The sequence below is a fragment of the Stomoxys calcitrans genome, chromosome 3, assembly GCF_963082655.1.
Source record: "Stomoxys calcitrans chromosome 3, idStoCalc2.1, whole genome shotgun sequence".
Lineage (NCBI taxonomy): Eukaryota > Metazoa > Arthropoda > Insecta > Diptera > Muscidae > Stomoxys > Stomoxys calcitrans.
In genome coordinates, this window is record NC_081554.1 from 10640400 (window position 1) to 10702630 (window position 62231).

Genomic DNA, 62231 nt, shown 5'->3' on the forward strand with positions numbered 1-62231 from the left:
TAAAGTATATATATATTCTTGATCAGCGTAAAAATCTTAGACGCTCTAGCCATGTCCGTCCGTCTGTCTGTTGAAATCACGCCACAGTCGTTAACAAGTAAAAACGTGCTAAGTTCGGACGGTCCGAATCTTATATACCCTGCTCAATGGACAGCATTTGTCGAGTTCTTTTCCCGGTGTCTCTTTTTAGGCAAACAAAGGAAAGGAAAGGATAAAAGAAACGAATTGCTATGCTATTGGAGCTATATTATGTTCCGATTCGGACCAAAATGGAATGAATGTTGGAGTCCACAGTAGAAGTCATTGTGTAAAATTTTAGCCAAATCGAATAAGGATTTCGCTCTATAGGGACTCAAAAACTAAAATAGGGAGATCGTTTTATAGGCGAACTGTATGCGGTTATAGACCGATTCAGACTATATTTGTCACGAATGTTGAGGGGAGAAGCTGTTGAACAAAATTTCACCCAAATCAGATAATAACTGCACCCTATAGAGGCTCAAGAAGTCAAGATCCCAGATCGGTTTATATGGCAGCTATATCAGTTTATAAACCGATTTGAACCATAATTTACACAGTTGTTGAAGGTCGTAACGAAACACCTCATGCAAAATGTCAGCCAAATAGGATAAGAATTGCGTCCTCTAGGGGCTCAAGACTTCAAGATTCAAGATCGGTTTATATGGCAGCTATATCAGGTTATCAACCGATTTCACGTCGTGCAAAATGTCAGCCAAATCTGATAGGATTTGCACACTCTAGAGGCTCCAGAAATCAAGACCCCAGATCGGTTTATATCACAGTTACTTCAGGTTATGGATTGATCTCTTACTTACTTAGCCGTTCTTTTCTGAATTGCCTAAAATATTGTATGTTTTACCTTCAACATTTGTGTCAAATATGGTCGGAATCGGTCCAAAACCTCATATAAACGGTTCTCACAATTTTACTTCTTGGGCCTGTAGAGGGCGCAGTTATTGCTTGGTATGGATGGAATTTTGCAGAATGACTTCTCCTATGACCTTCAACATAGCTGCCAAATATGGTTTGAACAGGTCCGTAACCTGATCCGTTTCCTATATAAATAGATCTCCCGATTTTACTTTTGTGGCCTCTAGAGGGCGCACTTCCAATCTGATTTGGTTGAGATTTTACACAATGGCATTTACTATGGTTTCCAGCATCCAAGCTAAGTATTGCCGGAATCGGTCTAAAACATTACATAGCTTCCATATAAACCGATATCCCGATTATACTTCTTGAGCCTCCAGAGGTCACAGTTATTATCTGACACAACACAACAACTTCTCCTTAGACCTTCAACATAGGTGCCAAGTCGATCCATAATCTGATATAGCTCCTATATAAACCTATCTCCCTATTTTTCTTTTTTAACCTCTAGAGGGCGCATTTCTTATCTGATTTGGCTAACATTTTGCACAGTGACTTCACCTATGGGATGTCAAATAAGGTTTGCGTCGGTTCATAACCTGATATAGCTCTCGCATAAACCGATATCCCGATTTTATTTCCGGAGCCCCTAGAGTAAAATTTTTATACGATTTGGTTGAAATTTTGCACAATGGCATCTACTATGGTTTCCAGCATTGTAGCTAAGTATGACCGGAATCGGTTCAGAACCTGATAGAGCTCCAAAAGTATTGTCATACTAAACAATTATTCTTTGTTTTTCTATAGAGAGATACTCGCCAAAGTACTTAACAAATTCTATATATCGAAGTCTGGCAGGACCGATATTATATTATCGGCCCTGCCGGAATTCGTGCGCACTTTCTTGTTATATCCTACACCACTACTGTGGTACAGGATATTATAACTAAGTGCATTTGTTGGTACTTGGAGGCCACCGTAGCGCAGAGGTTAGCATGTCCGCCTATGACGCCGAACGCCTGGGTTCGAATCCTGGCGAGACCATCAGAAACAATTTTCAGCTGTGGTTTTCCCCTCCTTATGCTGGCAACATTTGTGAGGTACTATGCCATGTAAAATTTCTCTTCAAAGAGGTGTCGCACTGTAGGACGCCATTCGAACTCGTCTATAAAAAGGAGGCCCCTTATCATTGAGCTTAAACTTGAATCGGACTGCACTCATTGACATGTGAGAAATTTGCCCCTGTTCCTTAGTGGAATTTTCATAGGCAAAATTTACAATTTTGCATTTATTTGTAACATCCAGAATAAAGAGAGATCTACTCATTGATAAGTATACCGATCGACTCAGAATCATTTTCCGATTCGATTTAGCTATGTCCGTCTCTCTGACTGTCTGGCCGTCTGTCCATGTTAATTTGTGTACAAAGTACAGGTGGCAGTTTTCATCCAATCGTCTAAAAATTTGGTACAGTCATGTTGTTCGGCCTACAAACGAAGCCTATTGAAATTGGAAAAAATCGGTTCAGATTTGGATATAGCTTCCATATATATGTTAGTCCGATTTGGAGTAATAATGCAATAAAATGGCCATTTGTTATCCGATTCTCTTGAAATTTTGCAGGAAGGATTTTCTCTTGACTCTCGATATTACTGGTGAATTTCATGGAAATCGATACAGATTTAGATATAGCTCTCATATATATATCTCGCCCGATTTTCACTTCTAGAACCACTGCTAGCGCATTTATTGGCCCATCTTGCCAAAATTTTTGCACAACGCTTTCCTCGATAAGTATCACATTATCTGAGAAGTTTGCTCGAAATTGGTTCAGATTTAAATGTAGCTCCCATATATATGTTCGTCCGATTTTGAGAAATATTGCAATAAAGTGCTCATTTGTTAACAGATTCTCTTGAAATTAGGCAGGATGGATTTCCTTATGACTGTCGATGTTACTGGTGAATTTCATAGAAATCGGTCCAGATTTAGATATAGCTGTCCTATATATATATCGCCCGATTGCCACTCCAAGAGCCACTGAAAGAGAATTTTTTGATCAATCTTGCCAAAATTTTGCACAACGCTTTCCCCGACGACTACCACATTACCATATTATCTGAGAAGTTTGGTCGAAATCGGTTCAGAATTAGATGTAGCTCCCATATATATTTTGGGTAATTTGCAGTAATGTTGTTATTTGTGAACCGTAGTTATTACAGTTTGAACATATTTGCTCAAAATTTGATAGGGATTGTTTAATAACCCATCTGAAGACATCCACCGAGGTTCATCAAAATTGGTTGAGAATTGGATATAGCTCCCACCTTGTACTTACAGGGTAGGTGTAGGGTATTATACAGTCGGCACCGCCCGAATTTTGTTCATCCTTAATGGTTTTTTATACCTATTGCGCCATAAAGTGGCGATTGGATCAAAATAAAGAAATCGGTTGGGTTGTGCACAGATTTGGATATGTCAGATTATCCGCCAACATACCCATCCGCGTCGAATAAAACACCCTTGCAAGCAAATATGGCCTCCCGTTACATCTTTTGGACTTCCCTATATACAAAAGTTCCTCATTATTAAGCTAATTTTTAAATCAGGCATCGTTTTCAAAATCTATTGATTTTCGAGAAATCTCCCTTTTAACCTTTTTCCCAAATATTTATTTTTACATATTTTCAGATCAGTGTAAGCTACCACTAAGATGCCACAACAGTTCTTTTTTGCCAACAAATTTTTAAATCACGTGTTAGCATCTAAGTTGTCCCTTCTATTTCAATATTTAGTTTAGGCTTTATCAGTCTTCTTACATATCCCCAGCAGCACTCGTGTGTGGTCAGTCAGTCACAGTCATTTCTCCATTCATTCATTGAGGGGGCTCTAACAAGTGTATTATGGTAAAATAAATATTGACCATCACCTCGCTAAACAAATGAAATGCGCATGCGCAACAAAGAGTACTGACCAACGACAAGATGAATTGAGTTGAGACCAACCATTCGATATACAAAAAAAAAAAACAGGCTGGCCCAACCATGGACATCAACAATGTCAACAGTGTGACACATGAAGGCAGCTAAGAAGAACTGTGAATGAATCACACATACACAAACAAGCATACAGATACAGAGGCCGAGGCAGACAGCGGATTTGGCTCAAAAACCAAATCGAACCCATGAAAGTCAAAAGATGTGTCATTCCCTGGAAGTGCAAACAAATACCCTATACACACACACACACACACACACATACACTCAACCACACATATTGACTGGCTCTCACACCAAAAGGCTTCAGAATGTGGATACCAAATCCAAGATCTTCTCAAGTGTATGGCTCTTAATTGAACTTTTGTTTACCCTAGAGTTATTGATCATAAAATCTGAGTGTGGTCTGCTCCTTCCTGTGCAACAGGTGAAGCGTTGTTGAGGAGAAAAAAGATGCACTTACAGTGGAGAAGAAAAATTGTAGAATTTTTAAACCCACCATCAAAGGACGAAGTTTCGTCACTCCATTACTGCAGTCAATTGAGATTGTATTGTAACTGGCCCAAAGTGATCCATGTTTACAACACTTTTGTCCATCACTGTTAGCTTCTACATCGAATCGGCCTAACAGGAGTTCTATTGGTAATAGTACCCCCAAAAGATTTGAACAAAAAACGCCGACACTATGAAAACCACCCAAGACCCACCTCATTGCAGATGTCAATTTATCGCCTATTGAATCTGTAACCCATTGGTAGTAGAAACTAAGCCCATGGCATCAACATGTAAAGAAGTTCAATATGGACAACTTTTCAAGTGTTTGTCTAAGAAATTTACAAGATTAGTACTCGTAATTCCAAACAGAAGAGGCATCTCCAATGCGGATGCATGGTTGCTGCAAACCACTCTTAAGCTCTGACGTCAAAGAAAGTGAGAATTGTACATATTTACATTGCCATAAGTAAAGAGCCAGCTGGACGGCCGCCTACTTTTATGAAGATGTCAATGGATTTTTTCCTAAAAACTGTAAAGAAAATAAACAGAAATTATGAATCATGGTATTTGATGCAGGGACGACTTGGGAAGAATTTGGAGGGAAATACAATTTCAATGAAATCGAAATGATTAACTTTTCATTTTTCTTTCTGTTCACACTGGATCTCAAAAAATACTAAAATATAACAAGAAAAAGCGTGATAAGTTCGGCCGGGCCGAATCTTATATACCCTCCACCATGGATGCATTGTCGAATTCTATGCGGAACATTGTGTAATATTTCAGTTCATTCAGATAAGAATTGCACCTTGTAGGGGCTCAAGAACCAAAATCGGGAGATAGGTTTAAATGGGAGCTGATCGATTCAGACCATATTAGACAAGAATATTGAAGGTCATGAGAGAAGTCGTTGTACAAAATTTCTGCCAAATCGGATGCGAATTGTGCCCTCAAGAGGCTCAAGAAGTCAAGATCCCAGATCGGTTTATATGGCAGCTACATTAGGTTATATACCGATTTGCGCCATATTTAGCACAGTTATTGCAAGTGATACCAAAAAAGTACGAGCAAAATTTCAGTCAAATTGGACGAGAATTGCGCCCTCTAGAGGCTCAAGAAGTCAAGACCCAAGATCGGTTTATATGGCAGCTATATCTAAACATGAACCGATTTGAACCATACTCCACGAAGTTGTTAGAAGTCACACCAAAACATCGCATGCAAAATTTCAGTCAAATTGGATGAGAATTACGCCTTCTAGAGGCTCAAGAAGTCAAGACCCAAGATCGGCTTATATGGCAGCTATATCAAAACATGGACCGATTTCGCCTATTTACAATCCCAACCGACCTACACTAATAAAAAGTATTTGTAGAAAATTTCAAGCGGCTAGCTTTACTCCTTCGAAAGTTAGCGTGCTTTCGACAGACAGACGGACAGACGGACGGACGGGTGGACGGACAGACGGTCGAACTGACAGTCGGACATGGCTAGATCGACTTAAAATTACATGACGATCAAGAATATTAATACTTTATGGGGTCTCAGGCGCATATTTCGAGGCGTTACAAACAGAATGACGAAATTAGTATACTCCCATCCTGTGGTAGAGGGTATAAAAACAATTTTTGTCTGGTTGTAGGTTTGTTTGTTTGTGTGTTCCTTATAGACTCAGAAACGGCTAAACCGATCGAATTTTCACAGATGGTGCAAATATGTTACTAAATTTTTTGACATCTGAAGGGGGAGCGGACCTTCCCCCTTACCCTAATTTTCCGAAACGCCAGATCTTGGAGATGAGTGGTGCGATTTAACTGAAATTTTGTGTGCTCTCTTATAGTAACCTACAAACAAAAATTTGGTACTCAAATTTCGGACGGTGTACCTGGGGGGGGCGCCCCATCCCAAAACCTACCAAATATGTATATAAACCAATCACGACAATATGGGACTCAAATGAAAGGTATTTAAGATAAGAAAACGTATCTGATATCTAATTGCCTTACCAAGGGTTTGGAGGACCAACCTAACCCCCAAAACACCCCTGAATCGGACATATTTATTGACCATGGCAATATGGGACTCAAATGAAAGATATTTGCGAGTAAAATACGAATCTGATATTAAAATTTGGGACAAAGTTTCTGGCGGTCCTCCCCTTCCCCAAAACACCCCCCAAACAGGACTTTTTTACTGACCATGGCAACATGGGGCTTAAATAAAAGGTATTTAAGTGTAGAATACAAATCTGATATTCAGATGTGGGACCAAGTGTTGGGGGGACGGCCCATCCCCAAAAACACCGCCCAAACCGGTCATGTTTGCCGACTATGGAAAAATGGAGCTCAAATTTTCAGGACTTAGTGTTTGGGGGACTACCCACTCCCCAAAACACCCCAAAATCTGGTATATTTACCCACCATGTCAACGTGGGGCTTAAATGAAAGGTATTGGGGGGTATAGCAAGAATTTATACCCACTTTCGGGACCAATTTTCTGGGGGTCTACCCTTTTCAAAAAAAAAAAAAAAAACACAAACGACATCCAAACCGTAAACATGGAAGTTTTCCTTTGGCATATAGTATACCGCCAACTCAGCAGAAGAATGCCCAAAGCTTCAGTAGCGCCAGTTACCTAAATCCCTCATCCAACCTACAGGTACAAATGCAAATTTGCCCATGAACATTCCATTAAAGAACAGTGGCAAACTTCTCACATATTAATGAGTACAGTCTGATTCAAGTTTAAGCTCAAAGATAAGGGTTCTCATTTTTATACCCACCACCAAAGGATGGGGGTATATTCATTTTGTCATACCGTTTGTAACACATCGAAATATCCATATCCGATCCTGTAAAGTATATATATATATTCTTGATCGTCGTAAAAATCGAAGACTATCTAGCCATGTCTGTCCGTCTACAAGTTGCAGTCTTTAAAAATAGAGCTCAATATCTCTAAACTTTGTTCATAAGCAGGTTAAACTTAAACTTTGTTCATAAGCAGGTTAAGTTCGAAGATGGGCTACATCAGACTATATCTTGATATATCCCCCATATAGATCGATTCGCCGATTTAGGGTTTTAGGCCATTAAAAGCCACATTTTTTATCCGATTTCAAGAAAATTTGGGACAGTGAGTTGTGATAGGCCCTTCGACAGGCTTCTTCAAATTGGCCTAGATCTGTTCAGATTTGGATACAGCGCATTTATTGCCCAATTTTGCCAAAATTTCGGAGAGTGAGTCCAGATTTTAATATAGCTGTCATATAGACGGATCTCTCGACTTAAGGTTTTGGGGCATAAAAAGATGTCGCCGAAATTTGGCAAAGTGAGTTGTGTTTGGCCCTTTGACATCTTTGTGCAATTTAGTCCAGATTGGACCAATCTCTCGATTTAAGGTTTTTGGGTCCATAAAAGGCGCATTTATTGCAAGATATCGTCGAAATTTATAAAAGTGAGTTGTATTAGTTTCCTCGACAACTTTCTGCAATTTGGCCCAGATCGGTCCAGATTTGGATATAGCTGCCATATAGACCGATCTCTCTATGTAAGGTTTTGGGCCCATTAGAGGCGTATTTATTGTCCGATGTCGCCGAAATTTGGCCCAGATCGGTTCAGATTTGGATATAGCTGCCATATACACATATTCTATATAGCATAGTACCTGATAAATAGGAGGGGATAACCACCTCTCAAAATCTTTTCCGATGTTCTAGCCAGAATTTGTACCCAGGCGTTGAGCGTCATAGGCGGATATGCTAACCACTGCGTTACGTTGACCGAAGATCAAATGCAAAAAAAAATCGACAATGTCATTCCTTCTATTTGGAATCTGAGGTGTTTGCAGCATCCTGGCATTCCAGATACTAGATCCCTGAATAGAACCCTGCACCACTTCTGATGTGATCTCGTATTCACTTGATCCTGCTGGAGAGTTATCAATTAAGACCCTCTAATGCAGGTAGCTCCCTTCACCATTCTAATCAGAATTCCTATGAAAGATTTCCTTGCCCCATGTGCAATAAATGGAACCTCATTAATCGTCAAAAGGCAAATGCAAATCATTTCAAAATGAAAAAATCAAAAAAAAAAACTGTGAGAAATACGCAAAATTAAGTTTAAATTCAGAGCACATAATGTGTAGGCATTTCATAATTAGAAGCATTTTCCATGTAAAACAAATAAACAGAAAATCTAAACTAAGCGTCCATAAGATATGGGCGCACCAATTCCAAGTGAGGCAGTGTGTTTCTAGGTTTGCTGGCTTTCATGCAGAGTTGATATAATTCTCGTGTGGCCGATGCTGATGGTGGTGAAGATGCTGATGCTGATGCTCTTGCTTCTGCTGCTGCTGCTACTGCCACACATGCTATGGCGATGATGGTTGGAGGTGTCGAAGCGTCTTTTATCAAAATAAACTTTTTTTGTGTTAAATAAATAAATACACTTTGGACCACAACATGTACAACCAATTTAGTTCTTAATTGACTCTTACGGTGAATGAAATGTTGTTGCATGCCTGTGAAAGAGGCATGCTACAAACAAATCAAAAAAAAAAAAAAATTCTACAAAAAAAATCTAAAACGCCAAATAACAGCCACCAGTTGGCGGCTGCTTTTTGAGGTTTTCGTAAAAGCAGCCGCCATTTAATTTTCTGGCATTTTCGATACCATTTAAAAATGCATTTGCTAATTTCGTTTGGGGCCTTTTTGGTGGCTGAAACGGCAGCGGTGCCCAAAGGGGACACTTCACTGTGGGAGTCAAAAAATATGATTTATGAAGGCCATAGAGCAGTGCTATGAAGCAGCGAAGGTGTTGCTCGATTGGTCACCATGGGATATCTGACATATTGATTTTGAATGAAAACAGCCAAAATAGAGGTTTATTTGTTTTAGAAAAGATTGAAATAGTTTTTAAATACTTTGGAGAATATTATCGAGTATGAGGCTTTGAACAGTTGGCCAAATTGGTTTGTTTATGAAAATCACATTCATACACATTTAACAGAAATATGTAAGACAAATCGAATCATGAGTAAGGGCTTCAAGTCTAATAGGAAGACTGATGATTATTAAACTTCCTTGACGCTCCATACTTCCTTCCTGGATTATTCACGGTTTAGTCATTCCATTTGTAACACCTCGAAATATTGACTCTTCTCTTTACAAACAAATCAAAGTGTGGCAAATACTGAAACAACAATCCCCAAAAAAGCTTTTTAACAGTTTCATGTTACACATTAACAATTGACACCTCTCAAGTGCTCTACATTTGACTCCCAAAAAAAAAAAAGCAAAAATCTGAACCAAAAACCTCTTTTTATTGGCAATTCTCTAAAGTGAGTAGCAATCCTGAAACATCGTTTAGTGGCAGGTGTTGCTTGGTGGACCAAACGACCGTTCCAGTGTTTATATGAAAGTGACAGTGGCACAAACCACCACACTATTGATGTTCATGTTGTTTTTGCTGTCAAGTGGTCTTTGGAGCTGGCTATGCCACTTGAAAAGTTCAGCAGGAGGCAGCCCGCTTGGTTGCTTGAAATGTTTGTTTGCCCATGCTTAAGAAGCTTATTGAAATTAAAAGACATGTTCAAGTTGTTCTCTGTATAAACACCTCAAAACTAAGGCTGCAATGCCATCGATTTGATGAAACAAAACGAATCGGGTTGTTTTGATGTATCCCAATAAACAAAACAAAAGTCCTATCGCAATTGGGTCATATCGGATGCTGTAAAACATGAAACATTATAAAAGAATTTGAAATAACACAAAAAAAAATTCAAATAATATTAAATAACATAAAATAAAATAAAATAAAATAAAACAAAATAAAATAAAATAAAATAAAATAAAATAAAATAAAATAAAATAAAATAAAATAAAATAAAATAAAATAAAATAAAATAAAATAAAATAAAATAAAATAAAATAAAATAAAATAAAATAAAATAAAATAAAATAAAATAAAATAAAATAAAATAAAATAAAATAAAATAAAATAAAATAAAATAAAATAAAATAAAATAAAATAAAATAAAATAAAATAAAATAAAATAAAATAAAATAAAATAAAATAAAATAAAATAAAATAAAATAAAATAAAATAAAATAAAATAAAATAAAATAAAATAAAATAAAATAAAATAAAATAAAATAAAATAAAATAAAATAAAATAAAATAAAATAAAATAAAATAAAATAAAATAAAATAAAATAAAATAAAATAAAATAAAATAAAATAAAATAAAATAAAATAAAATAAAATAAAATAAAATAAAATAAAATAAAATAAAACAAAATTAAATTAAATTAAATTAAATTAAATTAAATTAAATTAAATTAAATTAAATTAAATTAAATTAAATTAAATTAAATTAAATTAAATTAAATTAAATTAAATTAAATTAAATTAAATTAAATTAAATTAAATTAAATTAAATTAAATTAAATTAAATTAAATTAAATTAAATTAAATTAAATTAAATTAAATTAAATTAAATTAAATTAAATTAAATTAAATTAAATTAAATTAAATTAAATTAAATTAAATTAAATTAAATTAAATTAAATTAAATTAAATTAAATTAAATTAAATTAAATTAAATTAAATTAAATTAAATTAAATTAAATTAAATTAAATTAAATTAAATTAAATTAAATTAAATTAAATTAAATTAAATTAAATTAAATTAAATTAAATTAAATTAAATTAAATTAAATTAAATTAAATTAAATTAAATTAAATTAAATTAAATTAAATTAAATTAAATTAAATTAAATTAAATTAAATTAAATTAAATTAAATTAAATTAAATTAAATTAAATTAAATTAAATTAAATTAAATTAAATTAAATTAAATTAAATTAAATTAAATTAAATTAAATTAAATTAAATTAAATTAAATTAAATTAAATTAAATTAAATTAAATTAAATTAAATTAAATTAAATTAAATTAAATTAAATTAAATTAAATTAAATTAAATTAAATTAAATTAAATTAAATTAAATTAAATTAAATTAAATTAAATTAAATTAAATTAAATTAAATTAAATTAAATAAAATGAAATAAAAGGACAAATTGGATAACTTATGCACCGAAATTCGGCACGGACATTGAGTGGTCTAATAAACATAAGTCACTATTGAATTTTGTATTTCAAATTTCAGCAAAATCGAATAAAAATAAATCTTTTATGGGCTTCAGTCACAGTTTTAGCTCAATCGAGCAATCAATCCCCTTTTTTTATGGAATTAAGACCCTTCATTGAAATATCTGTCTATAAGGCAGCTATATTGAAATATGCTCCGATCTTGATAATTCTCAGTTAGGATATCGGGAAGCATAACAATACACACTGTTCATAATTTCAGCGAAATCGGTTCATAAATGCAGCAGTTATAGGCCTAAGGCCCTAAGTCGTCAAATCGATCTATACTGCAGATCGATCTGTACAGCAGCTATATTTAGTATAATCCTATATGAACCATGTTTGGATCGGATGTCAGAAGTCCTTATACATACAACACACTGCGTTAAATTTCAGTAGAAGCGGATAATAATTGCCCTTTTACGGGCTGTAGACCATTTGTCGGCAGATCGATCTATATGACAATTTATCGGAATATGATCAAACAACGGGAAGACTAGAGCAATTTACTGTTCTAAATTTCGGTGAAATAGGGTAATAAATGAGGTCGATTTATAAGACAGCTTTATCAAAATATCGTCCGATCTGAACCATTTTCAGTTTTGATGTCAGGTGCTGAAAACAACTCTTTAACTCAAATTTCAGGGCAATCGGACAACAAATGCGCCTGTTAAGAGCTTAAGACCCTAAATAGGCAGATCGATCTATATGCCAACTACATCCAAATATGGTCCGATTTGGACCATATTGGGTTCATATGTCGACGGGCCTAACAAAGCTCGTTGTTCTAAGTTTCAGCGAAATCGGGTAATGAGTGCACTTGTTATGCGGTAATTAGACAGATGGGTCTATATGACAGCTGAACCAAAATATGGTCAGATATGGGCTATATTCGGGCCCGATGACGGGATAAATAAATCTTTTATGGCATTACAACGCAAAATCGGTCTATATGCAAGAGTCAGGATCCAAGATCGGTTTATATGGCTTCTATACTAAGTTGTAAGTGATACCAAAACACAACGTGTAAAATTACAGCCAAACCAAATAGGTATAGCGCCCTCTAAAAGCTGAAGAAGTCTAGACCCAGATCGGTATATATGGGAGCTATATCAAAACATGGACCGATTTGGCCCATTTACAATCCCAACCAACTTACACTAATAAAAAGCTTAACTTTTTCGAAAGTTAGTGTGCTTTGGACAGACAGACGGACGGACAGACAGACGGACAGACAGACGGTCAGACGGACAGACGGTCAGACGGTCAGACGGACAGACGGTCAGACGGACCGACGGTCAGACGGCCAGACGGTCAGACGGATGGACGGACGGGCGGGCGGACGGACAGACAAAAAGACAGGCAGATAGACAGACGGACGGACAGACGGACGAATGGACGGACGAACGGACAGAAGGACGGACGGACAGAAGGACGGACGGACAGAAGGACGGACGGACAGAAGGACGGACGGACAGAAGGACGGACGGACAGAAGGACGGACGGACAGAAGGACGGACGGACAGAAGGACGGACGGACAGAAGGACGGACGGACAGTAGGACGGACGGACAGAAGGACGGACGGACAGAAGGACGGACGGACAGAAGGACGGATGGACAGAAGGACGGACGGACAGAAGGACGGACGGACAGAAGGACGGACGGACAGAAGGACGGACGGACAAAAGGACGGACGGACAGAAGGACGGACGGACAGAAGGACGGACGGACAGAAGGACGGACGAACAAAAGGACGGACGGACAGAAGGACGGACAGACCGACTGACGGACGGTCGGACAGACGGACAGAAGGACGGACGGATAGAAGGACGGACTGACGGACGGTCGGACAGAAGGACGGACGGTCGGACAGACGGACGGACGGACGGACGGGTGGACAGTCGGACAAACGGACATTGCTAGGTTGACTTAAAATGTCATGACGATCAAGGATATACACACTTCATAGGGTCTCAGACGCATATTTCGAGGTATTACAACCAGAATGACGAATTAAATATACCCCCATACTATGGTGGAGGGTATAACAAGTGTTAACTAAAATAAAGGAACATTTTTGTCTTGGGTTTTAGTGTCATTCATATGTTTGCTGGGTAACACATTCCTTACTTGTTTCATTATTGGTGGCTTTTAAGAATAATGCTCAGTGGCTTTGAATTGTTTTAATCAATTATTTTTCTGTTTGATTATCGATTATTTATACTTATCAAAGTGTTGAACAATATTTAGTCTCCAATTTTATTTAAAATAAAAAAAAACACACAATCTTACCTTATAGTTTTCTTCAGCCACAAACCCAAAATCTTTCTCAGTAAACCAGGATTTTTGGGTTTCACAATGGTTTCATAATGGGAAAGGTATCCAAAAGGTATCATGTTTTGAATTTCGGTAGAGTTTTGAAGAAATTTTGCATAACTCTGAGCCGATAGGATGCAAATGCAAATTTTGCTCATGAACATTCAGCTAAGGATCATGGGCAAATTTCTTACATATCAATGAGTGCAGTCCGATTCAATTTTAAGCTCAATGGTAAGGGACCTCCTTTTTATAGCCGAGTCCGAATGGCGTGTCGCAGTGCGACACCTCTTTGGAGAGAAGTTTTACATGGCATAGTACCTCACAAATGTTGCCAGCATTAGGAGGAGAAAACCAACGGTGAAAATATTTTATGATGGTCTCTTCAAGATTCGAACCCAGGCGTTCAGAGTCATGGAAGGACATGCTAACCTCTGCGCTACGATGGCCTCCCGAGCCGATAGGATATTTTCTAGAATTTTCGTTTCTTATTACTCACAGACTTAGTTTCGATATGACTTTCATAAGCTTTTGATTATCATGATGACAATTTGATAAAAACAAGCCAACGCTTATTGTGGCGCCACATAAAATTTGTACTATTTTGCAAATTAAATTGACAACGAACTCATTAGCTGATTTATGTTTTGCATATCGATGGCCAAAAAATAGCATGGATTGGTTAAATGATGGTTAGCTAGTCAGTTAGTTAGTCAGTTCAAATTCCCATTAAAATTTAATTATCACTTAGTAATGAATGAACACTGGCAGCCGGGAATGAATGAATGAATCGACAGTCGATGTTTTATCAGCAGCGATCATAAAATCTCCAAATTAATTTGAAATTCTGTGACACCTTTCCTAAGGCCGTGTGAATATTTTGAGATCTTCCCCACTCAGGCCCCCACTGCGTTACTCAAGTGGTTTGGCTTGATTTTTGTTTGCCTTTTGGTATGAATAGAACAGGAAATCAAATCTGTCATTAAGTTGTTATTAACAGCTCTGTGTATGTGTGTGTGTGTGTGTTAACCAATTCATTCATTTGTTGTCTTATCAATTTGGGGCTATTGCCGGCGCTGGCTAAGGCGAGATTCCTTTTTCTTGGCATTTTTAAATAAAACAGCTGGATTTCTTCAGAATTCTCTATTTTATTAACCAAAAATGTGAAATACTAATTAGAGCATTTTTATTTGAATGTTAATGAAATTAACCAAATTGAGTTGAGAAAAGAAAAAACAAAAAATTATGATAACAAGTTGTCAGGGGGAAGGGAAAGGTAAAACCATTAAAAAAGAGGAGAAATGATGAAGAGGTTCAGTTAAAGTATAGTAGCCTATGGTCTATACTTTAACTGAACCTCTTCATCATTTCTGCTCTTTTTTAATGGTTTTTCCTTTCCCTTGCCCCTCGTTATTTGTTCTAGCACAAAAATTTTTAATATTTGTATGAAAAAAAAAAGTTTTATTTTTTTTTGTTTTTGCAAATTTTATATGATTTTGTAGGAAAATTTTTAATTTTCTTAAATTGATTGAAATGTCTTTTTTTTTCTTTCCTTTTCACCTGTTTTCCCATGCTGACCAATCTAAACGAACTTCTCTCATCCACCCACTACATGATCTTGATCTTGTCACCGTCTAAACCTCAACATGGAATGTAATGCCTCTTTAACCACCTTCATCATGCTGCAGGGCTGAGGGCTCGAATATTTTACTTGATCCAGATTTAATGTGCAAGAAGACACGTCGTCTACGTGGTAAAATGGCTGAAATTTGCCGACGCGATTCTGCCCTGCTGAAAGAGATCATCAACGGCATAAATCTAGGCTTCCGAGAATGTGAATTTCAATTTCGAAATCGTCGCTGGAATTGTTCAACGTTACGCAAAAGCATGAGAAAAATCTTAATGAGAGGTAAGTAGATGAGATGCATTGCTAAAACAAAACAAAAATCTCTCTGGCATTAAGACAGGATGTTCTTTACGGCCATCATTGTTATATAAAATGAAATTTGGTTTGCATATAATATTCTCGAAGACTATACAGTGGGAGGCAAAAGTGAAACTTTAGTTTAAAATTTTAATTATTTTTGGGGATGTTAACTAAAAAGTTGGGTTTAGTATCAATTCTAAAGTTAAACAAATAAAAGCGTGCTAAGTAAGGCCGAGCAGAATCTTATACACTCTCCACCATGGATCACATTTGTCAAGTTCTTTGGCCGATATCCCAAAGGATTATGGATAAGAATTGCCATGCTAATTTAACCGATTTGAAGGTTTGGCTGTTGGAGACCAAAATGAAATTCATTGGACAAAATTTCAGCCAATTCGGATAATAATTGCGCCCTCTAGAGGCTGAAGAAGTCAAGATCTGAGATTGGGTTATATGGGAGCTATATCAGGTTATGGACCGATTCTGGCCTTATTAAACACGTATGTTAAAGGTCATACAAGAAGTAGTTGTGCAAAATTTCAGCCAAATCGGTTAAGAATTGCTCACTCTAAAGCTCAAGAAGTATAATAGGGAGACCGGTTTATATGGGAGCTTGGCACAGTTGTTGATGATCGAAACACTTCATGCAAAAAAAAGTTGGATATCATCTCACGGTAGCACTCATCATTCACCTTACGTTTAAACCAGTGTTGCCAGAAAGATTATTGCTACAAGATCACCTTTTATATGTTTTGGAGGACACCGCGAGGTAGTGATATGCATGTTCGCCCATGACGCCGAACGTCTAGGTTCAAATCCCGTCATGAACATTAGAAAATTTTTCATAGGTTGTTACCCCCTTTCTAATGTTGGTTACATTTCTGAGGTATCCAGCCATGTTTAAAATTCTCTACCAAGTGGTGTCGCTATGCGGCACGCCATTCGCACTCGGCATAAAAAAGGAGACCCTTATCAGTAAGCTTAAACTTTAAGAGGGGATACTGCCCTCAATGATATGAGGGAAGTATCCCCGGTTCCATAAGGGAATGCAAATGCAAATTTTGCCCATGTACATTCCACTAAGGAACAGGGACAAATTTCTCACATATCAATGAGTGCAGTCCGAATCAAGTTTAAAGCTCAATGATAAGGGGCCTCCTTTTTATAGCCGAGTCCGAACGGCGTGCCGCAATGCAACACCTCTTTGGAGAGAAGTTTTGCATGGCAAAGTACCTCACAAATGTCGCCAACATTAGAAGGGGAAAACCCCCGGTGAAAATTTTTTATGGTGGTCCCGCCAGGATTCGAACCCAGGCGTTCAGCGTCATAGGCGGACATGCAAACCTTTGCGCTACGTTGGACTCCGTAGGGTTTATGGGAGCTATATCAGGTTATAAACCGATTTGAACCATACTAAAGACAAATATTATATATCAGATAAATCGGATGATTATTGCGCCCTCTAGCGGCTCAAGAAGTAAAGATTCGGAATCGGTTTATATGGGAGCAATATCATGCTTTGAACCGATTTCGACCATACTTGGCACAATTGTTGATAGTCAAGCAAAAACACGTCATGCAAAATTTCTGCCAAATCGGGTGATAATTGTGCCCTCTAGAGGCTGAAGAAGTCATGATCCGAGATCGGGATATACGGGAGCTATATCAGGTTATGCACCGATTTGAACCAAACTTGGCGCAAATGTTAGAAGTTAGAACAGAACACTTAGTGCAAAATTTCAGCCATGTCGGATAATAATTGCGCCCTCTAGCGGCTCAAGAAATCAACTTGCGAAATCAGTATATATTATAAACCGATTTGAGCCATACTTGGCAGAGTTGTTTGAAGGCAAAATAAAGCATTTGGTGCAAAATTTCATCCAAACCGGATAAGAATTGTGCCCTCTAGAGGCTCAAGAAGTCAAGATCCGATACCGGTTTATATGGCAGCTATACCAAAACATAGATCGAATTGGCCCATTTAAAATCCCAACCAACCTGCAGAAGTATTTATTTAAAATTGCAAGCACCAAGCTTTACTCCTTCAAAAATGTTCGTTCTTTCAAAAGACAGACAGACGGAATGACGGACTGACATGGCTAAATTGACTTAGAATGTCAAGACAATCAAGAATATATATACTTTGTTGGACCTCTGATCAATATTTCGATGCGTTACAAACGGAATAACGTCCCACATTTGGATACCAGATTCGTATTCTACTCGCAAATATCTTTCATGTTAGTCCCATATTGCCATGGTCGGTAAATATGCTCGATTTAGGGGTGTTTTGGGGCTTGGGGTGGTCCCCCTAGCACTTGGTCCGACAATTGGATATCATATACGTTTTCTTAACCTAAATACCTTTCATTTGAGTCCCATATTGTCGTGCTTGGTCTAAATATATGTTTGGTAGCTTTTAGGGTGGGGCAGCCTCCCTAGGTACCCCATCCGAAATTTGGATACCAAATTTTTATTTTTAGGGTACTATATGAGAGCACACAAAATTTCGCTTAAATCGCTAAACCCATCTCCGAGATCTGGCGTTTCTGAAAAATCGGTTAAGGGGGAGGGTCCGCCCCCCCTTCAGATATCAAAAAGTCATTATTCACCATCTGTGAAAATTTCAAGAAAATCGGTTCAGCCGTTTCTGAGTCTATAAGGAACACACAAACATACAAACAAACAAACACAAATTGACTAAATGTACAATAGATACGATTAATGCTGCGGAAGTCCTGTAGAGTTTTACGAGCTCTATCTTCTAAAAATGGAATCAAGCCTATCGGTCCATAAATGACTGTCTGGCAAGCAGTACAAAATTCGACATACGCGAGGTGGCCAAGTTTCAAGCCCCATGAATCAGCCTCTAGACCCACAAGGGTCCCCAAATTTTGCATACTTATTGGAAAACACCTCAACATTAACTATGTTGAGGTGAGGTGGACATATCTCTATTCGTTCAAAAGTTCAAGAATTATCTCCAAGTTTTTCGATTTGGCACAATCGATCTGTGCGACGGAAGAAGAAAACATTTAGACTACTCTTTGCAAAAATATAGGCTCTGAGTTCTCCATTCCCCATACCGTTGAGTCGTTTTAATCCAGGAGTTTTTAGTGCACAAACCATTCCTCTACAAAACCATGGTTCCTGGATAAGAACAACATCGAATTCTCATGCCATCAGAAGGACCTTGGGTGATGCCGAAGCGACCTTACAATACCGGAGATTTATCTGCAGATACCGGTCCATAGCTAGGTTTCAGTATTTCCGCCACTGTTACTTAAGCCTCTTCTTCTGAGTCGGCCAGGAGTTTATCCTCACAAGAATCGTTCGAGCGATGGGTTTTCTTACGCATTCACTCTTATACAAGACATTGGAACCTTGCTTCTATGGAGGAATAGTCCCTCCATAGATCCTTCACTAGGTGCTGCTGTTGGAGTACCTTTTAAGTTCCGTCCATCTCCGCTGGCGCACACCTTGAGCCCAATCCAACCAGATGACCCACCCACACTGGGCTGGTTGTGTCCCGTTTCGACGCCTTCCTCTCCAGGTTTGATCGTGGCAAGGGGAGTTTCAGTCTCCTGCAGACCGCCAAACTTTACAGATGTGGTTGGTAGTTCCTCAACTGCTGAGTCGTCTCATGATTCCCTCACCTCATCGATTCTATACACCTTCAGTTTCAATTTTTTAATCCGTAATATACAACTGCTTCAGACTTGTTGAGGTTTGCGAGACAGTCGAAGTTTAGTATGAATTCTTCACGTCTCCGATCGCCATCAGCCAAATCCAATTTACCAATCTTCCAGTCGCTGGTTGAAAGATTGCGATATAGGACTATGTCGTTAAAGGCTTTTTCAGTGGACTTGCCCTTACTATATGCATACTGTTGCCGTGACAAACGATCTCCAGGGATCTTTGCCCTAAGACAGATAAGGTTGACAGATAAGTAGGACGCCTTCGTGTGGTAAGGTTTTCCTGTGGTACAAAGCATGCCAATATCGCCAAACAAAAACAGAGTTTCGCCAAGATTTCAGAAATTCCAACTTGAGTACTGAGAGTATTCTTCACAATTATCCCAGAAGCTTCCGTCTGTAAATTTTCGAACTAAACCCCCATTTTGATTTTTTTTTGTTCCTGCTGTAAGTTTGTCGACCTGTCGTCAATGGCAAAACATTTCCCCCAAAGTGTGAACTATAAACGTGCAAATATTTCAAGAACTACTAACCGCCCACCTTTCCAAATTAATTTGCCTTAACCAATGACAGCCAGGAGGCTAGAAATCTTGTTAGTCATTCCTTAATTCCCAAAGCAACATCAATAGAGTCTTCATTCCTGAGGCTTATACAAATCACCTGCCAGGCAAGTAAAACAAAGGCAATAACATTTGCTTAAATTGTTAAGCGAATCAAGCATTCAAGCGACGAATAGTAGAGCAAATCTCTAAAAGATCAGTTTTATTTAAATCATTGCCATCTTCACAAAAACAAAAAACAAAACCAAACAGCATTTCAGACAGCCATTTGAGCCTTTTTTCCAACTAGGAATACCTACGTACATGAGTCGTGTTGAATTTGTTGTTAAATCATTGTCATTTTTTGTTTTATTGTTGTTGCTGCTGCTGCTATGGCTATGGCTATGGTTGTTGCTGATATAAACATCTTACAAATTAACTTCATTATTATGCAGTGTTGACAACTCTGCTTTAACGAAACAAAAAAAACAAAAAACGACGACAACAACACCGAAGAAATGCAGGGAAATACAAAACACAACAACCGAAATGAAATCAAGATCAAGCCCCAAACCAACATCACCACACCACCATATCCTCCAATCAACATTAACGGACGAGAGACATCACATTGCACTTGCTGTTTATATGCATCACACACACGCTCCACTCCACCATCGTACGTTTGAACGGCGATGGGATGATGGGACGACAATCACTCCAGCACCATACACTACCATAGTCACTCATTTCATTCCCGACATAGTCACACCGATACTAAGCAAACGTGAAGACACTGAGAGAAAGGTTTTGAGATAACAAACAAAATTTTTCACATTTTGATAAGAAAGTTCGGCCGGGTCGAATCTTATATACCCTCCACCATTGATTGCATTTGTCGAGTTCCATGCGCGGTTTCTCTTTTTAGACAAACATAGAATATTCAAAAAGAACTGTTATGCTATTGAAGCTATATCAAGTTGTAGTCCGGACCATATCCGTAGATTCGGACCATAAATGAATGCTAAACATTGTAGAAGTCACTGTGTAATATTTCAGTTCATTCGGATAAGAATTGCACCTTGTAGGGGCTCAAGAAGCAAAATCGAGAGAAAAGTTTATAAGGAAGCTGTATCAAGCTATTGATCGATTCCGTTCACATTAGACACGTATGTTGAAAGTCATGAGAGAAGCCGCTGTACAAAATTTCTGCCAAATCGGGTGAAAATTCCGCCCTCTAGAGGCTCAAGAAGTCAAAATCCCAGATCGGTTTATATGGCAGCTATATCCGATTCCATACCGATTTACGCCATACTTACCACAGTTATTGGAAGTCAGAGCAAAACACCTCATGCAAAATGTCAGCCAAATCGGATGAGAACCACGCGCTCTATTGGCTCAAGAAGTCAAGACCCAAGATCGGTTTATATGACAGCTGTACCAGATTATTACCCGATTTGAATCATACTTAACACAGTTGTTGGAAGTGATACCAAAACACTAGGTGCAAAATTTCAGTTAAATCGGATGAGAATTGCGCCCTATAGAGGCTCAAGAAATCATGATCCAAGATCGGTTTCTATGGCAGCTATATCAAAACATGGACCGATTAAAACCATATTCAGCGCAGTTGTTGGAAGTGATACCAAAACACTAGGTGCAAAATTTCAGTTAAATCGGATGAGAATTGCGTCCTCTAGAGGCTCAAGAAGTCAAGACCCAAGATCGGTTTATATGGCAGCTATATCAAAACATGGACCGATTAAAACCATATTCAGCGCAGTTGTTGGAAGTGCTACCAAAACACTGCGTGCGAAATTTCAGTTAAATCGGATGAGAATTGCGCCCTCTAGAGGCTCAAGAAGTCAAGACCCAAGATCGGTTTATATAACAGCTATATCAAAACATGGACCGATTAAAACCATACTCAGCGCAGTTGTTGGAAGTGCTACTAAAACACTATGTGCCAAATTTCAATCCAATCGGATAAGAATTTCGCCCTCTAGAGGCACACGAAGTCAAGACCCAAGATCGGTTTATATGGCAGCTATATCAAAACATTGACCGATTAAAACCATATTTAGCGTAGTTGTTGGAAGTGCTACCAAACAACAATGTTGGCCACTATTTAGACGGGCCGTAGGCTCGAAATGGGGCCTGAATCCGAGGATAGTCCACTGGCTCTACAGGAGCCTTATTAGACCAATACTTACCTACGCCACAGTAGTTTGGTGGACTGCTATGGAGAAAAAGTGCAACATAAGGACCATACAACAGGTTCAAAGAACATGTTGTCTTGGCATGGGCAAAGCGATGAGGACCACGCGCATTAAGGCATTGGAAACTATTCTTGACACCTGACCCATTGACATACAGATTAAGTGTGAGGCAGCCACTGCGGCTATGAGACTTAAGGCGATGGTAGAATGGATTGAGGATGGGAGCTGCTCATACCATCGCGGTATAATCGAGGCGACGATAGGAAACCTGGAAGGAAGGGAAGAGGTTTCCGATCGGATACCTGAGATGAACCTTAAAGTCGAGTGCGAGGCGCTGCTGCCATCGGCACAGTCTTGGATTGACGGAACCCTAGTAAAGCCATACGGAATATTATGTTACACGGATGGATCAAAGCTAGAGGACAAGGTGGACCTGGGGGTTTACATTGGGAACCCAGGGACTAAGATCTGTTTTACACTGCCTGACCATAATACGATCCTGCAGGCGGAGATCCGGGCGATCACGGATTGCGTGAAGTGGTGTGGTGCAAACGCGAGGACGTCGAGTGTGAACATCTTTACCCACAGTAAAATTGCCATAAGGGCAATAACTACCAGAAAGGATGGGTTGGGGTCAAGAAGACAAGATCCCAGATCGGTTTATTCGATCGATTTGAACCTAATTTGACATAGTTATTGAAATTCATAATAAAAAACATAATGCTAAATTTCAGCCAAATCGGACAGTTTATATAACAGCTATGTCAGGTTATGGACCGATTTGAACTATACTTGGCACAGTTGTTGGAAGTCATAGCGAAACATATCGTGTATTGCGCTCGGTAGATGATCAAGAAGTCAAGACCCAAGCTCGGTTTATATGGCAGCTATATCAGGTTATGGACTGATTTGAACCATACATGGCACAGTTTTTGGAAGTAATAGCGAAACACGTTGTGTACAACTGATATAGCTGCCATATAAACCGATTTGGGGTCTTGACTTCTTGAGGCACAAGTATTGTCCAATTTGGCTGAAATTTTGTACAATGGCTTCCCTCGTAACCTTCAACATACGTGTCGAATATGGTATGAATTGGTTTATAGCCTAATACAGCTCCCCTACAAACCGATCTTCCTATTTTATTTCATTCCCCCCTAAAGTGCGCAATTTTTACTAGATTTGGCTGAAATTTTATACAATGACTTCTACTATGGTCTCCAAAATTCAGTTCAATTATGGTCCGAAATGAACCATAGCTTGATATTGTTCCAATAACATAGCATTTCTTTTCGTTTATCCTTCGAGATACTGTGGAAAGAGCTCGATAAATGCGATCCATGGGGGAGGGTATATAAGATTCGGCCCGGCCGAACTTAGCACTCTTTTACTTGTTTATAATAAAATGTTTTCTTTTTAACTTTCATTAATTTCTCATTGCTTCAAATTTCTTCTCCATGTATCGGAATATTTAAATTAAATGTTGTAGCAAAACGCTTTATTTGGAGCGAGTAAAAAAGTGTAATTGCAAGTGCCAGAGTATCTGGACTCTGGCTGGCATAGTTGGTTAGCTGGCTGACTAACTAACTGAGTGACTGACTGCGAGTCCCGTTCAAGTATTTGGTGTGGTGATGTTTTGTAGAGCTGCTTGCTGATCGCTGGGTTTTGATCTTTTTTTTTTTTTCATTTAAATGTGTGTTGTTGTCTATTAGCGGCGCTTTGTGTTTTTCTTGCCGGGGAAAAAGTCATTGTCATGTTAGGCACCATGTAAAGCAAGTGTTGACATGTTTAGTTAAACAAACTGAATTAAGTTTTAAATATTGCGGTTCGTACGGACGGTCGGTCGGTCGACCGGCCAACCAACGACCTACACACAAACACATTCACACGTGACTTGTAAGAGACGCTATACAGTTGGAACGGACGTTTAACGCGTTCCCATCTTAGCCAACAATTTTTGCATAAAACAAACAGGAGGGGAGCAATAACTAACATTAACACTGAATAAATTAATACGGCAACGAAGACAACGGCCAACTGCAAAAAAAAAATATTTATAATGAAAATACTTAACTATCCAATTTATTATCAGATATGCAAGTAAATGGCCACAGCTCAAGCCACTGCAGTTTAGAGTGGCTTGTGCACATGCGCAAAAGCAATTATCAGTCAAATGGCCCAAAAAACGACAACAATTATTATGCGGAAAAATGGAAAAAAGAGTCCTTTGAAATTAAAATGAATAAAAGGTTGACATGACGCTCACTATTTAGGGTTCGAATCCGAAAGGGAAAATAAAACAAAATTTTAGGAGGGTTATAACACAAGTTTTGAAACAATTCTCTACAAAAAAAGGATGGTTCAACGCCAAGGGGTGCTTAAAAGATGGTTCTAAATCACGTTTTTTTTTTTGACCGCTTTCACTGGCATGAGAGCAATCTCCTAGCTTTTCTTAAGGGATTGTATGCCGGCGGCTCGTTCCTCGTGGGATTCTCTGGCAACATTTCTCTTTAATACTTCTTCTATTTTCGATTTTTTTTTCAACCCAGACTTCCGTTAGCGCTCCAAATGTTAACCACAAAAATGTGGTTCAACATCCATTTCAAATTCCATTGGAAATTATGTGTGCAGTCTTTAGAAAACCAAAAAAACCATATTCGCATTAAAAAAATTTAATATTCAAATTTCAGACAAAAATTCCTCTAAATCAACAGAAACCGCAAATAGTTTCATGTTGTATCGATATATTGACCATATAATGGCCAGCTGCTAATCAATCCAGAGCGAGGTTATTAGTATTTGCTTAATCAAAAGGCAAAAGACTCTTCGACAACTGAGGCAGTCAGCATAGCCATAATAGGAGGATTTTAAAAAACCTTTAACTCATTGCAATTAAAATGAGGAAGGTCTGTGAGTGGCGAGTAGGGTGGCGGGTCATGTATCATTGCTATTTATACTGACAATATTGAACTTTTTTAAATTGCTCAATCATTTATTGTTATGAATCATTTAAATGGTATTTTGTTTTTGCCTAAGGGCACTCTATGAGTCATAAGAATTTTGCAAGAAAAAGTTAGACAATTTGCTTGAGAAAATTAGTAATTACAATAAATTGTTATACCATCTACCCTAGGAAGGGGGTTTACTAATTTTGTAATTTTGTTTGTACCATACTTTACTTTAATTGGCTATGAGAGAACATTTGTTCCACTAGCCGAACGTAGAATAGCGTTCCAAGCGCCTCGATCTTCTGCGCCCATTTTTTACTCTTTGACACCAAGTTTCGTGGTGTCTCCCACCACTTGATCCGTTCATCGGGACTTTAGTCGCCCCGGTTTGCCTTCATAAGACTTCTTTACTGGAGTTTCTTCATCCATTCTGACAACATGACCTAGCCAACGCAGCAGTTGTATTTCGATACGTGTAACTATCGTCGTCATACAGCTCGCACAGTTTGTGGTTCATACGACGCCTATATTCTCTATCAGCGCATTCTACGAAGAATCTTTCTCTCAAATACTCCAAACACCGCATCAGCTGCTTTCACAAGTACTCATGCTTCAGAACCATATAAGAACACGGGTAGTATCATTGTCTTGTATAATGTAATCTTCGTCTGTCTAGAGGTGGCCTTGATTTTAAACTTCTTACTTAATCCAAAATAGCATCAGTTTGCCAGTATTATTCTTCGCTTTATCTCAAAACTGAGGTAGATAAAGATTGCTAGCTATTGCAAAGTTGTGGTTCCCAACTTTCTCCATTTTCTTTATCTGCTCGGTTGTGCAAGGCTTTTTGGGAGTTGAAACCATCCATTGCGTCTTATCTCCATTTACTGCCAGACCCATTTTCACTGACTCTCTTTCGATTCTTTCAAAGGCTGCAGTTACTACTTCCGGTCACCGACCTATGATATCGATGTCTTCGGCATAGGCGAGTAGCATATGTTCTCTTGTGAGAAGTGTGTCATATCTATTCTCATCTCCATCTCGTATAATCTTCTCCAACAGGATATTAAAGAGATCACACGGTAGACTGTCTCCTTGTCTGAAGCCTCGTTTGGTATTAAATGGTTCGGAGAGATTCTTTCCTATTCTTACTGAGGAACGTGTATCCGCATGTGTCATTCTGCAGAGTCCTATTAATTTTGCAATGATACCAAACTCAGACATGGCTTGAAATACCTTTGAACGTAACGGAGTATCGAAGGCGGCTTTGTAGTCAACAAAGAGATGGTAGATGTTGATTTGTCCTTCTCGGATCTTTTTCAGGATTTGGCGCAGTGTGAATATCTGGTCCAGGGTGGATTTAACAGGTCTAGAGCCGCATTGATAGGGCCCAATTATCTCATTGACTTTAGGTTTTAATCTTTAACACAATAAGCTCAAGAGTATCTTGAATGCGATGAGAAGGAGACTTATTCCTCTGTAGTTGGCACATTCCTTCTAGTCTCCTTTCTTGTGTACGGGACATAGTATGCTAAAGTTCCAATCATCGGGTAAGCGTTCTTCTAGCCAGATTGCGCAGATAAACTGATGCATACGCCCTAAAAAATACAGCGGGTAACCAATCGGCTCCTGCTGCCTTGTTGTTTTTTAGTCGGGTCACTGCTACTTGGACCTCATTCTGACTAGGAGGTAAACATTCTATACCATCATAAGGGATTGGTTCTGCGCTGTCCTCTCCGCCGCCAACGTCGGACACCAGCAGTTGGCTTAAATGTTCTTTCCATATCCTCAGCATTCTATCTGTGTCAGTTACCAGATTTGCTTCTAAGTCTCTGCAGGAAGATGTGTATGCACCAAAGCCATCGGATTGATGTTTAATTCTTTGGTAGAATTTCCGGACTTCATTCTGACTCCTGTACTCTCACGTCTATGCATTTAATTTTTATACCCTCCACCATAGGATGGGGGTATACAAATTTCGTCATTCTGTTTATAACTCCTCGAAATATTCGTCTAAAACCCCACATATATTCTTGATCGTCATGATATTTTAAGTCGAACTAGCCATGTCCGCCTGTCTGTCCGTCCGTCCGTCTGTCTGTAGAATTCACGCTAACTTACAAAGGAGTAAAGCTAGCCGCTTGAAATTTTCCACAAATACCTCTTATTAGTGTAGGTCAGTTGCGATTGTAAATGGGCTATATCTGTGCAAGTTTTGATATAGCTGTCATATAAACCTATCTGGGGTATTGACTTCTTGAACCGCTAGAGGGCACAATCCTTATTCGATTTGGCTGAAATTTTACATAAGGTGTTTTATTATGACTTCCAACAACTGTGCTTAGTATGGTTGAAATCGGTCCATAACTTTATATAGCCGTCATATAAACCAATCTGGGATCTTGACTTCTGGAGCCTCTAGAGGGCTTAAACCCTATCCGATTTGGCTGAAATGTTGCAAGACATGTTTTGTTATGACTTCCAACAACTGTAGTTCAATTCGGTCTATAACCTGATAGAGCTGACATATAAACCGATCTGGGGTCTTGACTTCTTGAGCTTCTAGAGGGCGCAATTCCTATTCGATTTGACTGAAATTTGGAATAACGGCTTTTCCCATAATCTTCAACTTACGTATCAAATATGGTCCGAATAGGTCTGTAGCCTGATACAGCTTCCATATAAGCCGATCTCCCTACTTTACTACTTGAGCCTCTTGAGCCATCCGATTTAGCTGAAATTTGGCATGACGTGTTTTGTTATGACATCCAACCACTGTACTAAGTATGGTTCAAATCGGTCCATAACCTGATATAGCTGTCATATAAACGGATCTGGTACCTTGACTTCTTGAGCCTCTAGAGGGCGCTATTATTATCCGATTTGGCTGAAATTACAACGGTTTCTCCCATGACCTTCTGTAGCTGAAACAGCATCGGTCTATAGCCTGAAACAGCACAACAGAGATACCGCGCAAAGAACTTGACAAATGCCATCCATGGTGGAGGGTATATGAGATTCGGCCCGGCCGAACTTAGCACGCTTTTACTTGTTCTTTCTGCGGAATAGACGTTTCTCCTCTCTCCTCTTCTCCCGACACCTTTCCTTCACGTTGCTACTGATTGCAGGGTCGCTCTGTATGCCGCATTTTGCCCTCAGTACCATTTCAACACTCGTGATCGTACCATGGGTTCTTTGGGGGAGGCTTCCTGTAGCAAAGTACGGATTTCGCTACATTTTCCATGGAGTGGGCAATGGATTGCCACTGCGCCGTTGTAGGAGTGCTTTTATCAAGCAATTGGGTCAGGCGAGAGGAGTATGCCTTTGCCACCTGTTGTGTTTGCAACTTTCCGATGTCCTGCTTCCCTGCTTCGCACGTTTCTCGCCACACTAAGACGGCTGCGAAACTTAGCTGCAAGAATAATCTATAATCGCCCCTCGGTTCGATCATACATCATACATACATAAAGACAAAATTTCAGTAATATTTTCTCTAAAGACAAAATTTTAGTGAAATTTCCTCTAAAGGCAAAATTTCAGTGAAATTTTCTCTTAAGACAAAATTTCAGTGAAATTTTCTCTAAATACAAAAAAAAATTTCAGTGAAATTTTCTCTAAATACAAAATTCTTGGAAGACAAAATTTCAGTGAAATTTTCTCTTAAGACAAAACTTCAGTGAAATTTATGCTAAAGACAAAATTTCAGTGAAATTTATGCTAAAGGCAAAATTTCAGTGAAATTTTCTCTAAAGGCAAAATTTTAGTGAAATTTTCTCTAAAGACAAAATTTCAGTGAAATTTTCTCTAAAGACAAAATTTCAGTGAAATTTTCTCTAAAGACAAAATTTCAGTGAAATTTTCTCTAAAGACAAAATTTCAGTGAAATTTTCTCTAAAGACAAAATTTCAATGAAATTTTCTCTAAAGACAAAATTTCAGTGAAATTTTCTCTTAAGACAAAATTTCAGTGAAATTTTCTCCAAAGACAAAATTTCAGTGAAATTTTCTCTAAAGACAAAATTTCAGTAAAATTTTCTTTAAAGACAAAATTTCAGTGAAATTTTCTCTAAAGACAAAATTTCAGTGAAATTTTCTCTAAAGACAAAATTTCAGTGAAATTTTCTCTTAAGACAAAATTTCAGTGAAATTTTCTCTAAAGACAAAATTTCAGTGAAATTTCCTTTAAACACAAAATTTCAGTGAAATTTTCTTTAAAGACAAAATTTCAGTGAAATTTTCTTTAAAGACAAAATTTCAGTAAAATTTTCTTTAAAGACAAAATTTCAGTGAAATTTTCTCTTAAGACAAAATTTCAGTAAAATTTTTCTAAAGACAAAATTTCAGTCAAATTTTCTCTTAAGACAAAATTTCAGTAAAATTTTTTTTTAAGACAAAATTTCAGTGAAATGCTAAATTTAAGTAAAATTTTTCTTCTAAGGATAAAATTCTAATAAAATTTTCTCTGAAGACAAAATTCGATTGAAATTCTCTAAAAAAAAATATTTCAATAAGAAAATGTCTTTAAAACTCCCATAGTTGTGGAACATATTATTAAGACATTAGAACACTCTGTACAGGTTTAGCAGTAGCCTAGTACTTTGATCCAAACTTAAATGAGATTTAGATCAAGGGAGACGATTTATTAGACCCAGGCCGGCACTAATTCTCGCTAGAGACCAATCAAATGAGCATTATTTTAATTAATTCTTAATAACTCATTGAGGCTTATACAATAACCCCAAAGAGTTTTTTATGGCCTGGCCATTTGTTTGTATGGGCCATTCATTGACTGGCAGTTGTTGCAGTTTTTTTAGCTCACCTATCCGCTCGACCGTCATTCTATCTATACACCAACTAATTATTGCAACAATTTGCAATACATTTTTGTTGGTCTGAGTAGTAGAGTGGTGAGCCCTCTGCCTCTTTCGCTCGTTTCGCACCACCCTCTTTTGTGGTCGTCATCATGCTACGTGAACAAAACCACATCATCCATCAAGTTGCATAATAAAACCTGATGAATAGCGCTTAAAATGAGCATCCATGCTGTCAATTTAAATAAATTATGGCCAAGTTTTGTGTTTGCAACGCTTCAGTTGTATCCTCAGAAGCCGGCCAGAGAGGAATTCCAATGGGCCTGGGTACAAACGATTAGAGGAGGCTAACAAAAAGTCTTGAGTGTGTGTGTGCCAGTGTTTGTGTTATTTTTTGGCGAAATAAATAAAGGAGCCGCTAAAAGAGTGGTAATACACACTGGGAGTCATTCGTATCAAGAGTGTGCGGTGTGTGAGTGTGTGTGTGTGTGTGTGCCGGGAGGGGGAGGAGTAGCAGCGGACAAGTGAACAAACAAAGGCTTGACATAATCATCCGTTGTTGTAAAGTTTAACGACACCCTACAGCCACTACCAATAAAACGGTGCACACCTTTAGAAGCTTCATTTTGCGAATGGCCATGTTTTACCGCCATTGGTTTAAGCGTCTTGGTATTTTAGCCAACATTTAAGGCCAGATTGATAATAGCTCGCAGACAGAGTGAGGTGGAAGCCAAAGGAGTGGAAGTGAGTGTTCAAAAGTTGTGAAGGCAAAGTGTCAACAGAAGTTTTTGGCCATAAAAAACCAAACCAAGACAGAGCAATGTGACACTCAAAGGAAAATGAATAGCGGCAGTGATGGATGGAAGGACAGACAGACAGACAGACGGACGGATGAACAAGTACCAAAAGGCAACTATAATTGCCCGCACATGACACATGTGAAAATCAGTGTTCACAAGTTCCCCCCAGAGCGTAGCCTACGCTAACCTCAAAGTCAAATGATCAGCCAGCCATAAATAACCAGGCTTAACCATGGATTACATTCCAGTCGTCCACACAGCCTGCCAAGGGGGATACGAGCATAGGCAGCACTCATATCCCAGAGCTTAACTGCCACCTTCATTATTGCAGCGCTGAATTTTTGTTAACTTTAGCCATAGCGTCACGTCAATCTGTCAACATGGTTTCGCTTTTGTTCGTGAGGGTGAGAAGCCCAAAAAAAAAAATAAAGAACCCAAGCAAACAGTTGCACTCATTATGGAGCAGTCTGATTTTCTTGGCTAACCACCAGTGCTACACATCTTGATCATCATCATCATCATCAACGGGTAACAAAATACCTCGATTGTCATGGGGCAACAATTTAAATGTCCAACTTAGTTAACTAATGCGAAATTTATTACGAATATCAATTGCCTCTAGCTATCCACTCTTTCACTCACCTTGCCATTTGGTCTTTTGCTTTATTGTTGCAAAAGAATGTCTTTTGTACTGAGATCATTGTTCTTACGTGGCAGCAGCGAAATTAGTCCTAAATGTGGTGTCTTCTTTGCACTCAGTCATTACAGCAGGGTGAACTTGTGTGGGTAAGCGAGACTAAGACAGCTTTTTAGTGACGATCAGTGTCAGACAGCATTAAGGTGATTAATTTAAGTGTATCTCAATATGAATGTTTTTCAGAAGAGTAATATTTTTCAGGCGTCCCTTTGTGCTCCATATAGAGTATGGAACCACATGATGGATTTGCTGCTGAGGCGTTTGGCTGAGTCCTTAAAAATCAGTGTGTATTCGAATGACTTGCTCATCCTAGTTGAAGAAGATTTCGGACAGGACAAGCAGGTCATGGGTATTATGCTCAAGTATAGCGATCGTGCTGATGTTGACGTTGCGGAGGAATCGTCCACCCACCATTCGGTCTAACGAAGCTAATATCGGATAAGAAGGACTCGTTAAATATCTGGGAGTGACTATTTCAAAGAGAATGGGATCAGGTGAAGGAGAAACCAACTGAAGCATGCGGAATTGTTAAGCGTATTCTGAAAAGTGATTAGGGTTTTAGTTGAGTTCGTGCAATATATGGTGGCTTGTTTGTTGCATGCAGAACTTATGGAGCTCTAGTATGAACAGGGAAGAGCCACGACTGTCGTGGTAAGGAAAAATATCCTCTCCTGTCAGATAGTGGCTATGCTGGCGTGGTGGCCTGTGTAAAACTTTGACCACATATGCATAACAGGTTTTTCTCTCCGTGCCTCCACTTGATGGAAGCCACCGTAACGCTGAGGCTAGCATACCCGCCTATGACGCCGAATGCCTGGGTTCGAATCCTGTCTCAAACATCAGAAAAAAAATTCAGCGGTGGTTATCCACTCCAAATGCTGGCGAAATTTGTGAGGTACTATACCATTCGGTATTGAAGCCATGAAAAACTTCTCCACAACGAGGTGTTGCTCTGCGGTACGTCGCGCGAACTCGACCATAAAACAGGGGCCCTGTTCATTGAGCTTAAATCTTGAATCAGGCAGCACTTATTGATATGTGAAAAGTTTGCCCCTGTTCCTTAATGTAATGTTCATGGGCAAATTTGCATTTTTCTCCACTTGATCTACTCTTGAGTTGCTTGGCTGTTCTGAACAAAGCGAGGAATTGAATTCCACTAGTGCGAGTGGGATGGGTACTGCTTCTAATATGACGGATAGGGATGTAAGGCGCCCCAACACTAAATGGACGGATAATGAAAATGGTTGGGTGACTTAGGACTCTTTTTTCGTGGTGCGACATTTGTACTGGGCCTCCTAGATTTTGGCTTTAGTCTCAAGATTGATGGGTACTGCTTCTGATCTGACGGATAGAAACTTAAGGCGATTCAATACATAATGGACGGATAATGAAAATGGTTGGGTGACTTACGACTTTTTTTTGGTGATGCGATGTTTTTTTAGGACCTCTCAGATGCCTTTCCTTACTGGTTAAAGCTCATTTTTGTATACTCTGAGCTTTTCCATTTTTGAATGCCCATCCGCCACCTTGCCTACGCGCAAAAATTAATTCATTAGCCGTAAACGAAATTTACGACAAGTAAACTTCTTTTGTGAAAACCGTTTGAAGCTTGTTTTCGTTAAAATTGCATGCTGCCTCACTGACCATTACCCAATGGAAGAAATAAAAAATTGTCTTTTGAACGCAGGCCTTCCTGCACTGATGATGATGTTCAAACTCTCCGCCGGCTCGAATCCATTTGTGGTGTAACAAGAGATAGCTCGCTGTAAACAAATTATTTTTAAGTTAAAAGAATTTTTGATTTTTCGCGTAACAGAACCATCCTTTATTTCATCCTAAAATTTCAGCCCAATCAGTTAGGAATTGCGCCCTCTAGAGGCTCAAGAAGACAAGATTTGAACTATACTTAGGACAGTTATTGAAAATCATAACAAATTACTCAAGTGACTCAAGAAGTCAAGATCCATAATCGGTTTATAAGGCAGCTATATCAAAACATGGACCGATATGGCCCATTTACATTCCCAACTGACCTACAATTATAAGAAGAATTTGTACAAAATTTTAGCTTTACTCCTTCGAAAGTTTGCGTGCTTTCGACAGACGGACGGACATGGCTAGATATAGAAGAAGTTCCGAAAGATTTTACAATAATAAAAAAAAAAAGATTTTTTGAATTTTCGCCTAACAGAGCCTTCCCTTACTACAGAAGAAGTTTCGAAAGATTTTACAATAAACGAAGTGACTTTCACACCAAAAAGTTCCAAATTTACGACTAACGTCCAGCTGTGGAAGGAAATGTTACGCAGTTACTATTTTCCCAATTGAACGGATTTGTTTGTTGGAAAAAACTTCCGAACGATTTATTTTCTTGCGTTTAGGTATTTTTACGTCACTCTTCTACCGGCCCCTAGAAGCTTAAAGCTTTGCCCTGATTTGGCAAATTAGGTACATAAAGTACACATATGCCCTTCAACTCAGTTCATTTGACATTTTTAGAGGAACTAAACTCTACTATGTCTTCTTTCTTTTCCTTTTAATTTTGAAATAAATTTAATTTTTTAACCATTGAGTAATCTGCATGTAACAAATGGCCATGATTCGATCTGATTCTACTCTGCATATTTGACTTGCAACAGTGTCTCCTTATTTCTAATGGCAAATTTTCTTCATTGTTTCTCAAATATTATCTTGAAATGCTGGTCATAAAAACTTTTCCCTCATTCTCTTCTTTTTGCACTCTCAGTAACTGCCCCACAGTGTTTTTTTTTTTTTTTTAACAGCTACAATGCAATATTCGTATATGCGAAGACAAACAAACGAGTGAACGAACGTACGAACAAGCCAATCAACTAAAGAATAAGCAAAACAATAGAGAATTGTCAAATGTGTCACTATTTAAGTCAATGTGTCATCTACTGGAAAAAGTGAATGACAGTTATCAAGATCGATGACTTGGCCTGACATAGACTTGTTGTCTTGCCCTAACCCGGGCTGGCTGTTAGTGCCTTTGGCTGCTGAGCAGAGCGAGGAGAGGGTATAATTACAAATTCTCACGATTATCATTAGCTGCAGACTAATGCTAAGGTATTTGGTGTTGCTGTAGTTGTTGTTAGTAGTGTCTCAGCTGTTTTTGCTACTGCCAACAGTTGTTGGCTTTTGTATTTCGTTTTGTGGAGACAATGATCGAACTAATCCTCTCGCACAAATGTTTGGTTTAGTTTGGTAGTTGTTAACATAAACATTGTCGTTGTTGTGTTAATGTTTAAACAAATGAAATATGCAAATGAGAGTGAGAACGTGACAAATGTCAAAAAACTGTCACTTGCTGGTGTTTATTAGCACAAATGAGCCCCCAGCACCACATCCGAAAGAAACACCAACAACAAACTACAAAACAAAAGACAAACAGACATACACACACAGTTACTCATTGTATGACAGGTGAGACTATTGTTTTAGGCTCGTGGGAAAAGATGTTCAAAATCTATCATAACGACTGATTAATTACTCAAGGCTGGTAAAGCAACCCAGAAAAAAAAAATAAAGGATGGGTTTACTGAAGACTTATATAAACATGACAAATATGATTTTTTTGAAGGCTGTAATGTTGAAAAGTAATAAATGGATATAAAATAAAATATAACTTAAAATTAATTGAAAAAATATAATCTAATAAAATAAACCACAATAAATTAAAATCAAATAAAATGAAATTAAATAAAAAAAATGAAATAAAATTTAATAAAGTAAAATAAAAAAAAAAAAAATAAAATAAAATAAAATAAAATGAAATAAAATAAAATAAAATAAAATAAAATAAAATAAAATAAAATAAAATAAAATAAAATAAAATAAAATAAAATAAAATGAAATAAAATAAAATAAAATAAAATAAAATAAAATAAAATAAAATAAAATAAAATAAAATTAAATTAAATTAAATAAAAAAAAAATAAAATTAAATTAAATAAAAAAAAAATAAAATAAAATAAAATAAAATAAAATAAAATAAAATAAAATAAAATAAAATAAAATAAAATAAAATAAAATAAAATAAAATAAAATAAAATTAAATTAAATTAAATTAAATTAAATAAAAAAAAAATAAAATTAAATTAAATAAAAAAAAAATAAAATTAAAATAAAACAAGTAAAAGCGTGAGCATGGTGGTTTTCCCCTCCTAATGCTGGCAACATTAGTGAGGTACTATGCCATGTAAAACTTCTCTCCAAAGAGGTGTCGCACTGGGTCACGCCGTTCGGACTCGTCCATAAAAAGGAGTCCCCCTATCATTGAGCTTAAACTTGAAATGGATTTCACTCATTGATATGTGAGAAGTTTGCCCCTGTTCCTTAGTGGAATATTCGTGGGCAAAATTTTCGATTTGCAATTGCTATGCGATTGGAGCTATATCAAGTTATCATCCGATTCGGACCATAATAGAACTCAAGTCAGTAGAAGTCATGGTGTAAAACTTCAGCCAATTCGAATTATAATTGGGCCCTTTAGGGGCTCAAGAAGTAAAATAGGGAGATCGGTTTAAATGGGAGCTGTATCAGGCTATAGACCGATTCAGACCATATATATAACATAAGTTGTAGATCATGGGAGAAGCCGTTGTACAAGATTTCAGCCAAATCGGATAACCATTACGCCCTATAGAGGCTGAAGAAGTCAAGATCCTAGATCGGTTATTATGGCAACTATATCAGGTTATGAACCGATTTGAGTCATACTTAGCCCAGTTGTTGGAAGTCATAACAAAACAACTCACGCCCAATTTCAGCCAAATCGGATAGGAATTGCGCCCTCTATAGGCTGAAGAAGACAAGATTCAAGATCGGTTTATATGACAGCTATATCAGGTTAAGGATCGATTTAAGTCATATTTAGCCCAGTTGTTGAAATTTATAACAAACCAACACACGCCCAATTTTAGCCAAATCGGATAGGAATTGCGCCCTCTATAGGCTGAAGAAGTCAAGACTCAAGATCGGTTTATATGACAGCTATATCAGGTTAAGGATCGATTTGAGTCATATTTAGCCCAGTTGTTGAAAGTCATAACAAACCAACTCACGCCCAATTTTAGCAAATCGGATAGGAATTGCGCCCTCTATAGGCTGAAGAAGTCAAGACTCAAGATCGGTTTATATGACAGCTATATCAGGTTATGGACCGATATGAACCATGCTTTAAACAGTTGTTGAAAGTTATAACGAAACACGTCGTGCCAATCGGATAGGAATTGCGCCCTCTAGAGGCTCAAGAAGTCAAGACACCAGATCGGTTTATTTGACAGCTATATCAGGTTATGGCTTGATTTGAACCATGCTTTGGACAGTTGTTGGAAGATATAACGAAACACGTCGTGCCAAATTTCAGTCAAATCGGAAAGGAATTGCGCCCTCTAGAGGCTCAATAAGTCAGGATTCAAGATCGGTTTATATGACAGCTATATCAGGTTATGGACCAATTTGAGTTATACACTCAGCCCAATTGTTGGAAGTCATAACGAAACACGTCATGCCAAATTTCAGCCAAACCGGATAGGAATTGCTCCCTCTATAGGCAGAAGAAGTCAAGATTCAAGATCGGTTTATATGACAGCTATATCAGGTTAGGGACCGATTTCAACCATACTTATCGCAGTTGTTGGAAGTCATAACGAAACACGTAGTGCAAAATTTCAGTCAAATCCGATAAGAACTGCACCCTCTAGAGGCTTTAGAATTCAAGACTCCAGATCGGTTTATAAAGGGTGATTTTTTTGGGGTTAGGATTTTCATGCATTAGTATTTGACAGATCACGTGGGATTTCAGACATGGTGTCAAAGAGAAAGATGCTCAGTATGCTTTGACATTTCATCATGAATAGACTTACTAACGAGCAACGCTTGCAAATCATTGAATTTTATTACCAAAATCAGTGTTCGGTTCGAAATGTGTTCATTCACCGTAACGTTGCGTCCAACAGCATCTTTGAAAAAATACGGTCCAATGATTCCACCAGCGTACAAACCACACCAAACAGTGCATTTTTCGGGATGCATGGGCAGTTCTTGAACGGCTTCTGGTTGCTCTTCACTCCAAATGCGGCAATTTTGCTTATTTACGTAGCCATTCAACCAGAAATGAGCCTCATCGCTGAACGGTGAATGAACACATTTCGAACCGAACACTGATTTTGGTAATAAAATTCAATGATTTGCAAGCGTTGCTCGTTAGTAAGTCTATTCATGATGAAATGTCAAAGCATTCTGAGCATCTTTCTCTTTGACACCATGTCTGAAATCCCACGTGATCTGTCAAATACTAATGCATGAAAATCCTAACCTCAAAAAAATCACCCTTTATGACAGTTATATCAGGTTATGGATCGATTTCAACCATACTTACCAATGTTGTTGGAAGTCGTAACAACCACTTTATGCTGAATTTCAGCAAAATCGGATAAGAACTGCGCCCTCCAGCGGTTCAAGAAGTCGAGACCCAAAATTGGTTTATATGGCAGCTTTGTCAGGCTATAGACCTATTTCGACCATATTTATCGCAGTTGTTGGAAGCCATAACAAAATACTTTACGCAAAATTTCAGCCAAATCGTATGAGAATTGCGCCCTCTATTGGCTCAAGAAGTCAAGATCCAAGATCGGTATATATGGCAGCTATATCAAGTTACGAACACATCGTATTAGAATTACGTCCTTAAGGGGCTCAAGAAGTCAAGACCCCGGATAGGTTTATATTGCAGCTATATCAGGATATGTTCTGATTTGAACCATACAAAGCATATTTAGTGATACCAAAGCACCACGTGCAAAATTTCAGTCAAATCGGACGAGAATTGCGCCCTCTAGAGGCTCAAGAAGTCAACACCCAATATCGGTTTATATGGCAGCTTAATCAAAACATGAACCGATTTGAGATCATTTACAATCCCAACCGATCTACACTAATAAAGTGTATTTGTGCAAAATTTTAAGCGTCTGGCTTTACTCCTTCGAAAGTTAGCTTGCTTTCGACCGACAGACGGACGGACGGACGGACAAGTGGACGGACATGACTAGATCGATTTAAAATGTCGTGACGATCATGGTTGCTCAAAAAGTAATTGCGGATTTTTCATATAGTCGGCGTTGACAAATTTTTTCAACGGCTTGTGACTCTGTAATTGCATTCTTTCTTCTGTCAGTTATCAGATGTTACTTTAAGCTTGCTTTAGAGAAAAAGTGTAAAAAAGTATATTTGATTAAAGTTCATTCTTAGTTTTATTAAAAATGCATTTACTTTCTTTTAAAAAATCCTTTTTGGATTTTTGCATTTACTTTTTGGGCAACCCAATATATACATTATGGGGTCTTAGATGTATATTGCGAGGTGTTACAAACTGAATGACTAGATTAGTATATCCCCATGCTATGGCGGTAGAGGGTATACAATTAAAAAAAATTGATAAAAATATAAATAAATTCTAATTAATTTAAAACAAAATCTATCGAGATTTTTAAATATCCTATTAAATTAAAATATTCCGTACTCATATTTCTATCGTTTTTTCATCCTCTTACAGATACTCGGGAAACTGGCTTTGTTAATGCGATTACAGCGGCGGGTGTTACATACGCCGTAACGAAGGCCTGCACCTTGGGTAACCTGGTAGAATGTTCATGCGATAAAAGCCACTCGCGCCGCAATGGAGGTCAACCCCAAATGGTTAATGCCGTCACAGCAGTGGCTGCTTTGGAAAAGCAGCAAGCAGTGTTCGAAAGAAATTCCACAAAGAATCCACAGAAAAAAGGAAATGGCAACCGTAAACGAAGACTTTTGAGAAACATTAAATTTCCCGATGGTGAATGGGAATGGGGTGGATGTAGTGACAATGTGAATTTTGGATTTCGCCATTCGAGAATATTTCTGGATTCCAAATATAGGCGAAGAAGTGATTTTCGTACGTTGGTGAAACTGCACAATAACATGGCCGGGAGACTGGTGAGTACAAGTGAGGGACAACATTAGAGTTTTTCACAATTCCTCCTTATTTCTTTCCCTAAAATCGTTGATATTTTTATTATATAAGTTAAGGGTAAACCTCCCAACCGATATCATTGCTCCCATTCTATATTTTGTCTGCACATAATCTGCAATTCAAAGCGTGGGAGCAGTGCAAATACCAAGTGGTGAGTTGCATACCCACACTGGCTTATTTGAATTGTAGAGTATAGAATGGAAGCAATGATAACGGTTGGGTGGCATACCATTAACTTATATCCTTTCATCCCTTTCATCTCTTCCAGGCAATTCGTGATTCCATACGCCTGGAGTGCAAGTGTCATGGCCTTTCAGGCTCATGCACTGTCAAAACCTGCTGGCTTAAGATGCCTTCATTTCGTGAGGTGAGCTCTAGACTGCGTGAGAAATTCGATGGGGCCTACAAAGTGGTGCTGCGCAATGATGGCAACAGTTTTATGCCGGAAAATGAGCACATCAAACAACCCTCCAAATACGATCTGGTCTACTCGGATGATTCGGCCGACTTTTGTGCACCCAACATAAGAACTGGTTCGTTGGGCACCCAAAATCGTGAATGTAATGTCACCTCACAGGGCCCCGATAGCTGTGATCTGCTATGCTGTAATCGTGGGCATAAACATCACATTGTCTCCGAATGGGTTAATTGTAAATGTGTCTTCAAATGGTGCTGCGAGGTAACATGCGAGAAGTGTCTGGAGAGAAGGGAAATCAACACATGTCTATAGTACAAGGACTAGAGTAATATCCCACAGTATTGCAATTACTCCCTGTTCAAAAAAATTGTAACCCGTCTCTCTCTCTCACACACAATTTGTCATCTTTCATTTCCCCCATCGCCCATGTAACCAACAATCATACAAAAATCTTCTATGAAAATGCAAAGCTTTCCATTGCGCGTGATAATTGTAACTATTAAAAATAATTTATTAATCTTTTCTTGAATACTTTTTTTAAGCGATTAGTTAGTCATTTTATGTAGCTAGACTTAGGGATTTTCATGTAGCATCTATTACACATAACTGCAAACCGAATATAGTTGTTAATTAGACCTAGACCTAGAAATCGAGTATTTGAAAATAAAGAATCTTTCTGAATGTATTAACGTGATAATAACTTTAGTTCATCGATAACTGCTTTAAAATACTTATAAATGTTAACATTAATTTTATATGCCTACATATCTGTGTACACTATTAAGATTGTTTTTAATTTGTAAAAGTTTTGTAAATAATTTTTGATAAAAAAAAATTTAATAAATAATTTAGGCAACTATAACTAGAGTGAAAGAAAAATTTGCCAAATTTATGCGTTTGACGTAAAGCTTTTAATCATACAAGGTAAGTAAGGCTTCATTTAGATTTTCAGGAGAAATATATTTTAACAATACATTTATCATAAATAATAATATTAACAAGTAAAAGCGTGCTAAGTTCGGCCGGGCCGAACCTTACATACCCTCCACCATGGATCGCATTTGTCGAGTTCTTCTCCCGGCATCTCTTCTTAGGCAAAAAAGGATATAAGAAAAGATTTGCTCTGCTATTATTATATTATTAAATGTTGGAGACCTGTGTAAAATGTCAGCCAATTCGAATAAGAATTGCCCCCTTTGGGGGCTCAAGAAGTAAAATAGAGAGATCGATTTATATGGGACCTGTATCAGGCTACAGAGCGATTCAGACCATAATAAATACGTATGTTGATGCTCATGAAAGAATACGTCGTACAAAATTTCAGCCAAATCGGATAATAATTGCGATCTCTAGAGGCTCAAGAAGTTAAGATCCCAGATCGGTTTATATGGCAGCTATATCAGGTTATTGACCGATTTGAACCATACTAAACGCAGTTGTTGGAAGTGATAACAAAACACGCCATGCAAAATTTCAGCCAAATCGGATATGAATTGCATCCTCCAGAAGCTCAAGATGTCAAGTCCTAAGATCGGTTTATATGATAGCTATATCAGGTTATGGACCGATTTGATCTTAACTTAGCACAGTCGTTGGATATCATAACAAAATACATCGTGCAAATTTCATTCCAATCGTATAAGAATTGCGCCCTCTAGAGGCTCAAGAAGTCAAGGCCCACGATAGGTTTGTATGGCAGCTATATCAGGTTATCATCCGACTTAAACCATACTTAACACAATGATTGGATATCATCACAAATCAAGTCGTGCAAAATTTCATTCCAATCAGATAAGAATTGCGCCCTCTAGAGGCTCAAGAAGTCAAGACCCAAGATCGGTTTATATGGCAGCTATATCAAAACATGGACCGATATGGTCCATTTACAATTCCAACCGACCTATACTAACAACAAGTATTTCTGCAAAATTTCAAGCGGCAAGCTTTACTCCTTCGGAAGTTAGCGTGCTTCAGACAGACGGACGGACATAAGAATTGCGCCCTTTGGGGGCTCAAGAAGTAAAATAGAGAGATCGATTTATATGGGAGCTGTATCGGGCTATAGACCGATTCAGACCATAATAAACACGTATGTTGATGGTCATGAGAGAATCCGTCGTACAAAATTTCATTCCAATCGGATAAGAATTGCCCACTCTAGAGGCTCAAGAAGTCAAGACCCAAGATCGGTTTATATGACAGATATATCAGGTAATAGACCGATTTGAACCGTTCTTGGCAAGTTGTTGGATATAATGGCAAAACATGTCGTGCGAAATTTCATTCCAATCGGACAAGAATTGCACACTCTAGAGGCTCAAGAAGTCAAGACCCAAGATCAGTTTATATGGCAGCTATATCAGGTTATGAACCGATTTGAACCATACTTGGCACAGTTGTTGGATATCATAACAAAACATGTCGTGCCAAAATTCATTCAAATTGGATAAGATTTGCGCCCTCTAGAGGCTCAAGAAGTCAAGACCCAAGATCGGTTTATATGACAGCTATATCAAAACATGGACCGATATGGCCCATTAACAATTCCAAGCGACCTTCACTAATAAGAAGTATTTGTGCAAAATTTCAAGCGGCTAGCTTTACTCCTTCGGAAGTTAGCGTGCTTTCGACAGACAGTCGGACGGACAGACATACGGACATGGCTAGATCGACATAAAATGTCACGACGATCAAGAATATATATAATTTATAGGGTCTCCGACGTATATTTCGAGTAGTTACAAACAGAATGATGAAATTAGTATACCCCCCATCTTATGGTGGAGGGTATAAAAAGATGTTAAGTTCAGCCAGGCCGAACTTTGGATATCCAACACCTCGGGTATATTGTAAATCACCTTTCATCATAATCCGTTGAAAATACATAAATCATGCCCCCATAGCAGCTTCATCGAAATATGGTCTGATTTGGACCAAATTTACCCCAGATATTGAGTGGTCTACTAAAAACAAGTCGTTGTTCAATTTTGCAGAACAAAATATTGGCCTTTTTAGTATCCATATCCAAATATATACCGATATGGACCATATACGAATGTCGAAAAGCCTAACATAAGTTACCCTGTCAAATTTAAGCGAAAACAAATTTGACATGTGCCTTTTATGGGACCAAGACTTTAAATCGAGAGATCGGTCCATATGGCAGCTATATCCAAATCTGAACCGATCTGGGCCAAATTGAAGAAGGAGGTCAAAGGGCTTAACACAACTCACTGTCCCAAATTTCGTCAAAATCGGATAATAAATGTGGCTTTTACGGGGCGAAAACCTTAAAACGAGAAATCGGTCTATATGGCAGCTATATCCAAATCTGGACCGATCTATGCCTAATTGAAGAAGAAGGTCAAAGGGCCTTACACAACTCACTGTCCCAGATTTTGGCTAAATCGAACAATAAATGCGCCTTTTATGGGGCCAAGACCTTAAATCGAGAGATCGGGGTATGCGGCATATATATCCAAATTTGAACCGATCTGGGCCAAATTGCAAAAAGTTGCCAAGGAGCCTAACGCAACTTACAATCCCAAATTTCGTCGAAATCGGACAATAAAGGCGCCTTTTATGGGCTCGAAACCTTAAACTGAGGAATCGGTCTATATGGCAGCTATATCCAAATCTGGACCGATCTATGCCAAATTAAAGAAGTATGTCAGAGGGCCTTACACAACTCACTATCCCAATTTTCGGCCTAATCGTACAATAAATGCACCTTTTATGGGCCTAACTCCTTAAATCGAGAGATCAGTCCATATGGCAGCTATATCCAAATCTGAACCGATCTGGGCAAAATTGAAGAAGGTTGTCGAATCGCCTAACACAACTCACTGTATCAAATTTCATCAAAATAGGATAATAAATGTAGCTTTTATGGGCTTAAAACCCTAAATCGGCGGATCAGTCTATATGGGGGCTATATCAAGAAATAGTCCGATATAGCCCATCTTCGAACTTAACCTGCTTATGGACAAAAAAAACCTATTTTAAGGCTTCATTAAGTTTTTTGATTGCGGCTGTATGTATGTATACGGTTGCCCAAAAAGTAATTGCGGATTTTTCATATAGTCGGCGTTGACAAATTTTTTCACAGCTTGTGACTCTGTAATTGCATTCTTTCTTCTGTCAGTTATCAGCTGCTACTTTTAGCTTACTTTAGAAAAAAAGTGTAAAAAGTTCATACTAAGTTTTATTAAAAATGCATTTACTTTCTTTTAAAAAATCCGCAATTACTTTTTGGGCAACCATATTATGAAAATATTTTGTCACATTACACCGACTATCACGATGAACGTGAACATTCAGTCGGTTCTAAAGACTCTGGAGACTGATAATGGCATGCAAAGAGCATCTACGGATCGTAGGAAAGGCTATCACACATTGCTGATCTAGAGGCCATCGAGGGGTGGCTGCAGACAAGCTGGTCAGAAATGGCCTGCTGCCTGCTGAAAGCTGTAGATCACTAAAGAAGCTGCCCTGTGATTGTTGGGAAAAATCACAAGGCTATTGGCGAACACCTCCTTGCTTGCCTCGACTCTCCCCAGACAGAAAGCCCTCTCGACTTTCGTGGCAACTCTAGAGGTCTGAACTGGTTGACTGGAAGAAGCCATCACTGATGAGAGCTAATATCCGGTTTGCTTGGCTCGATTTCATTTTTTTCGAATTCCTTGCCAGAAGCATGCACTTCAACTCAACCTAATCCAAAGACAAATGGCAATGAAATTTTCTCCATAATCAGAATTATAAAGATTCGCAAAACAAAAATGTTCCATAAATATACAATAAAGAGGAGGCCACCGTAGCGCGGAAGTTAGCATGTCCGCCTATGACGCTGAACGCTTGGGTTCGAATCCAGGTGAGACCATCAGAAAAAAATTTTTAACGGTGCTTTTCCCCCTCCTAATGCTGGCAACATTTGTGGGGTAACATGCCATGTAAAACTTCCCTCCAAAGAGGTGTCGCACTGCGGCACGCCGATCGGACTCGGCAATAGAGAGGAGGCCCCTTATCATTGAGCTTAAACTTCAATCGGACTACACTCATTGATATGTGAGAAGTTTGCCCCTGTTCCTTAGGGGAATGTCCCATGGGCAAAATTTGCAATTCAATAAAGACAAATATCCAATGAAATTCTCTCTAAAGATAAAAAATCGATAAAATATTCAAAACCAAAAATCTATGAAATTTTCTCTGCATGCCATATTTCAGGGAAATTTGCTCAAAGGCGAAATTTCAGTAAGATTTTATAGCTTCAGACGAAGAATTTTCAGTAAAATTTTCTTGGCCGACAAAATTAAAAAAAAAAAATCTCTAGTTTAGAATCTTTTAAAATATGGAGCACTTATCTTGTGCTAAGAAGCAGATTTAACTGAAACCGTTAATTTCCTGTGGCTTAGATAATCTTAACGCTGAAGGTGGTCTTGCCATGGGTAACAATGTTATCAACAACTAAATTCTTCATTTCACTTCACATTAATATTCCCAAAGTTAGACGATATGCATTTAGTTTACCTTTTGGCCCACTCTCTTTAGATGGTCTGTTTTGTTTTTGTTCGGTCTGCCTTCTTCAGTATCTCGGACTGAAATTCTTTCGATACGATACGTTGTACAACGTTCTGCTTTTGTCAAATCAAATGTCTAAAACAAATGTCACAACAAATTTTTATCTTCTTACTTTTAATGAGATTTGCTTGTATCTGAAGTCATTGGAAAGATTCGTATCATTTACTTTCAATTAATGATGGTAACACTGCAGCAGCAGCAGCAGCAGCAGCCGCGGCATATTAGTCATCAATCTACGGCATGGCCGGGGCAATCGGAGAGCAGCAAACCAATGAACCATTCATGCATTTCAAGCGGTGTTTTTTTTTTTGGTTTTTCTTCAGCCATCAACTAATCTCACTTTAAAGCCCCCAAAAAAAAGAGCAGAGGATTCAACTTTAGGCAAGTTCGTTTTATGCCATTTCCATAGTTCATTGCAAGAGGGACCGAGCGATTGGGCGCATGCGCTGATGAAGAAGCCGTTGACCCAATACCTTAATCAACCTTGATGTTGGAAATTGATAAGATTTTTGAATTAATTTGGTGGCATAGCGCCACAATCGAAATGCTGATGCGTCGGCAGCTATGTGCTATGCCATTAAAGATGCACCCGATATTGGTCCATTTTATTGGTGTTGCTGGTCAAGGCAGCATTTTATGCATCCCAAGCAAAGCACAGTGGATGATGGGGAGCATTTTCAAATATTTAAGGCTTTATGAGGAACACAAAGTGCAGTAGTTCTTTGATTCAAAGAAAATTTATAGTTGTGAAAAGTATTCGAATCAATTCCAAAAGTCCACCAACAATAGAAACAGCACCCTGAAAGCCTCGATAAAGAAAAAATCGTCTTTTGCAAAGACGATAAGCAGGTAAGAGGTAGGCATAGTCTGAAATGTTGTACCATGACCTGATACAGCTCCAATTCTTGTTCATTATTCTTTGTTTGCCTAAAAAGAGTTACCGGAAAAAGAACTTGACAAATGCTAACCACCCTTTTACTTGTGATACCCACCACCGTAGGATAGGGGTTATAATCATTTAGTCTTTCCGTTTGCAACACATCGCAATATCAATTTCCGACCCTATAAAGTATATATATTCTTGATCAGCGTAAAAATCTAAGACGATCTAGACATGTCAGTCCATCTGTCCGTCCAACTGTTGTAATTACTCTACAGGCTTCAAAAATTGAGATATTGAGCTGAAATTTGGCACAGATACGTCTTTTTGATGCACGCTGGTTCAGTTCTTGAACGGACCATATCGGACCATAATTGGATATAGCTGTTATATAGACCGATTTTCGGATAAAGGGCCTAATGCCCAAAAAACTTAATTTTTCATCCGATTTTGCTGAAATGTTAAGCAGTGCGTAGTACGAGGCATACCAACATCTGATCCAAATATAGTTCAGATCGGACTATATTTAGATATAGCTGCCATATAGACCGATCTGCCGATAAAGGTTCTGAAGCCCATAAAGGCTTTATTTACTGTCCAAATTTCAATGAAATATGAAACAGTGGGTTATTTTAAGCTTCCCGACATCTGATCTAAGTATGGTTCAGATCGGACTATATATAGACAAAGCCGCCATATTGGACCCATGTCCCGATACATTGACTGAAGCCCATAAAAGCTTTTTTGTTATCCGATTTCGCTGAAATTTAAAACAGTGAGCAGTTTTAGGCCTACCAACATCTGACCCAAATATAAGTCAGATCGGACTATATTTAGATATAGCTGTCATATAGACCGATCTGCCGACAAAGGGTCTGAAGCCCATAAAAGCTTCATTTATTGCCCAACTTCGCTGAAATTTGAAACAGAGAGTTATTTTAAGCCTCCCGACATCTGACCTAAGTATGGTTCAGATCGGACTATATTTATATATAGCTGCCATATAGACCGATCTTCTGATAAAGGGTCTAAAGCCCATAACAGCTTTATTTTTTAACCGATTTTGCTAAAATTTTAAACAGTGAGTAGTTTTAGGTCTCCCGACATCCGACCCAAATATGGTTGGAATGGAAGTCTATTTAGATATAGCTGCCATATTGACCGATCTACCGATAAAGGGTCTGAAGCCCATAAAAGCATTATTTTGTATCCAATTTCTCTGAAATTTGAAACACCCGACCCAAATATGGTAAAAATAGGACTGTATTTAGATATAGCTGTCATATAGACCGATATGCCGGTTAAGTGTCTGATGCTCATAAAAGCTTTATTTATTATCTGATTTTGTTGAAATTTAAAATACAAAATTCAACAGTGACTTATATTTATAAGACCACTCAATGCCCGTGCCGAATTTTGGGTGCTTAAGTTATCCAATTTTCATCGGACTGTGACGAAAGGGGGTTTACTCGGCACCTGAACCAAATGTGACCGACCCATATTTGGATATATCTTTGCAAGTGGGTTTCAATGCGTTTTTATTCATTTTTATACCCTCCACCATAGAATGGGGGTACACTAATTTCGTCATTCTGTTTGTAACTCCTCGAAATATTCGTCTAGGACCTCATAAAGTATATATTGACCGTCATGATATTTTAAGTCGATGTGGCCTTGTCCGTCCGTTTGTCCGTCCGTCTGTCTGTCGAAGGCACGCTAATTCTCGAAGAAGTAAAGCTAGCCGCTTGAAATTTTCCACAAATACTTTTTATAAGTGCAGGTTGGTTGGGATTGCTAGTGGGCCATATCGGTCCATGTTTTGATATAGCTGCCATATAAACCGATCTTGAATCTTGACTTCTTGACCCACTAGAGGGCGCATTTCCTATCCGATTTGGCTGAAATTTCGCATGAGGTATTTTGTTATGACTTCCAACAACTGTGTCAAATATGGTTCAAATCGGTACATAACCTGATATAGCTGCCGTATAAACCGATCTGGGATCTTGATTTCTTGAGCCCCTAGAGGGCGCAATTCCCATCCGATTTGGTTAAAATTTGGCACGTGCTGAAATTTCGCATGAGGTATTTTGTTATGACTTCCAACAACTGTGCTTAGTATGGTTTAAATCGGTCCATAACATGATATAGCCGCCATATAAGCCAATCTTGAATCTTGACTTCTGGATCAACTAGAGGGACCCAATTCTAATCCGAATGGGCTGCAAATTTTTACGATGTGTTTTGTTATGATTTCCAACAACTGTGATAAGTATGGTTCAAATTGGTACATAAACTGATATAGCTGCCACATAAACCGCTCTGTGATCTTGACTTCTTGAGCCTATAGAATTATTCGATTTCGCTGAAATTTTGTACAACAGCTTTCCCATGACCTTCATGTCAAATATGTTCTGAATTGGTCGATAGCATGATACAGCTCCCCCATAAACCGATCTCCCTAGTTTACTTCTTGAGCCCCTGCAGGGCGCAATTCTTATTCGATTTGGCTGAAAATTTACTCAATGACTTCTTCAATGATCTCCAACATTCGGTTCATTTATGGTCCGAATCGGACCAGAATTTGATATAGCTCCATTACATAGCAATTATTTTCTTTTATCCTTTGTTTGCCTAAAAAGAGATTCCGGGAAAAGAGCTCGACAAATGCTATCCTTGGTGGAGGGTATATACAATTCTGTCCGGCCGAACTTAGCACGCTTTTACTTGTCATACTTCTTTTTGTTTCCATGTACGTTCAAAATCAGTTATTTTTGGCTTGCATTTACCATAGTGGTAACAACCAAACCAATAGTTGTACAACTTATTTGTTAGTTGTCAACCTTGGGTGACTTTATATATTAATAAAATCACCATTTGATTTTAAATCAAAATGTTTTCAAAAATTTTATCGAAAGCTTAACCGGATTGCAGTTTCTGGAATTCCATCCTTTCATCAGCGGTATTCTTCAACAAATTACTCAGTCCATCTTCAATGTTTCAGCTAAGATAAAAATAGTTTGAATGAGAAAACACTATTGCTCATAACTTTGAAGAAAGTTGCCAGTAATAATTTTCGAAACATTTTGATTTTTCTACAGCACCAATTTTTGCGGAGCTATTGCATAAGGCTTGTCATCGTTGCATATGCAAGCTAACATCGTTGTACTCCACGTCTCATCTTTGTTTTTTTTTTTTTGGTTTTTTTGTTGATGTGTTTGTTGATAGTCTTTTTTTTCTATGTACGTTCAAGATCATTTATTTTTGGCTGGCATTTACCACAGGGGTATGTTTATTTTATTCCCATAAATCCCCTCCAAACACTGTGCCTTGAAAAATTTCAACCATATTTTAGAATGTGTTCCAAATGTGTTGAGCTGCATAAAGTCGAGCGTTTCATTGGTGATAAATTTCCAATTTTATGGCTCAGTTTGGAAATGGATAATTTCTACTCATACCTGTAATTCCATGTGAGCATTTTAAGTTCACATGTCGGCGCTTAAGCCGGCGCCTTAGAGATTATCCTACGATCCATTCCAGAGCAATGTAGCGACAACAGCATCGCATGAAAGATAAATGTTGAAGATTTGAAACATGATTTTACAATTTTTAATAGTATTTTAGGCCCTTTCATTTTCACCATACAAAAGGTTCTGAGATGAATATGTCCAGCTAATGGCTTTATTTAAATTTCAAATCAAAGCCAAAGACTCCAACTCTTCATTGATGGATTTGAGCCTGTGCCTATCCAGTTTGATATATCTGGCCATTTTTCTGAAATTGAGGAAATGAGCCTAAAATTAAACACTTAAGTGTTGTAGGAGTTTGTTCTTAGCCATCATCATTAGCCTCAGACTCTTCGTTGATTGTATCAGTCCCGATGGTAAAGCGATGGTATCTTTTATTGACCACCAACACCTTGAATATTCCTGTATTCCAATAACGAACATCGTACAATAACAACAACGCCATCATATTTTATTTCCAAGCAAATTGCATGTTTAAACCTTTCATATACTTGTCCGTCTGGCGTTTTCTTCAATGCTCCCAACATAAGTCCATCCTTCCTCTTCATTATCCCTGCCTCCTTTGTAATGCCCCATAATGAAGGAGAAACATTTTAACCACAACAACATGACACAGTGTTGTTGTTGTTCTCTTTTTCTGGCTTTCATTTTTGTTTCCTTCTTTCGGGTTTTTTTTTTTTCTTATTTGGTTTTGAGTTTTTGTTGTACTTCTGGCCAATATCGTGGCCATCGTCGTATTTTGGGAGAAGAACATAAAGAAAACATGAAATTCCTGAGTAATTTGTATGGAAAGGCGTGAAGAACACCAACGAAGGCAACACCTTAATTAATGTTATAAAAATGGAATGGAAGAAGGTACCGTCCAACGTTTGTGAGTATATTATATATATGTGTGTGTGTGTGAGTGTATTCCTCTTGGGTAGAAGACCTCCATAGACAACGAATGGAGTTGCACCAGTCGCTGCGAAAGCATCGATGCTAACCAAGAAAGGGAAGCTTAATAGCGCTAAAAATTTGACTTTATCTAGCTATCAGGGAAGAAATTGGAGTTTAATCTCCCCTGGATTTTCGATGGATAAATGTTGGCTGCATGCTGTATTATTCACTTCGATAATTTACCACACTCCTTGCTACTAGCAACTAGTACCAGTCTTAATTGCTTTCCACATATTCTGATATTACAGCCTTCAGGAAGTCCTTGGGCTTTGGCCTGCAGCCTGATTGTTGGTATTTTTTATTGTACATCGTAGGAACAGTGGTGGTTCTAGTCCAATGTGTTTTTGCATTCTTCACCTGTTCCTTTGGCCTGTATAGCAGAAAGAGTTTTAGACAATGCTACACTCCTCATAAAGTGATTTGAAGAAGTCGAAATGGTTTATAGCGAATGCAAAAGTTATTCTCTATAAGATTCTGACACAAGTTGTACACCAATATGGAGTAGAATCTTGGGTACTTGAGAAAACATTTGACTCAATGTTAGGAGTGTTCGAAAAGAAGGTTCTTACCAAAACAAAGAATATAGGTGTCGTATAAACTACGAGCATGGCTATGAGATCTAATTCTACCAAAACCACGAATCTGGAATTATAATTTGGGATAATGTAAAATGGGGGAAAGGCCCCATCCTAAAACCCCAAAACGGGCACGCTTACCGTTCGGAATAATACCGATTTCCAATGAAAGGTATTTGGGACCAGAGTACGAATCTGATATCAAAATTCCAAACTTAAGATATAAGCCATAGATATAGTATTGGTTGCCCAAAAAGTAATTGCGGATTTTTCATGTAGTCGGCGTTGACAAATTTTTTCACAGCTTGTGACTCTGTAATTGCATTCTTTCTTCTGTCAGTTATCAGCTGTTACTTTTAGCTTGCTTTAGAAAAAAAGTGTAAAAAAGTATATTTGATTAAAGTTCATTCTAAGTTTTATTAAAAATGCATTTACTTTCTTTTAAAAAATCCGCAATTACTTTTTGTGCAACCCAATAAATACGCCTCAGTAGTTTGATGGACTGCGATGTAGAAAAAGTTTTATGAGTATGATACAACAGGTTCAGAAAACATGTTGTCATTAAATAAGCGGAGTGATGAGGACCACGCTCACTATTCAAGATATCCGACCCACAGATTAGGTGTGGAAACCCACAGATTTGGTCGAGGAAACCCTGAGGTTTCATTCCCTCAGGGTTTCCTCGATTATACAGCGATAGTATGACCTGCTCCTATCTTTAAGTCTTAATAGTCACAGTGGCTGCCCCACACCTAATCTGTGGGTCGGATATCTTGAATAGTGAGCGTGGTCCTCATCACTCCTCCTATTTAATGACAACATGTTTTCTGAACCTGTTGCATTATACTCATAAAACTTTTTATCCATCGCAGTCCACCAAACTACCGATCGGATACCTGTTGCGACACTTGAGGTCTAGTGCAAGGTACTGCTGCCAGCGGCATAGTCTTTGATTGAAGGAACTCTGCTCGCGAGGACGTCAAGTGTGAATATCTTTACAGACAGTAAATTGACTATCAGACCAATGACAACCAGTATGGTAAGATCACAAACAGTCTTGGATTGTAAGAAGGAGAATAACGGCTTCTTTGAGGATGGCAAAATCCGCAGCGTTTGGGTGCCGGGCCATAACAGAGTAAGGGCAATTAAAAAGCACGACGGTGAAGGCCAGAGTACTGCCGTCAATAAACTTGGTTAACCCGAAGCCTTTCGGGTCAATGCATCGTTTGTGTGTCGGGTCATTGTAGCATAAGGGGAAATGGTAGACCAGACGATTTGGCAGTGAAGGCCAGAGGGCTGCCGTTAATAAACTTGGTTAACCCATAGCCTTTCGAGTCGACACCGACCGAATTAAGAGCATGGGCGACGAATGACTGTGGAACAGTGAAACGGTCGGTAAGACGGCTATAATCCCATGGGGTGATCCGGATCTTGAGAAGACTAGGCTATTACTGAAAGGAAGTTAGAAGGAGGTCGGTATAGATTTCGGTATCATAATGGGACACATAGGACTACGAGCTTACTTATGCAAAATCAGTGCTGCAAGTGGTGGCATGTGGGGAAAATGAGGAGACGTTGGAACATTTCCTATGTCATTGGCCGACTTTCGCGGCTAACACACACCGGTATTTAGGTGGGGGCACAAAACCAGACATGAACCAACTTAGGGGCGTGGTATGGAATTCCTGATTTAGATTTTTTTTCGAGATTACTTTATAGTATTAGGTGTACACAGCAAACCGATTACTGAATAAGGTGAATGTGCAAAGGAGTAAAATAATATGCGCACCCTCATTTCAACCCAACCAAATCTATCCTAAAGACAAAAATTCAGCGAAGTTTTCTCTAAAGACAAAATTTCATGAAAATTCTCTTCAAGGAAAAATTTTAGTAAAATTTTTCTAAGACAAAATGTCGTTGAAAGTTTCTCTTAAGACCAAATTTTATTGGAATTTTCTCCAAGACCAAAAATTTTGGTAAAAACAATATTCAGTGTGTTTGTTATATCCACCACCGACAGATGGGGCTATATTCATTTTGTCATTCCGTTTTGCAACACATCGAAATATCCATTTCCGACCCTATAAAGTATATATTGTATATTCTTGATCAGCGTAAAAATCTAAGACGATCTAGCCATCTCCGCCCGTCTGTCTGTTGAAATCACGCTACAGTCTTTAAAAATTGAGATATTGAGCTGAAATTTGCACAGATTCTTTTTCTGTCCATAAGCAGGTTAAGTTTGAAGATGGGCTATATCGGACTTTATCTTGATATAGCTGCCATATAAACCGATCTGGGATTTTGACTTCTTGAGCCTCTAGAGGTCGCAATTATTATCCGATTTGCTTGAAATTTTGTACGACATATTCTCTCATGACCATCAACATACGTGTTTATTATGGCCTGAATCGGTCTATAGCCCGATACAGCTCCCATATAAATCGATCTCTCTATTTTACTTCTTGAGCCCCCAAAGGCCACTAATCTTATTCGAATTGGCTGACATTTTACACAGGTCTCCAAACCGGACCAAACCGGACCATATCATGATATCGCTCTAATAGCAGAGCAAATCTTTTCTTATATCCTTTTTTGCCTAAGAAGAAATGCCGGGAAAAGAACTCGACAAATGCGATCCATGGTGGAGGGTATATAAGGTTCGGCCCGGCCGAACTTAGCATGCTTTTACTTGTCTTTTTTTATTTTCCAATCTCTTATTATATTTGATCCACCCTTATGTCACCTAAATCATAATAACAAGACCGCATCTAATGTGAGTTACTATGAATGCAACAACATATGAGTATGCAGTTGGCTTACTCAACGATATGATAATTTGTTTCATTAATGAAATGATGGGTAGGGCTTGTTTCAGTAATGAAATGATGGAACCAGTTACTTGAATTAAAACACTCAACATAAGATGCCGAGCATGTGTGACTGCAGACAAAGTCAGCAATTGTTAAAATTCGTTTTGTTTTCTTCGTATGAAAAACTATGAATGAATCAATGCTTGGAGTTTATGCATAAGGTAGCTGAGAGAGGGCCAAACTGTTGGGCAGATGACTTTAATGACAGATCAAAAAAAAATAAAAATAATCAAGTTTCCTACCACATTAATGCTGGGAATGGAGGCTAGTCATCATCGATAATCAGTTGTTAATTACTCGAAATAAATAAATAATAAATAAAACATACATCACATCTGGTTCAGTTGAGGTGGATATTGTGGACCATGGCTTAGGCCAGTCACACATAAACAGACACTGTGTTAATCTGAACAAAGCAATTTTTTAATGATTTGTTAATAAAATGATATGAGTTTGTCTTCATGTTGTTGTTTTTGTTTTTCTGCCTGGGAATCAATTAATTTTATTGGTTAATTTTACATTTTATGTCATTGCTGTCACTGGCTATTGTTTGCTGGCCACTTCTGTTGTAATTAAAATGTTGTTTTTTTTTTTGTTTATATTTCGAGTTTTGTTTGTTTATTGCCGGATATTTGCAAATAATTTACAGTTTGACATTTGCATTTGTTGCAAATGAAAATTGAGTTTTTTTTTTTGTTTTAATTTAACTTTTATTTGGTCATAAATTTTTGTTCAGTGAATTAAATCTGGCCGTTCGTTGTTATTTTAGATTTTAACACTTGATTAGGCGACATGAATTCATGACACTTTTTATTATCATGACAACCAAATGGTGTGGTATGGGCTGATACGAGGGCTGTTTACTAATGGGCAGTTGTAGCAGGTGTATCAGACGTTTTGTGGCAGCATGATTGATTTGATTAAATGTTGTCATTGTTATTGGCGCAATGTCGTGTTAAAACGCCCATTAAAATAAGATGAGAAAACAAACGAGCTTCATTGATTGATGGAATCAATGCGGTATTGCATTACCATAAATCAATGGAAAAGTTTTTTTTTCGTTTTTTTGTTCAACAAAGATTTTGTGTTTGAGATAAAAAATGCGATCACAGTAAAGAGAATACTAAATAGCTCTATGCAATATGTAACACAAATATGGAGCAGCCACAATTTTTTCCGCTATAGTTACCAAACTACAAATACTGTTACTGCTTCATATCGTCAGATTGCTTCATATGGCGGCTATATCCATATTTGGCAAAAATAAGTCATGGTTTGGAATCAACTCACTGCAGCAAATTTCGATGACTTCAGATAATAGATGAGCCTTTTATGGGCCAAACAACATAAATCGACAAGGATGATGAGGGCTCCAACACAATATAGGTTATAGCACAATAATATGACCTGCTCCTATCCAACGCAACTTACTGTACTGAATTTTAGCTAAACCCGGAAATCGGTTTATGGGCCAAAAACCTTCAAAATCATCATTAATTCTTTTGAATTGTCTAATTGTGAATGAATTCAAAAGACTTAAGACACAAACACTATCCAAGAAGTATTGTAAAGACTTAAGACACAAACACTATCCAAGTGGTGTTGTATGTTATAATGAAATCAAAAGACTTAAGAAACGAACTCGAAGTAAGTTGACTGTATATTGAAGTAATACTATCATTATTATTAATTATGGAACTTTAAGCAAAGGTCGAGCTGAGGCCATCGTGGCTTCGAATCCCAAGGAGGATATCATACAAATTTTTTGCACAGTGGGATGCGATCGACAAAAAATTTAAAAAAATATGCCGTGTGAGAACGTATACAGATAAATCTTTAAAAATTCCAAATGATTAGAGCTGTGGTATTATCGAGATCATCAGCGAAATTTCAAGATCGAAGGTGATCCGGGTATTCGGTATTTCGAAAAATTGTCCGGCTTCGAAATCTTCATTTGTAGTTTGATTTCCAAAATTCTTTTTTATACCTTCCACCATTGGATGGGGGTATACTAATTTCGTCATTCTGTTTGTAACACCTTAAAATATGCGTCTAAGACCCTATAAATTACACATATTCATGATCGTCATGGCATTTTAAGTGGATCTAGTCATGTCCGTCTGTCTGTCCGTCCGTCTGTCTGTCTGTTGGAAGCACGCTAACTTTCGAAGGAGTAAACATAGCCGCTTGAAATTTTGCATAAATACTTTTTATTAGCGTAGGTCGGTTGGGATTGTAAATGGGCCAAATCGGTCCATGTTTTTTATATAGCTGTCATATAAACCGATCTTGGGTATTGACTTCTTGGGCAACTGGAGGGCACAATTCTCGTGCGATTTGACTGAAATTTTGCACGTGGTGTTTTAGTATCACTACCAACAACTGTGCTAAGTATGGTTTAAATCGGTTGATAATCTGATATAGCTGCCATATAAACTCATCTTGGATCTTTATTTCTTGAGCCGCTAGAGGGCGCAATTCTCATCCACTTTTGCTGAAATTTACATGTGGTGTTTTTTGTTAGACTTCCAACAACTGTGCTTAGTATGGTTTATAACCTGATTTAGCTGACATATAAACCGATCTGGGATCTTGACTTCTTGAGCCTCTAGAAGGCGCAATTTTTGTCCGATTTGACTGAAATTTTGCACGTAGTGTTTTGATATCACTTTCAGCAATTGTGTTAATTATGATTCAAATCGGTAAATAATCTGGTATAGCTGTCATATAAACCGATCTTGGGTCTTGACTTCTTGAGCCTCTAGAGGGCGCAATTCTCGTCCAATTTGACTGAAATTTTGCACGAGGTGTTTCATTATCACTTCCAACAACTGTGCTAAGTATGGCTTAAATCGGTTGATAAGCTGATATAGCTGCCATATAACCTGATCTTGGATCTTTATTTCTTGAGCCGCTAGAGGGCGCAATTCTCATCTGGTTTGCTTGAAATTTTGCATGTGGTATTTTTTGTTAGACTTCCAACAATTGTGCTTAGTATGGCGCAAAACGGTACATAACCTGATATAGCTGCCATATAAACCGATCTGGGATCTTGAATTCTTGAGCCAATAGAGCGCGCAATTATCATCCGATTTGGCTGAAATTTTGCTTGAGGTGGTTTGTTACGACTTCCAATAACTGTGCTAAGTATGGCGCAAATCGGTACCTAACCTAATTTAGCTGACATATAAACAGATCTTGGGCCTTGAGTTCTTGAGCCTCTAGAGGGCGCAATTCTCGCCCGATTTGACTGAAATTACGCACGCAGTGTTTCGTAATCACTTCCAACAACTGTGCTGAGTATGGTTGAAATCGGTTGATAACCTGATATACCTGCCATATAAACTGATCTTGGATCTTTACTTCTAGAGCCACTAGAGGGCGCAATTCTCGTCCGATTTGACTGACATTTTGCATGAATTTTGTTTAACTTCCAATAACTGTGCTAAGTATGGCGTAAATCGGTCCATAACCAGATATAGCTGCCATATAAACCGATCTGGGATCTTGACTTCTTCAGCCTTTAGAGGGCGCAATTCTCATCTGATTTGACTGAAATTTTGCATGAGGTGTTTTGTTATGACTTCCAATAACTGTGCTAAGTATGGTGCAAATCGCTACATAACCTGATATAGCTGCCATATAAATCGATCTGGGATCTTGACTTCTTGAGCCTCTAGAGGCCGCAATTATTATCTGATTTGCCCGAAATTTTGTACAACTGATCCTCTCATGACCATCAACATACGTGTTCATTATGGTCTGAATCGGTCTATAGCCCGATACAGCTCCCATATAAATCGATCTCTCTATTTTACTTCTTGAGCCCCCAAAGGGAGCAATTCATATTAGAATTGGCTGACATTTTACACAGGTCTTCTATATAGAATTTAATTGTGGTTCAATCCAGACCATATCTTGATATCGCTCTAATAGCACAGCAAATTTTTTCTTTTATCCTTTTTTTTTTTTTGTCTAAGAAGAGATGCCGGGAAAAGAACTCGACACATGCGATCCACGGTGGAGGGTATATAAGATTCGGCCCGGCCGAACTTAGCCCGTTTTGACTTTTTTTACTTCACATATTACTGTCCAATTATTTTTTTTTTAATTTTTTTTTTTAACCTAGCATCTTAGAGAGCTTCCAGCTCCTTTTTGTAAGGCTAATTTGTGCCTTTAACTAAGTTCAACGATATGTTGACCTTAATTTCTCCCTTGAAAAGTTGGAAAATTGATCATCTTTAAATGAAGTTTACTAATCTGTGGCTCGAATCTTTAAAATATGGACAGAAATTTTTTCAGTGTAGTGATATGCTGGAGTGTTTTGAGCTCATTGCCAAAAACTGATTTTTATCCATAAAGCAAATTTTTAATAACTTAGCTTTAGGGAAATTTGTCTGTCGTTGGTACTCCTTGATCCTCTACTCTAGCCTCTTGATGTATGATCTGCAGACTAATTGCCAGATTCGCTTGCATGTTGCCACTCTATTCGTTCTTTGATTCACCGTAATCAGCTGTTTTCAAAGATTTGCAGAAAGAATTGGGTGAACAGATGTTAGTAGTTCTGGCAGTAACACCTTTTCATCTACGATATTTTCACTGACTAGGTTGCAGCAATGAACCACAACTGTCCTACAAGTGAAAACTTCTTATGGATGGCCAACCAGATTTTAAAAAACTGTTTGTTTGATGGACAATGCGATCATTTTTAGTAGTCAGTCAACTATCATGTTGTCGTTTGATACGCTTCATTCCGTTGAAAAAAAATTCTCTCATGTAGCTTAGCAATCGGCATTGGTAATGTTTTAATGATTTAAGCCAATCCAAACGTCGTTAACAAAAATTAAAACCTGAAGCATAGATGTCAATAAGAAAATCGGCATACCAGAACCAACTCACAAAAAGCACAGTGTTCAAAAATCTTCATACACATCCATCATGCAATCAAGTGTTTCCCTTCTTATATTGCTTTTAATCCTTTTACCTCAATTATGATTTTCTTAACATTCATCCTTTATTTGATTTCCCATCACTATGCCTTACCTACCTTACAAACTCCAACACTCTCTAAAGTCAATGCCTGAAACGCATTCTCACACACTTGCTGGAATCAAGTGAGAAGAAGGCGTTACCACTTTAGTTGCCGATATCCATCTAAGATCTCACCTCAACACAAAGGGAACGGAATGGCTAAAAAAAAGAGCAGAGATAAACCCAAAAATGATTTTCAACCAAGCAAATAAACATTTGCCAGGATGATGAGACTCGCCACTGAGGTGAGGTGTTTCAACCTTTTATGACTTGTGTTAATATTTGTTCAGTCAGCATCATTCTTTCGGACATTTTGGAGAAGCAAGCAAAGTCGTAGTTGGTGCTAATTCTAAAACAGACCCTAATTACAACAGCATTAAAGTGTCAAAAAAAAAATGATGACTTCTATAGATATGATGAAGAGGGCGCAATCCTCACCAACTCACACAATTCCATGCGGAAGATGTCGAATTTTTGAAATTGCATTACCGTTGTCCTCTTTGCTGGTTGGCCATAATGAACATATCAAATGATGGCTTTGGTTTTTGTGCCGCATCACCATGATGTTTGGTGTCCTGCACGATAAGATAGATTCAAGTTAATGGCCAAATTACTATGGATTTTTCGTTTTGTTTTGTTTTCGAAAGAGATTTCATAAAAGGCCAATGATGAGAAGGTTACTTTGATTGCCAGAAATTGTTAATGAAATTTTGTGATAAACATTTCATTTGACAGCATCTTTTGTGGTGAGATGCAGATGATGATTTTGGTGATGCCAACTTAGATAATGGTAATCTTAATTTTCTTCTACAGTCAGGCTAAGATCAAAGAATGGGAAATATTATGAATAGGGCAGTGCTTTTTTATTTCAGCTGTTGCTTCTTAAGACATAAGTGGTCAAATTAATACTAAGGTCGGGTAACCATTAGCCTTAAACATGGATATAGCTAATTTTTTGAACTCATCATACCTAAATCCAGCTTTAATTCAAAATAAACAAGTAAAAAGGCGTTAAGTTCGGCCGGGCCGAACTTTGGATACCCACCACCTCGGATATATATATAACAAAATATTGGTCTTTTTAGTAGATATATCTAAAAATAAACCGATCTGAACTATATACCACACAAATTTCAGTGCAATCGGATTAAAAATGCGCCTTTTATGGGGCCAAGACTTTAAATCGAGAGATCGGTCTATATGGCAGCTATATGCAAATCGCGATCGATCTAGACCAAATTGCAGAAATATGTGGAGATGCTTAACTTAACTCTTTGTCCCAAAGTTCGGCAACATCAGACAATAAATGCGCTTTTTATGGCCCCAAAACCTTAAACCGAGAGATCGGTCTATATGGCAGCTATATCCAATTCTGGACCGATCTGAGCCAAATTGACGGAGGATGTTGAAGGGTTAATATAACTCACTGTCCCAAATTTTAAGCAAAATCGGATAATAAATGTGGCTTTTATGGGCTTAAGACCCTAAATTGGGAAATCGGTCTACCTGGCAGCTATATCCAAATCTGAACCGATCTGTGCCATATTGACGGACGATGTCGAAGGGCCTAACACAACTCACTGTCCCAAATTTTAAGCAAAATCGGATAATAAATGTGGCTTTTATGGGTCTATGACCCTAAATCGGAGGCTCGGTCTATATGGCAGCTATATCTAAATCTGAACCGATCTGAGCCGTATTGACGGAGGACGTCGAAGGGCCTAAGACAACTCAATGTCCCAAATTTCAGCAAAATCGGATAATAAATGTGGCTTTTATGGGCCTAAGACATAAAATCGGAGGATCGGTCTATATGGCAGCTATATCCAAATTTGGACCGATTTGGGCCAAATTGACGGAGGATGTCGAAGGGCCCAACGTAACTCACTGTCCCAAATTTCAGCAAAATCGTGGCTTTTATGGGCCTAAGACCCTAAATCGGCGGATCGGTCTATATGGGGGCTATATCAAGATATAGTCCGATATAGCCCATCTTCGAATTTAACCTGCTTATGGACAAAAAAAGAGTCTGTGCAAAATTTCAGCTCAATATCTCTATTTTTAAAGACTGTAGCTTGATTTCAACAGACAGACGGACAGACGGACGGATATGTCTAGATCGTCTTAGATTTTTACGCTGATCAAGAATATATATACTTTATAGGGTCGGAAATGGATATTTCGATGTGTTGCAAACGGATTGACAAAATGAATATACCCCCATCCTTCGGTGGTGGGTATAAAAATGGATAATAATTGTTATGCTATTGGAGCTATATCAAGTTATTGTCCCATTCGAACCATAAGTTAATTGAATGTTGAAGCCCATAGTAGAAGTCATTGGGCAATATTTCAGTCCATTCGGAGAAGAATAACCCCTTGTAGGGGCTCAAGAAGCATAATGGGGAGATCGGTTGAAATGGGAGCTGTATCAGACTATAGATCGACTCAGGCCATATTGGACACGCATGTTGAATATCATGGGAGAAGCCGTTGTACAAAATGTCAGTCAAATCGGATAAGAATGATGTCTTCTAATGGCTCAAGAAGTCAAGATTCAAAATCGGTTTATATGGCAGCTATATTAGGTTATGGACCGATTTGAACCATACATAGCACAGATGTTGAAAATCATAACAAATCACCTCGTGCAAAATTTCAGCCCAGTCAGATAGAAATTGCGCCCTCTAGAGGCTCAAGAAGTCAAGATCCAAGATTGGTTTATATGACAGCTCATAGACCGATTTGAACTACAACAACTGTGAATTTGAACATAACACAGTTGTTGGAAGTCATGACGAAACACTTTATACAAAATTTCTGCCCAATTGGATAGGAATTGCGCTCTCAGAGGCTCAAGAAATTAAGACCCCAGATTGGTTTATATGACAGCTATATC

At 38.0% G+C, this 62231-nt stretch overlaps 1 protein-coding gene across 1 annotated transcript; it reads left to right on the forward strand.

Moving 5' to 3' along the window:
* Positions 1-9063: 9063 nt before the first annotated feature.
* LOC106087683 (protein Wnt-6) lies at positions 9064-40688 on the forward strand. Its single transcript, XM_059365398.1, has 4 exons — positions 9064-9137; positions 15540-15760; positions 39060-39478; positions 39784-40688. The coding sequence occupies exons 1-4, from the start codon at positions 9064-9066 to the stop codon at positions 40243-40245; spliced, it is 1176 nt and encodes a 391-aa protein (XP_059221381.1). The 3' UTR covers positions 40246-40688.
* Positions 40689-62231: the final 21543 nt, after the last annotated feature.

What these genes read in the sequence shown, in the direction of transcription:
- LOC106087683 (XM_059365398.1), top strand. Translation starts at nt 9,064, where the DNA reads ATGCATTTGCTAATTTCGTTTGGGGCCTTTTTGGTGGCTGAAACGGCA. An exon ending in CCCAAAGGGGACACTTCACT is followed by an intron (nt 9,138 to 15,539) that starts GTGGGAGTCAAA and finishes ATCATGCTGCAG; the next exon opens with GGCTGAGGGCTCGAATATTT. An exon ending in ATAACATGGCCGGGAGACTG is followed by an intron (nt 39,479 to 39,783) that starts GTGAGTACAAGT and finishes CATCTCTTCCAG; the next exon opens with GCAATTCGTGATTCCATACG.